The following is a 51,897-nucleotide window of genomic DNA, read 5'->3' on the forward strand; positions in this document are numbered from 1 at the left end:
AAGATAGGAGCATATCCCATACCTTGGGATACCAGTCCTGTTTGCAACCATTATTTACCATCATAAGTACGTGCAGCTTCATGGTCATGGAGCAGTGGGAGCTCTTGGGACCCCAAAGGATAGTCTACTATTATTGGCTTTGCTTTATATATACAGTATAGCTGCAAGTCACCAGTGACTGCCATTTGCTTCTGACTTTGCAGGCATTATTTTTATCGTTCGCTGTCAAGCAAGGTCAGCAAGTGACAGTTTGGCTTTGTTTTCTGTTCTGTTATTTGGGGTGAAGGAGATTCCTTGCCCTCCATCAAAGCTGACCTCGTGAAGGAGCACTTTGACAGGCTGGATACCTTCAAGTCAGCCGGCCCTGATGGGTTAAACCCAAGGGTACTCAGGGAGCTGGCGAGCATCACAGCTCAGCCCCTGGCACGGCTCTTTGAGAGATTTTGGGCTCTGGTCTAGTGCCCAAAGACTGGAAGAAGGCCAATGTGGTGCCTATCTTCAAGAAAGGGAGGAAAGTAGATCCGGCGAACTACAGGCCCATCAGCCTGACCTCTATCCTGGGGAAAGTCTTGGAAAAGATTATCAAGGAGGCCGTCATTAACAGGCTAGCTGAAGGCAATATCCTGAGGGATACCCAGCATGGGTTTGTTATGGGTAGGTCTTGCTTGACCAATCTCATTTCCTTTTATGACCAGGTGACTTATCACCTGGACAAAGGGGAAGAGATCTACGTCATATACCTTGACTTTAAAAAAGCCTTTGATCTGGTATCCCATGATCACCTCTTGGTTAAACTGGCTAACCGCAGCCTTGACGTTACCACGATCCGCTGGCTGGGGAACTGCCTCTGCGGTAGGACCCACAGGGTGGTGGTCGATGGGAACCAATCGTCTTGGTGTGCTGTGACCAGTGGGGTCCCACAAGGCTCTGTCCTAGGGCCTATACTGTTTAACATCTACATCAATGGTGTTAGAAGCAGATTGGCCAAGTTCGCCGATGACACCAAACTCTGGGGTAAAGCATCCACACCTGAGGACAGGAGGGTGATCCAGTGGATCTGGACGGACTCATGAAATGGGTGGACGAGAACCTGATGGTGTTCAACACCAAAAAATGCAAAGTTCTCCACCTTGGAAGGAAAAACCTGCACCATGCATATAGGCTCGGTAGTGCTACGCTGGTTAGCTCTACAAACGAAAGGGACTTGGGTGTCATGGTTGACTACAAGATGAACATGAGCCTTCAATGTGATGCTGCGGCTAGTAAAGTGAGCAAAACTCTGGCTTGCATCCATAGATGCTTCTCAAGAAGATCCTGGGACGTCATTCTCCCATTGTACTCGGCCTTGGTGAGGCAGCTGGAGTACTGCATCCAGTTTTGGGCTCCACAATTCAAGGATGTGGAGAAGCTTGAAAGGGTGCAGAGGAGAGCCACGCGCATGATCAGAGGTCAGGAAAGCAGACCTTATGATGAGAGGCTGAGAGCAATGGGGCTATTCAGCCTGGAAAAGTGCAGGCTCGGGGTGATCTGGTGCCACCTATAAGCTTATCAGGGTGCTCATCAGGATCTGGGGGAACCCCCCAAGGGATGACAAGATCGAATGGTCACAAACTCCACTGTGACCGGTTCAGACTGGACATAAGAAAGAACTTCTTCACTGTCCGAGCTTTCAAGGTCTGGAACAGACTGCCACCTGAGGCAGTTCAAGCACCCACTTTGAACGCCTTCAAAACACATTTGGATGTTTATCTTGCTGGGATCTTATGATCCCTGCTGACTTCCTGCCCCTGGGGCGGGGGGCTGGACTCGATGATCCTCCAGGGTCCCTTCCAGCTCAAATGTCTATGAAATCAGAGTAGGCAACCACATCCTTCCTTATGAGCATATCCCAGCTTACCAAGGAGTCACATTAGACCTTTCCCTCACCTCTAAAAACACATGTAGAAGGTCAGCAGTCACGTCTCTGCACAGATAGCTGTCTTATGACATTTAGCCAGCATGACATGGGGTGCCAACTTCAGAGTGCTCAGAACCACTGCACTTGCAGGAGTTTATGCCCCAGCAGGTTATTGTGCTCCTGGTAGGTCCAGAAGTTGTCTCACTAAAGAGCTCGACACTGTACTTAACAGTGCACAGAGACTCAGAAGAGGCTGCATAGCTTGCGTGCACACACGCACGTATTCCCTGCACCCTTGGGCATTAGATCAAATGATAAAAGAAAGACCCCACCTGCTGCCAGGTTTCTGGGCCTGTGAAGAGCCCAGCAGGCTGGGGTGGCCTTGTGTGTTGTGATAAATTTAGGTAAGGGATGGGGTGAATAGAAATGAAATGATCGTTCAGAGTAGTCTGGTCTGGAATCTATTCCTACAGTGTTTTATACCAATACCAAATGAGTCCCCCATTGGGCATGACCTTCACAGAGAAGTTTGGGTCAAGCTGAACAGATTGAGATCTGGATACAGATGCTTTAAAACAACACTGTCCATGATGAACATCTCGGGCAGCCCGCTGTGTGAATACAGTGTCCACTGTCCAGCAAACAGCACAGCACTTAACTGAAAGCTGCAATCTTTAAAAATGCTCATATGGGATAGAGGACTCTGCAAACTGAGCAATAATACCAGACAGTAGCTCATAGCTGACTCTTTCTGCAGATGTACAGGGCCTCTTTTGTTGTTTTTCCCCAGATTTAAATGGTCTCTTTCTGGTACCTAGTACCATCTATAGCCTAGGAAACTTGTTTTATTTTCCCCTGAAGTATCTCGTCTACTGAGCAAAACCCAAATGGCAATCAGAGAAATCTAGTCTCCCAAAAGGGGTGCTGAATGTGAAAAAACACGTGCTCTGTTTTTCTAAGTGCCTCTGCCAGAATCCTGCTGATGCAACAAGCACAGAAAAATATTTAGCCTCTGCCCTCTGTTTCAGAATTTCTCCTTTGGTAGGCAGTGGAAAATATTCATCTTTATGTATTTGTTTAAGACTTTGGGGTTTATAAATGAGCAAATGCATCATCTTTCCTCTTTTTGCTATGACCAGTGAGTGTACGTACTTTGTTGGTTTTTCTACTCACTCTAAAACTGCACAACAGGCATATCTAATGCCTCTTTCAGCCTCTGCCTTAGGGCAAGGAGAACTTTTCTAGGATCATATGTTCTGGGATGTTGGGATTCAGCAATTCTCTTGAGAGCTTCCTGGTCCTCTGAAGGACAACACTGAACTCTTTCTTAATCTTTTTGATCCTTCATCCATTCAGCAAGTTCACCCTCTTGAAGAGACCAAGGGCTAGACAGTTTTTAACCCAATAATTGATGTTTTGCCCTGGTATGATTACACATTGTATCTTTCCAGTTTGTTATTTACCCATACATTTTGTTTACATACCCTTTCATTGGGTATAAGCTCACCACTGTAAGACTTAAATTTTACTCATTTAAATTCTACTACTTGTGGTGGTTTTTTTTCCAGTGGTAATATCAGTTTCTGGCATGCTGTTTCTTCGTGCATCTGTGTCCAATACAAAATTAACTGTTCCATTCGTGCTGGTAGTCCACTTGTTCTGAAATGTCATTGCTCTTACAAGCAATTCATTTGAGCTAATGGTGCTGGTACCATCCTTTTTGTCCATGATGCACACCCTCTGTTGAAGCTTGCAAACTCTTGCATCTCTTTTCCCCCAAATACTGGATATTGTTTAGTTTTATGTTGTTTGCCACAATATGTACAGTTCCATGTGCTGTGTTTTTGTAGACTCCAGTCTTGAGCTGCTTATAAATGTCTGCTTTAGGTATCCTTTTTGCAGTATTTTGCATTTTCTATCATGTCCTGTGTTGGAGTACTGTCCGCTGTCCAGTCTCCACCTTCACTGAATGACTTTGCTTGATAAATTCTAATAGCTCTGTCAGAAGTCTACTCTCAAGCACACTAAAGTTTTGCAGGTGACTATAACGATACCTGGGACTGACCTCACCAGCACATTTCTGGGTTTGAAGCTTGTGAGCAGGAACAGGTGAGCAGGGTGTATTTGGGGACATCCAGGGGACACTGCCACCATACTGGATTACAGTGATGCTGAAGACATGCCTGGTCCATAATGGGTGCATCTATATGGGTCATATGACCCCAGCACCCATTCCTGCCCAGGGCAGGGGTTGAACCTGATAATCTGTTTAGGTCCCTTCTGACCCTAAGCACTATGATACTATGATATGCTGCCATACAGTGATGTTGCTACTATGCCATGCTTTAGTACTTCCTTCTGGAAGTACTAAAGTATGGCACAGTATGGGTGGTTACTGCGCTGTGCGTAAGGCACTTGGTTAGATTTTGCCGTTACATCACCATAGCAGTGGCAGTGACTGGAAAGCAATATGAGATTTCAGTAGGAGGACTTTGCAAATGCCCAACAATTGTTTCAGATGAGGATACAAAAACACTTAATTTGTTGTGGCTAAATTTATTCCATATCTTAGGAGACAGCTGTCAAAATGTATTTACTAAAACATGTTAAAATGCTGGACGATTTGCAATCACAATTTTATATGTAGAAGCAACTCACTTGAATATGAAATGACTCAGGCTAATCTACAACATATTTGAAGTGCAGACAACACAAAGTTTCACAAGAGTAAGCACAAATTTTAGTAGTACTTCTTGCATCTTCCTGATTGAAGCACCGGTAGAGCTATTAATTAGCTTCTAATATACAGTATTATAACAGAATCCTCAAGGGTGTTACGTGCTGGAAAGTAATACATTGTGGAATGATGTCATTACCGACTGCACAACTGTCCAATGGAGATTGCTTTTTTAGCCTTAGTTACTTTCAGTAGATATATTAACCCACATCATTTTAAGACATCATACTTTTTGGTTAGTCAAAAAAATTCATGTTTAATCTTAAATAAAATGTTAATGGGCCAGCTTAGTGTTCGCAGTCTATGAGTAATAAATACTGCTGATGACTTCACAAAAATAAAAAACAATACACCTATGAAAAATTAAAATAGCCTTCTTGTTTAGTCCACCAGGTGGCAGGATTTTAGAAATGCCAGTTATTTTTTGGTTCAGTACAGAATAGCTGCATCTTGATTCTGTTAAATATGTAATATGAAACTTTTTTTCCACTGGCATTACTGCAAGGCTTGTAGTAAGAGAATTTGGAATTACAGAGGCTGCACTCATATTATGGCTCAGTAAAAATCAAGAATCGTTTTTTGTGTGATTTTTAATTTTATATGTGGTATTTTATTCCCTTTCAGGGGATTTTGGATGTCAGACTTTGAATTATTCCACTACTCTGTCATTGCTATTGCTGTTGTGTACAAAAGTGTTCAAAGTGTCAGGAATATTTTTATAACATGATCCATAACTTACCCTATTCCATTTTATGGAATGATAAAGCAATGATGTAGAATGATTGTATGGAAATGAAGAACATTTGTCGTATTGTGGCTTTTATTGTTTTTAAAAAAATCTTTATGTTAGAAACTAACATTAATTATCACCATTATTGTTTATTTGTAAATTCAGTGGCAAACTGGAGGCTGCAGTCTTTGTTGTACCTGACAGTGCTAGCAAAAATTAAAGTTAGCTTTGATTAAAGACATACAATCTGAAAAATCCCTGACACAGGTGAAAACAACTTTTTCAGCTGAACTCCAGTAAGTGTTGTACTATAACAGGAATATCATGAAGACATTAATTAAAAATAAGAATATAAGAAATGTCATAGTGGGTTAGACCAATGGTTCATCTAGCCCAGTAGCCCATCTCCAACAGTAGCAGAAGTGGATGGGAGAGTATCGAACTACATATCTCTGGAATCATCTGTCCCCCTATTCAAGACCTTTCCTGACATCCACAATTAGTAGATTGGAGATGCCAGAGGAAACATCTCCAAACATTCTGTTCAATAGCTATTAATTCATCTATCATTGATCTATCCAGTCCCTTTTTGAACCTGGAGGTGCTTTCTGCCTCCACTACTTCCTGTGGCAATGAATTTCACAAGCTAAATGTAGTGCATAAAAAAGAACTTTCACTTGTTAGTTTTAAACCTCTTACCAACTAATTTCAGTGGGATCTACCTAGTTCTAGTATTTGGTGATTTGGTAAACAACAATTTCCTGTTTACTTGGTCCATACTCTTCATGACTTTATAGGTCTCTACCATAACCCCCCTCAGTCTTCTCCTTTCCAATCCAAAGGGTCCTAACCTTTTTAGTCTCTCCTGGTATGGCAACTGCTCTGGCCCCTGATCATTTTGGTTGCCCTTCTATTGACCTTTTCTAAGTCTATAAACATCCTTTTTGTGATGTGGGGACTAGAACTACATACATTATTTAAGATGTGGGCGCACCATGGATTTGTACAGTGGCATGAAAATATTCTCCATTTTGTTTGCAATTTATTTCTTAATGATGCCCAACATTGTATTGGCGTTTTGGCTGTTGTTGCATACATGGAGCTGATATCTTTAGAGAACTATTTACAATGATTCCAAGGTTTCTTTCCTGAGTCGTAACAACTAATTCAGAACTCATCATTGTGTACATAGGGAGATTGTTTCTCATACAGCATTAACAAAAATTAAGATAAATTAAGTTTATTCATTCTACATTTAAAGAACATGGAAACAAGACTGCAAAATAAGTACACATATTTAAAGAAAAATATGACATGAGAGTGTGGGTGAATCCAGGACATCAGAAAGGGGGATACAAGAGCAGCACCCCATGCTGAAGCCAGCTGTACCCCAGCTCCCAGTCTCTTCCGAAATACCAAGTACCACAAATTACTACCAAGGGCAAACTGTACTACAGAAGCAGTACTGGGGCATCTTTTTTAAGTTCCTCAAGCATGTAAAAATCTTCGTTCTCCCTTCTCTTCATCTCCCTGCCCAGCTGCACATTCACTCCTCTCCTGTTTCCCCTTCTGCCCACTGTTTCCACTGTCCCCACCTGACCTTGGGGTGAGGTGGGAGGGGCAAGAGGACCTCCAGAGCTACTTCCTGCTTGCTCCAGTTGCACATGGAGCTGGGTTTGGCTAGAGCTAGTGGCAGTAGTGGGGGCTGTTCCCTTGCCCCATGTCTACTTCCCAGCTGGCAGGAAATGCTGGGGGACCAATCAGAAAAGAGGGAACCACCTGTTGCTGCTTCTGCTGCTGCTGTCCTGGGCTGAGCCCAGATTTGTGCAGAACTCAGCTGGAGTGGGCAGAAGTGGCTCCTACCCTCACCACAGGGCAGCTGGAGATAATGGCAATGGTTGGGGAGGGGATTAGATGTGCTGCTGAGCACAGAGGGAAAGGAATTGGGGATTAGTACTTGCTTCAGGGATTTAAAAATTAAGTCCCTGGCTGCTGCTCCCATGTCAAGATTGACTGAAAGGAGGGTGTGTCCAAACCACTGCAACACCCCCCACCTATGTGAAAGGCATTAAACCTAGCAGACATTAAAGATCAACATGGTTGCGTCCACCTGAGTGTGGATGTCTGTTTCCCCAGGGACAACTAGCAGTGGGACACCTTGTGCCACTATTAGTTGTCCCAGGGAATGCCTGTGCCACATACCCTCTGGCACACGGCATGTTACCTCGAGTGGGGTAGGGGAGGCTGGGCTGGCCCCATCAGCCTTATCTGAGGTCCTGAGGGCCTTCTGGGGCTGCAGCAGTGGCGATCCTGCAGCTTGGAGCCTGGCTGGCAGCTGGAGTGTAGCTTTGGTCAGCCAGCCTCCAGTTTTGAGCAGCACATGCTGCCCCCATGTACGCTGCTCTGTGTGTGTGTGTGTGTGTGTGTGTGTGTGTGTGTGTGTGTGTGTGTGTGTGTGTGTGTGTGTGTGCGTGTTTTACCCCTGGATATCCCCTTCCCCCCGCTCCTATGCTGCTCCCTTACAGCACAGAGGACAGCTGAATGTGCAGTATGTGGCACTGCAGCCACATACTGCACGCCTCATCTAGACATGGCCCATTAAGCTATGGAATGGATGCCACACTGAAGGACAGATATGTCAACATATGTAAAAATGAATGCAGCATCTTATCTTGTTAAAAGAAAGAAAAACTCAACTTATTCGCTTAGGTTTATTTGCATTTTCCTGTAAAACAGAAGTATGCAATGGATTTTGCTTTCCATGTTTGGTTTTATAGGTATACAAATCTATGGGTTTCCTGTAAATCTTAATGGTAAGACCTAGTTATCTGAAAAGGCCACTTGGATTTAATTAATCATAATTTATTTACAGATTTAATATTACTTTATAGCCAGTTAGTTTGAGGAAAACTGAATTATTATAGTCATTTCACTATTAGAAAAAAGAATATTCATAGACTACAGAACTAAAGATTACTTCATTTTGTAATGGCTGAAAACACAATAATTATTGAACAATTAGCAAAATAGAACTGTTTTTCATAACTCTTATGTTACATGCTGGAAGTGAAAACCATGTTTTTTGTGGTTCCAGCAATATGCTATCTCTACTCTTGTTTATAGTTTGATTTTGGTTTCTCATTTAAGGTTCAAACTCACAAAATCCCAAAGTTAAAATTCACAGAAGTCACTCAATTATTAATGCTGTAATATTGAATCTTATCTGGGGAGAGGCCTGATTAGGCTGAAAGCTCTACTATTTTTGTCTGGAATACATCCCAAAGAACATAAGCCTTTAACACCCATTCCACTGCCCACTGAAGTCACTGGAAAGGCTTAACTTGAACAGTAGGTCAGGAAAACATCTAATATTGGAAAAATTCGCTAGTATAAAATGAACCAAATGTTAACCATAACACAAAAAATAGAGTACATTCTAAAATATATGAGGGGAAAAAAATAACACCACAGGCTGGAAATTCTGGACATAATTGAAAAAGAGGTAGATTTAATGATATGTTGCACTCGGGTTTAACAGAAAGTTAAAAACATGGAAAATGCTCAGTGTTTTTTCCAGTCAGTATAGTGAATCTTCTTGGTATGAACAAAATATAACATGTAGTCGCTATCTTGAAGAAGGGTTTACTGGTGGTCAGTGGACAGTTTAATTTGGTGTATTAGTTTCCCAGTTTTCCCAGGTATCAGAGAATATTTCAGTATTAATGGGTAAAGTCTGAGAAGTGAAAGTACTTGGAATGGTCTGGCACTAGGCAAGGAAGACATGACTAACTCTGTTTAATTGTTTACAACCCAGATCACAATAACATGATGAGGACAGTACAATCATAGATGTTGTGCTTGTCATGCTGGTTCATAATCTTTGACTTCAGATACCTCATATTCTCCAACTGTGGGCTCAGGAGGCCAACTCTCAAGATGCATTTAAACTGTGAAGCAGTCTACCATGGAATGAGGGTTGCTTTAAGGGCTTTCTGGATCCAGGGAAAGTGATTAGTTTTAAAAAGTGTTCCAGAAAGGAAACAAAACTAGGGAAAGCAAAGTCTGAACAGCACTAAATACATAGGTACGAAAGAAAAGTAAGAAAAATGTAAGAGATGAATTGCTCTCATTGAACATTAGCCTCCCTACAGAAATATCCTTCAGTGACATGACACAAGAGCTGAGGAGAAAAAAAGAGTGGATTATGCTAAAAAAGGATTAGTTAGGAAACCTATGGGCGTGTCTACATATTGCCATACAACAATGTGCTACAGTGCCATGCTTTAGTATTTCTTTTTGGAAGTGCTAAAGCGCAGCGAAGTACAGGTGCTTACTGCACCGTGCATGCGGCGCACGGTTAGATTTCACTGCTACATCATTGTAGCGGTGTGTGCACTATGCTGCGGGGGGGAGTATCCTGCTACAGCGATATAGTTGGTGATCACGTGTAGACCCACATGATGACTACATTGCTGTAGCACGCCGTATGGCGACATAGCGCATCGCTACGTCACTGTAGGACAGTGTGTAGACACACCCTATGAGAATAAATCCTTTAGTTTCACTCACTCTTTGTGATCTAGAGAATAATAGTCTATCATTTAAGTACAGTTTTCAAAGTTATTTCCCAATACACTCTATTAAGAAGTGTTTTAAAAGCAAAAATAAAAAAGACTCAGAAAGATGAAAGGACAAATGGCTGTTGCAGCTGCTATTCCTGTAACGTATTTAACAATATCTAATGTGAGTTCTAAAATCTGTCTTTAATAGTGGTACCTTTCAGTTCCATTCTCTGTTGATCTGTCTGTTTACAAAATGCCAAATTTTCCAGGTAAGAAGTTTATTTTTCCTTGTGAAGTTGTATTTTTTCCATCACTTGGTTTTGAAGGTGGGTCTACAGCAGTATATTTAATTTGAAAGCCACCAGCTGTCACAGAGGCATCTGACAAAAACTTCAAGGTCATGACATTTCCTAGAGGAATAGAAAGAAAAAATAAGTTGCGTCCTTTTGGACGAATGAAAATGTGCTGCTTTGGAATTCTTTTTTTCATGTCCTGCTTCCAGAAATACTTTTTTTCCCCACAAAAAAATACAAGATCTAAATCCTACAGCCCTTGATCCTCATGTTTATATAATCATATTACCATGCTCCCGAGCATAGTCTGCCTTTAACTGGGAGCTGTGTAGCCACTAACCTGCTAGCCTGTCTGTATGGATATGCTGCTTCTGAAGCTATACTGCTTCCAATTTTGGAGAAGTGATGGTTTTTTGTTGTCTTTTTTTATTAGACAAACTGTATAGTTGGGAGAGATGTAAGACAAGTTTTTGGGCACAAAGGCTCCTTCTTCAGGTCTGGGGTTGGGGGGGGAAATATGCATGGATAACTCCTCATTTGAAGCATGGTAAGTTTACTTTGTGGCTGTGGCTGATCACTTCTTGCCAGAGCTGACTGAAACTGAGCACTTCTGGTGTGAAGACAGTTCAATATTTCCAGTTTTCAAGTAATTTTGAAATTCCAAAATGCATATCTATTTTTTGGAAACTTTGACATGCAAGAGCCCAGAAGCCATTAGTGTGTGGGTATGCCTTGTAAACCAGGGACTGGATCAGTGAAGTCACTTTGTGATAATGCCTGTCTCCATACAGGCAAGGCAGCATTGTGCTGAAATACACAACTGCTATGCTGGGACACACCACAGCTGCTTTGCACACGCTGGCTCCTAAACTGGAATGACAGTAGCTGCACTAGAGCAGCACTGCATGAACACCATCTAGTTCTACTAAGAGGCAGTTTACTGGGTATGTGCAGCACAGCCCCGAGCTGGCTACACTACTTGTGGTTCTGTAGCTTAAGAGGACTAGTCTCAGCACAGTCTTCCCATGTGTTGTACAAAACATCCCCACTGGAGTTTCCTGTTGAGTAAAGGCCTGCAGACTTGTTTCCTAATTCTTTTTTTTTTTAACAAGACTTCTTCAGTATTTCTTTTCCTTTACCTTTATTTGTAAGTAATAGTATTTGTCAAGGTTGATGCTAGCAAGCTTGCATGATGGATTATGGCATACTGGCCATGAAGTAAAAATCTAATTTACAGCTATCTGGGTTCCCTGGGCTATGAGAAACTGGGAGAAAAAGAAGTTTGTATGTACATCCATACATGCATGCATGCATACATACATATTACCCTAAATAGTATGTAAAATATTACCTGTGCTGCTGATATCATCTGGTAGTTCATCCCCACAGTACCTGAAAAAGGTTATATATGGCTTGTAACTAAATGTCATCTAACAAATATGCAATAACATACATCCCTTGTTGCTACAGGGTTGAAGTCTCCTTTTGTGCTATGGCTCACTGCTAAATTGTTCACTGGAGTCTATTCAATGTACATAAAAAGCTTACATATTTTTATCCTCTTTGTCTAAAAAATTACAAAGTATGTGTGAGAAGAAGGCAGCTAAGGGAACCCAAATTTGCAATACATAATGAAAATTAATGAAACAAATGAAAAGGGAAGACCCATTCAGTTTTAGAAGGGGGTAAAACAAGGAGCAATGGCTTGAATCTTGTGAAAGAAGTTTATACATCAGGAAAAAGTATTAAATGTGACCTATGCAGTTAAAAAAAGTGGAATTACATCTTTTCTTGGTGACTAGATTATACAAAAAGAGGTCTGAAAGTGATGGACACTGTAAGGGTTTTGTATTTTTTTCTGTTTTTTTTAAATATTAGAAATCCAGGTGTTATATGTCGAAAGACATGATGGCTACTGGGAAACTAGCAAAATGATGATATCACAGCGTGAAAACCGAGCAAGGAGGGAATTTTTTTTGTTAATTTAAAGACTGTTTAAAACTCCTTGGGTTGGTTTTACTTTGTTTTACTTACATCACTTCTTTGTCAGATAATCTTGGATTAAGTATATTTTTGCAATCATTTTATCCCCACCCATCTCTACAATTGTCAAAACAAACAAAATTTCAAGCGCTCTGCTAGCAAATGTATGAAAGACCAGTAAAAAGTACCAAGCAGTTGAAAAAAACCTCTTGTGCCTTTATATCATGTAAAGAAGTAAAAATACCCAAAGCCAATTTACAAAAGAAGTATTTTACAGAGCTATCCATGCCGATATCCTAGGACAGGGGTCAACACCATTTTCTGATGGTGGGCTGGAATACCCAGCATGGCCGTGTTCAGACGATCGCGCACGTGCCTTTTGCCCTGCCTCAAACCCCTTTGAGGAGGGGTGACAGGCACATGCGGGGAAAAAAAATGTTCCCTGTGCTGCAAGATTGCAGTGCAGGGAGAACATGAGACTCCTGGATATCCAGGGGTCTAAAAAAAATCAAAGTTTAAAAAAGCGCAGCCATGCCCTGAGGTAACTGGAGGCTGGGTCCTCCACAGAGATGCTCTGGCTGCACAGAGTGTCTCTGAGTTTGGCTCTCGCCCTGGTGCTGAAACACGCAGCCGGCCAGGCCACGTGTTCAGCCCCAGGGCTCCAGTGCCGGAGAGCAAGGGGTCGGCGGGGCTGGAGGAGGGGGAGAGGACCATGGGGGGGACCCCCACCGGCCCCACCCACTCCCCCAGCCCCCCAACCCCTGCCCTTTCTGACTCCACCCCCCACCAGCTGCCCCCAAGGCCCCCAACCCGTGCCCTGCTTGGCCCCAGCCCCCCCGATCCCTGCCCCCCCACCCCATAGTTTTAAATCCCGCCCCCCAGAAAAACCCAGCACTTACCGGCAGGTCCAACTGCCACCTGGCTGACTGGGGCCCTGCCTGCACAGTGCTGGGCAGAGGGACAGCCTCAGCAGCCCCAGCCCAGGTCCTCCTGCCCCCCCACTGTCCTGTGCTGTCCAGGGGGGCTCTTCCAGGAGGCCCTGGAGCCCCCCCACCCCTGCTTCTAAGGTAAGCAGAGGCTTTTTTTTCTGTTTTTTTTTTAAAGTGACGGTGCCTGAGGTTGTCGCCATGGGAACTTGGGGGTTCAAGTTGGGGAATGGGACTGGGTGGGGCAGCCATTGGGGGGGCTGGGGGGGTGAGGCAGCCATGGGGGGGGTCTGGACAGCCATTGGAGGGCAGGGGTGGGACTGGGTGGGGCAGCCATCGGGGGGGCTGCAGCAGCTGGTGGGGGATGGGGCCAGGTGGGGCAGCAATTGGGGGGGCTGGGGGGGCATGCGGGCCTTGTGGGGGGGTGGTAGCCCCTGCAAAGGCCATTTGGCCCCTGTTGGGAGGCCGTAGCCCTTGTGTGGGGGCTGAATCTCCTGTCGGCGGGCCCAAGCCCTTGTGTGGGGGACAAATCTCCTGTTGGGGGGCTGAATCCCCTGTTGGGGAGCTGTAACCCCTGTGTGGGGTCATCGCCCCTGTGGGAGGGCAGCAAGATATATAGTCATGAATTCATGAAACATGTATTTAGAGTTCACTTTATTCTTATGATAAGAAACTTGCTTTAACCCTGTAGATATATCAATAAAACATTGTCCAACTGATTGCTGTCTCTGCCTCACTCTCTCTCTCTTTATAGTGGTCTTTTGTTTTACTTGTGGAGGAACATGGATTTGGGGGTATTTTACAGAGTGACTTTGGGATTTTTTTTATCAGAGATTTTTCAGTTTTCCAGTAGGGAATACCAGAATCCCTGCTAGGGAGGCCAGTGGCAGGACCATGCCTGCTCAGAGCTAGCACCTTGAACCCAGCTGGCTGTGGCTGACCTCCTAGCCAAATGGGGCCAGGAGGACATGTTCTGACAGTTCAAAGCAGGCCACCACACCCAGAACATCTTTCAGGCGATAGCTACCCAGATGGCCGGGCAGGGGGCACACGTGCCAGTAGTGCCGCACAGAGGCCAACCCTGCAACCACAGTCTACTGGCTGTGCAATCCCCATCCAGGTCTGGCACATGCACAGCAGGTCACAGCAAGGCAGCAGCCCCGCACTGCCAGACTGCTGCAGTGGGTAAAGGGTGCAGGGAAGTCTCAGGGCTGCTTCAGCAGCCAGGCTGGCACAAGGGGTAGTGTCCCCAGTTACCAATTGGCTGGGCCCCAGAAGCTCCTGAGAGCTAGTAGCCCGGTGCGACTTTTTATACTGCTGGAGCCAGGACAGGGCAGCTTTTTATACTGCTAGGGACAGCACAGGTGCTGGCCCTGAGCTCTAGCTCCTCCTGGCTGCAGATCCAGGAGAAGCCAGGTAGAGTTATTTTGCCCCAAGTGGCACAATTTGCTCCACACCAAAGTGCATGTCCAAGCACATGTGCTGAGGCAAAAAATTGTACTGCTTCTATTTGAGCTGCTGCAAGTGCACATGCTTGCATGTGTGGACACGCCCCAGGGGGCTAAACAAGTTGCCACTAAGACCGAGTGGCCTCTGTCGGCACGTCTCCTAGCTGCCCAACTGCAGTGTGCAAAGGGTGAAGCACCTGGATGTGCAGGCCTGGTGTAAGTTGAGCAAAGTCTCCTGCTGCTGAATGCCACCAAACCCTAACTCTGTGGGCTGGATCCAATCAATGGCTCTGAAGGTTAATCAGCTGGTAGGCCATAACTTGTCAACCCCTCTTCTAAAACACATTAGATGCGGAATTACTGAAGGGTCTATTCAGCAAATACAGTCTGAAAAAGGGCTCTTTGTCTGGCCCCATGTTGAGACTATGAAATATTATCTCAAACATTTCAAGACCAACAATATTGACTTAAATAAAATAAAGATGTGGAATTTTTTTTTACCTGCCCACAAAGCCGGTGACATCATCATAGCTGTCATATACTTCTAAGTAATCAGCCATGCAGGCAGTGTCATCTTCAACATCAAACTCCAGGAACTGCAGATGAATTTGTTGCCCATACTTCAGTCTAATGTGCCAGTAGCAGATCTGTTCATTTTCATATTCATTGGGGTAACCTGGTGACTTAAAGATGTGCTTTGAATCTGTAAAGATTCCACCACATTCTTTTCCTAAGAGAAAAATTAAAATATTAGAAAGAATCTAAATGCTTATCTCAGATTTTGAAGGGGATTTAGTCCTTCATGGCTATGCATCTGTTAGGTCTTTCCTCAGAAATGTGTAGAATCAACTCATTGACTATTCCATAGTGTCCATCTAATTCCATGCACTCACCCTTTTCAACCCACAGAAGTCATTGCACACATATGATGTGTACAGTTCACACAGAGTTCATATGTTGGAAATTAGGTGCCTAATTTAAAGCCCAATGAAGTCAGTGGCTGTGTCTACACAACATGCTGACTGCACAGTAGCCTAAGACTACTGCACAGTAGCATTGAGTGAAAACAAAAGTGATGCGACAGTACTGCACAGTAGTCGTGGGCTACTGCACAGCAGCATCACAAAAAAGCAGTACATCAGTGCTACTGTGTAGTAACTCGGGTTACTGGACAGTCATTTAGTACTTGTATAAACTTTTCTACTTGTTTAAACTTATATAAACTTGGACTTGTACTAAATGGCTGCGCAGTAACAACTGTGAAGTCAGTGTCTTGTGTAGACATGGACAGTGTAAAGTCTCTTACTGACTTCAATGGGATATGGATTAGATCCTAGGTGTTTCTATAAAGAGGTTTGCATTTTTTGGCTTAGTCTATTTTTAGGCTTCACAGGTTTTTTAAAAAAAATCATACCATCCAACCTTATGTCTCCTCTTTCAGGTACTTCCTTAAAATTAAAATCAAAGTCTATAAACTTGAGACCTCATCCCCACTTAATAGGATTTTTTTTTGCTTTTCCCAATTTTCCCTTCTTTATGCCTTATACTCCAAGATATTAAACACTTGTTCCCATTAATTACACTGGATGTTGTAAACACAAAAACACAGGTCTGTAGAATTAAGCATTTAGTTTGACATTTAGTCTTCAGATTTATAAACTCTTTGACACAAGCACTTCATGAGAAAGGCATGGTTCTCAAGCACAGTTTGTTGCACAAAGGTGCTCCCAATATCTTTAGACTCTCAGGCTAGGGACAGACATTACACATAAACTGGTTAAGTGATCAGAAACTGGTTTAAACCTATAACAGAACATATGTTCAGTGCACACAAACCAGTTTCAAAATGGCTGAAATTGGTTTAAATTAAACCTGTCTGAATGTAGTATCAGACTTAACTGATGTGGGTTAAACTTGTCTCCTTCCTGGTTTAAGTTAAATCAGAGTCCCCCAGTGTCCCATATGCTTTGCAGCCCTAGGCTGGGCTGGGTTGGCTTGGGATGTCTGCTGGAGCAGAGCAGGGTTGGCCCCACCCCTCTCCTTTCTAACCAGAGGACTATCACTGTTTCAGCTGACTGAGGGATTGCAGTGGCTGCCAGGCTTCCTCCTCCTCCCTACTGCTGCTCAAGCAGGGATCCCCCTTCCTGCTTCTCTTTCACGTCAGGGACCCCAGCTCAGAGATCCTGCATCTGGCTATGCCCTCCCGCCGCCCATGCTAGGTACTGCTGAGAGGTATCTGTGTGGGTCTCCAATTTCACTGGAACAAAGGGCAGACAGCTAGTGGCTTGCAAATGCAAATTCATGCTTCAGATAAGGGCTAGGGACAGACATGATGCATAAACTGGTTTATATGATCAGAAGCTGGTTTAAACCTGTAACACAACAGATGTTCAGTGCACATAAGCCAGTTTGAAAATGGCTGAGACTGATTTGGGATAAACTTGGTTGAATATAGTATCAGATTTAACTGATATGGGTCAAACCAGTTTATGCAATGTCTGTCCCAAACCCCTTCCTGGTTTAACTTAAACCAGAGTCCCCCAGCATCCCAGATGCTTTGCAGCCCTCGGCGGGCCTCTCCCCTCTGGTCCCTGGCTGGAACTCCGGCAGAGACTGCACCCCCGCCTCCGACTGCCTGCTCAAGAGGGTTTCCCCCCTCCTCTCTCCCATAGCATGGACCATAGCCAGCATGTGGTATGCTAGCTAATGGTGAGAGGTGTCTATGTAAGGCAGACAAGACAGTGTCCGCTTATGGCTTTTTGGAGCTAATCAACAGGTCAGCTGGTAATGTCCCTGCATTCCTTCCTTGGAAAAAGTTGTATAAGAAGAGCTTGAACTAATGAGAGAGGTTGTTTTCTCTTGATGGGGTGTTACCAGCTCCCTGCTGGGGAGTTGCTAAATGCTCTGTTATCAACTCCCTTCTGGGCTGGTAAGGAGCAGAGTGGGTGGGGAGGGGGAAAATGCCTCCTTAACCAAAGCGTCCTGCTGGGGCCTGGCCACGTCCCCCCAGTCTAGCACTGTGGAAGAGAAGGAGGGGGGGCTAAACACACCAATTTCTAGCCTGAACCACTGCTGGCATGTGCCTCCATGTTCCCAGTCCAGACGGGATGCCTGTGCGGTTACAAACTGGTTCAGCCTAGCCATTTTAACTAACCAGCAAAGATTGATTAATTCAAGTTTAGGCTTTTTGAATGTCTGTCCCTATCCAAGACGATCTTGAAACTAATGAGAGAGATGTTTTCTTTTGTAGGGCTTGATGGGCCAATAAACTTTGTTCTGACAAGCAGCCTGCTAGCTGCAATCTGTCCCTCTTCAATAGGGAACAGAGAAAGGTATCAGAAGTGACCTGGTTTGCAGACAGTATGAAGAAGCAGGGAGAGTGAGATTGAAAAGCTCAGTATCATCAGCAGGTACAAGGTCTGGCAACACTCCTGCTCCTTGAGCAGTGAGCTGGTAAAAGCCTAGGACAGTGCAGGCAGGTTTGGGGTTTACACCCCTCCCTAATCAGAGCGTCCCGCCTTGGGCCTGGACATGTCCCCCTCCCCCCCGCAGCTCAGCATTGTGGAAGGGAAGGGAGGGATGCTCTATTGCCCCCTGGCTTCTATCCTGAGCTACTGTAAGCACGTGCCTGCATTTCTGGAAGGAAAAGGGAATGTCTGTCCATCTCCAAATTGGCTCAAACTTTGCAGGTTAAACTAACTTGCAAAGATTGAATCAATTCAGGCTCAGGCTTACTGAATGTCTGTCCCTAGCCTCAGAGGGCAGTGCAGGCATTACTTAATTAAAGAAGATTGAGCATCACCTCCATAGGACCCTCCCCTGTAACCTGAAGACAGACAGCTCTATTTGAGTCTGAACAGCACTGTCCATCGATCATAAAACATTTTTCTTACAAAGGGAAGGATTCAAATTGTTTTCTGAGTGTTAACAGCTTTGGGCAGTCATACCAAGCAAAACATTTGTAAAATAATTAACATACATCTCAGAGGAGAGGGCTGACAAAGGAGAAAGAAAGGCTGACAGTAATTATCGGTGAAGTATTTCTCATCCTGTCTTTATATGTTGAACATCTGTGAGTATCCTCCCCACCCCACAGAGGTATTTGGTTGATGACTGCCCAGCTAACACAAACAAGCTAGAATCATAGCATGTGCAAACAAGCTATGCACAGCTGTATGTATGTCACTACTAACCCTAAATACTGGTTTCATAACATGGGACAGTATATTTGGACTTTATGAGAATGACGTAAAGAACATACAAAGTTAAGCGTTTGTTTTATTCATGTCCACTTTTCACTGTCTTCCTGAACTTGCCTTCTTTCTTCAGCATGCCCTGTGTAGTGGTACCAAATTATATTGGAGAGGCTGCAATTTAGTGTAAACATAGCTGAGCCAGCTGTAAACATATAAGACATATTTGAACCAGCTAGCTTAGGAACTGGCAACAGTTGGCAGCAGCAGTACAGAACCCAGCATGAGATAATTTACCTTGCCAAGACATACTCTGTATTTGGCCCAAGAATTGGTAGCCTGGCTTGGGTAGTTTCTCTGTGTGCTAAACACCCAGCTGGCACCTTACCCATTCGATCATGTATGCTTATATTTCAATTCCAGACTAAAAACTCATTTTTAAAAGTTCCATTAATGGGAATAGAGACAAGTTCTAAATATGTTTATCTGAAAAACATCTGAAGAACGTTCCTCATTTAATGGCATTTCATTTCTCATTTATTTTTCTCTGTATGTACTTGAAAGCCAGGAGAAGCTATAGGCAGATATATATTTTCTGCCTAAAATGCATGTTTTATAACAAAAGTAAAACACTGAAGAGTTAAATTCCCCAGCTTGGGCTTCAAACACAATTTTAAGAAGGATATCATACTAGATGATTAGAAAAATACCGTGTAGCTTAAAAAACCTATGGAGAATATCAAAGTAAGAATTCTTGTGGGTGATATTGATCTTTCACATATTTCCTGGACCGGCAGGGTAACAACATCACTTCAACACTACCAAACCCTGGAGGAGATCCTCATTTAATCTTTGCCCAGTGGCAATATTGTAGCCAGTGAGGTTGAACTGAGGAATGATCATTGCTAGTTGAATTAGCTCCACTGAAGCTGACCCGTACACTGGGAGAACAGGTAGTTTATTTATAGCTTATTAGAATATTGCTCAGCAACTACTGATGAGTTAAGCTTTTGAAAACATTTTGAAGTTCTAAAATGTAGATTGAAATGAACTTACTTGCTTTTGTTTTTCATTATACCTAAGACTTCTTTCCAAATGTCAAACAATTAAAAAGGACATCTATTAAAGGGATAGTCATAACTCAAAATTGGGCATAATCTAGATTTGTAAGAAAAAAAGGGTTTTATGAAGTTGAAATTGAAAAGATCAATAGAACCCATTTTCTGGATTTTTTTTCAAACCCATGAAAATGGCAGTTTTCAAATAAATTCTTGACAGCGGTGTCTGCAACAGAAACACTCAGAATGGCAAAATGAACAGAATGAAACTGACTTAATGGATTTTTCTTGCCCAGCTTCAGAAAGACATGAAAGGCAAACAGACAGGAAAATGATTGGAGCATAACTCAGAGGTGGTTAGCCATGCTGGGCAGAAGTCAGGCACGAGGGTGGGCAGGATGGCATCTTAAGAATTTAACTGGTTCAGTCCGCCCTGTCCTACCTTCTTCCTGACACAACTGAGATTTAAAACATTGTTTTAATTTTAGTATTCTAAGAACTTACTTTGTAACATAGATAAAAAATTCTGTTCCCAATATAGGATATTAAGTCTTCCCAGCAACATGGCTATAACAAATACACAGGGCAAGATATTCAGGTTTAAGTACTTGAAACCAGGCATCTAAATTAAATTATCTGTAATTACCCACAGCCTAAACAGAGATATAAGCATGTAAAACTGCACACCCAAGATGGAATTTTTTCACCCTGTCACGTTCAAATTGTTAGCCACATTATTCATTCCCTGGCCAACTGTCAATCTTTTATTAGGGTATCAATTAGTAAAAACATATATTTAGTAATAGTAATAATAAATAATCACCAGTGGATTCTTTTTAAACCCACCATTAGGGTTGTAGCAGTAGGCATCCCATCTCTCACTTCTGTTGAGCCGAAACCCATAGTCAATAATGCCAGTCTTTCCAAACCCACAGTTTGTTCCGGCTTTCACGATGGGATAGCCAACTCTGCCCTTAGCCATCCAGCCAGCAGCGCACACATGAAAACCTGTGAGAGAAAGAAAGTTCTGTGGATGCTGTGTAAATTTGCTCCAAGCAAGAAACATTGTACGGACTATTGCTTCCTTCAAACTAACATTTTACTCTTGTTGATAAAAATGAGTTAATGCATAATTAGCTTAACAGACATCTTGTTTCAAAGTGTAACATTACTTCTTGTATTCCACATTAAAATTATTGCTTTCTCATTTAAAAATCAGATGAAGATGAACTATAAAATGCATTATCTTGGAGAATCTAAATACAGTACCAGCCTTTGTATTCAAATTAGATTTTAAATTAGTCACATACTTGTATTGCATTTATTTGTTTTCCTAATGCCTCATCTTCCAAACCTTGCTCAATCATTACTTAAGTGTATAAGAATATGCAGGACTGGGCGCTTAGGGTAAATAAAATACTGTATACTGAATATAGCTATGGAAATAGCTGCTTAAAATTTTAATTTATATTTCCAATTTTAGAAGTCCTATCAATACACTGTTTATGGTTAAGAGTTTAAAAACAACAGTCAAAGACTTCAACATTATTCAGTATTGGAACAAAACCATTTTTAAATAGATGACCACATTTTCAAAATGAAAAACTAGAGCATATTTGTGGTTGGTTAGGGTTTCATAGTCACAAAAGACAAAGGTACCCTTTTTGACTGTGTGCTGGTGTCCATTGCCAGCTTCTGACTCAACAATGAAGCCTGCATATTTCTCAGAATGGAAGATACTTTCCAGTAACCTAATGTTCTGAATGAATGTATCATGAAACACTGAACAAATGCTATTAGCATGTACATTGAACAAACAATAGCTATATGAAGGTCTGCACTCATTCAGCTTTTAACACCAAACACTTGTACCCTGCCATTGGGACATTTGTTCTCATCTCAATCCATACAGAGCAAATTCTATTAATACCTTTTGAATAAACATGATAAAAATAGTTTGGTGGATAGAGTGAAAATTTGAGACCTTTCATTTCTCCTGAAGTAAGTCCCTGCAATGCTGAGCTATCATTTTAATAAGAAAATGCACTGAAAGGGAATGACCTGGTCTTATACCAACAATAACATCCCCTTCCTGTTACAGACTGATAAGGATTTGGGAGTGAGGCCACTCCTAGAAATATCTGAGAAGAAGCAGCTCTAATGCATTTCTCCCCCATACCCAGCAGCTCTCTGCCACACCCAGAGCACTAAGGGATTCCCCAGCGGTGCAGACAGCTGCTACAACTGGCTGCTGTGCAAGAAGCGCAGCAGCCTTTAGCCGTGTACAGTTCAGGCAAAATTCCAGTTGCCTCTGTTTTCACATGAGGTTGCAAGAGCTCCATTGCTCCCTGCAACGATGATACTTCTGATGAGTGTTGGCAACAGGATGAACAGGTGATGTGGAATTCAAACCATGGATGTTCATATAGGCATTTGATTTCTAACCTATTTTTCGTGCTGCCTCCAGCTGCTGGTATGTGGCTAGACGTCCTCCTTCATACTCGCACACTGCTTTTGCTTCTAGATAGGTGAGCTGATATTTTCCAGTTCGCGCCTCCCTGTGATACACTCCAGCTGCTCGCTCTGTGGGACCAAAACAATTAGCAATTCAGTATTTCTTCAAAATAACCACCCCTCCTGGATGATGTCAGATCTCACTGTTTCCATTGGTGTCTCAGGAACTGCACCTTGGACTATTGCCCAGGTGAGAATACAAACTAGATAGTCATCAAGTAATTTATGTCCCTCCCAACATATGGAGGTTAGAGTTTTGAATGAACAAATCAACCTATTGGATTGCCAGAACTTTTTGGAAAGTAGTAGTTTTAGAAATTACCAGCTGGTGTCAGAAACCCTGGGGTATCATAGTTGACGTTTGTGGTGGTGTTTCCTGCTTGTTTTGTCACCATGTATGCTTGGATCTAATTTTGAATGTTTTTTTGATAGAATGAATCAGAACTTTGTCTTGAAGTTCTAGAGAAATGAAGACAGTATTACTTGGAAAATCAGATGTGAAAATTAAGGGGAATTGCAATGTAACCCACATATAACTGACTTTGTGTCTCTCACAAGGAACAAAATTTGAGCCTTTGGTAGCTAACATTTCTACCATACAGAAAATTTCTTAAATAAGTTTTATAACACCACTGTAAAACTCCTGTTATTACTGTTGCTGCCAAGGGCCCTTTTATGCAGCTACTTTATATGCATAAATTTACATTAATTTTAAAGGGCAATTGTCAATAATATTACAATTTAAGTGATCTTTATAGCCTTCTTTCTCTATTGCAGTACATCTGGAAATCTTGAGTCTTCCAAACAGGAGAACTAGATCTGAAATATTTGCTTTTTTCCCCTTTCTCTTGTATTAGAGAATAAACTGGTTTTAGAGATGTATGAACCTACTCATCTGAACAGAAACCTGTGTACTAGATGATATCTGACAAATCCTACTGTATAGTAGTATGTAGATGAAACGAGAGGCATGTATGCACGACACTTAAAGTGGGCTAAATGCTTTTGCCCAATTTAATGGTGTTGGTGTTTGTACGCATCAATGGTGCATTGTGCATTAATTACAGCCGCTGTATGAAATTTGGCGGTCTAAGGTGCCTTAAATGACTTGGGGCGCAGCAAACTCCTCTAAAGAGTTTTAGTTTGCTGCCCCTATAGCCACAGAGTGAAGCACTGGATTCTGTGCAGCTCAGGGGCTCTGCAGGAAGCCCTACAGGCAGCCTGGCAGCAGCCCGGGAAGGCAGGCTCCACCAAAGATGTTTATTTTTTCCTTGGAGCCTGCCAGCCTGAACTGTGCGGGGGCCCAGTGCTTCCCTCTGTGGCTGCAGTGCCCCCCAGGACTGCCCCAGCCAGGTGCCTTGTAGGCAGGTGATGCTTGGGGTGGGGAAGGGAGTGGACGCTGCTGCCACAGAGGGAAGCACCAACCCCCCCTGCAGCCCAGGGACGGCTCCACCTGCTGGCAGCTCGCCCTCCTCTTGCTGCTGTTGGAGAGGCAGAGAAGTGTGTGCATGACCTGGGGGTTTAAAGGGCCCAAAATTGAAGCAGTGTTTTTAAAAACCCAACACTTCAATTTAGGGCCCACATTTCATCTACACATGCCCTAGTACTACAAAACTACTACTAGTCAACGTAATCTTAAACAGCACATTATAAAACATTTGTGTATTTATATCAACTATCGTTTGACAGAATGCTTAGAACCACTAGTTTTGATGATGTTAGAGATGTTTTTAAAAACTTTCCCACCACTGAGCAGTGGTTAGCAATGGTGAGACTCATACTGCAGCCAGCTTGATGTCTGCCAGTGTAGTTTTTGGACCTATGTTAATTGGATTTGCTCCCAGCAGGGTTAGATTACACTGTTTAAAACATTCTCTGCAGACAGTGGGCTGCTACACAAACATACTCAGAAATTTCCTTGGCCTAGGCAAGGCTAACGCATATTTTATAGAGGATCCAAGCAGTTTGGCTGCCTCCTGTGCAAAAAATAATATGATTCACCTATACTAAGCGGTGATGAAGCATGCTAACTATATTATAATAACAAAACTTCAGGGATACAGGTTCTAGCCGTGTTGTCTACAGACAAAAAATATGCAGAACTCTTGGCAGAGGTTATATTTTTTATTAGACCAACTAAATAGTTGCAAAGCAATTTATTTATTTGCAAGCTTTTGGCCTCACTCACCCTTCCTCAGGCAAAGGAAAATGCACAGATTGTAACATTTCTCCTAGGTGGAAATGAAACTTCATATTGCACAGGAGAATAAAAAGATATTATAGATTCCCCTGGTGGAAAAGTTCATTTTATGCAAATTAGGCTCAAATAAAAGTTCAAGCAGTCTGTTTACCTCCAAATTATCTAATCAAGCAACCTAAATCTTGTTTAAGGTTGTTTACCCTAAACTTGGAGGTAACCCCTCCCCCCTGCTCGTCCACTGGCTGCTGGGGGGGACCCCCCACTCACTTGTTGACCAGCCACTGGGGGACTCCCTGCCAGAGGTACACTGACCAAAAAAGGTTGAAAACCTTTGGAATCTAATGATGCAGAACTTAACATCACTGTTCTTTCATGAGACAATCAGAGAACTTAAGTAATTAATCACCAAGTCTCACAAGAAAGCAAAGTGAATCCAAAAAATCATGATTTTAAGTCACCTGATCTGTGTTCAGAAAAGGACACAATCTTGTGACATTGGGAAAAAAGTGGAGGATTTCTGAGATTGTCAGAATGAGAAAGGTGACCAGTTCTCAATACAAGTTAGAGCAGTCAGGTTTGGAAAGAATATTTCAAAGAACTTCTAAATGTATAATATAAAAATGAAAGAAGAGTTGCTGAAAATCTTATTGTTAAAATCAAAATAACAGATCCTTTGGTAGAGGAGATACAGATCTCTGTTAAAAACTCAGAAATATTAAGGCACTAGGGACAGGCAATCTTTCAGCTGGATGCTTGAAATTTAGATTCAAAATGCTAAAGCACCAACTTCACAAGATGATTAAAAATATCTGGAGAGAAGAAAGAATGCCCAAACAAAGGAAGCAGGCAATAGTATGCCCAATTTACAAGAAGGGAGATTGACGAGAGTATAATAACTGTCAAGGTATCCCCAATACCATTCACAAAGAAAAATTCTTTCATAAACTGCTGCTAAATGAATTGCTCCCATACACACAAAAAATTTAGGGACATGATTATCAGTGTGGGTTCAAGGAAGATACATCAATTTTGGATCACATTCTCAATTAGGTTATTGCTGGAAAAGAAATGGGATGTTGCAAAAGGTATACATCAAGTTTTCATAGACTTCATCAAAGCTTATGATAATATTAGAAGAGAATCACTATGAGCAACCATGGCAGGGTTTTGAATTCCTAGAAAATGGGTATGCTTTACTAGGATGTGCATTAGATCAAGGACTTGTGCAAAAATTGAAGGAATGCTATCAGATCTGATGGAAAATCAACAGCTGGTTCAAACAAAGGGACCCACCGTCACCAATGCTTTTCAGCTTGATGCTTGTAAAAGCTGTTGAAAAAGAATGAGGTATGCAGTAGAACTGACTGCATCTGGTATTTGTGTATTCAGATGATATCTGCTTAGTAGGAGAGGAAATGGAAATGGTACAAACGAATACAGATATCATAGAGTTAAGCACTAAAAGAAGTTGGGCTTACTATTAAGCAAGGCTAAATATATTAGAAATAAATTTCAAGTTCATATGAAAAGGGAAAAAATTAAATACTTAGAAACAATAATCACTGAGAACAATGAAACAACTGAAGAAATAAAGACAAGAATTTACAGTGCTATTTATATGCCTGTCGAGCCTGGATAAAATAATATCACCAAGGAAAAATCTCAAGAAACCTTAAAATTCAGCTTTATAGAACATATTCAACCTGTCCTCTTGTATGCTTGTGAATCATGGACAAAGGCAAATGGAAAAAGACTACAAGTGTGTGAAAACAAAGTGCTATGGAAAATATTTGGTGCAGTAAAGAAAATGGGATATGGAAGAGGAGATAATCAAGAGCTTGCAGACCTTTAAAAAAGACCTTTACAAAAGATGTCCTGAGCAAGATAAGAGTGCAGAGACTGAAATGGGTTTATTGTGAGGGATAATGAGAGAAGACATGGCAAGAAGCTGAGGTGGAGTGGGGTATCAGACCTCAAAGTAGTCAAAGGCACTGATTGGAAGATAATATAAAAACAGATTGGGAAGGGGCAAGTGAAGATGTTATAAGATGAAGGAGCCTGCACAAGATAGGAGGAGATGGAAGGCTTTACTTAAGGTGGTTCTAGGCCCTCAAGACCTGTGAAGCCAAAGAGCGAGCAAGTCTCAGGACTGTTCTAATTTATGGATGGCCCTAAAGTACAGTCAGTCACTGACCGTCAGGGTAGCTAACCTCCCTTTCTTTGCATGCAGCCCTTGAGAACACAACCTCAGAGAGTCCTGGTAAGGTCAGCATCTTGGATTTACTAGTCTTAGAGCCTGAAATTTCCTATGCAGTTTCCCCACTATCTGACACTAGTGCTTACAAATCTTAATCCTTAAAACTCATGTTTTGCTCTATTGCATGGCTTCTGAAGTCTCCATGTGGACAGAATACTGCTGACAGGTTTGTTTTGCAAATAGAGAAGGTTCCTACTTTGCAATTTGTGTAAAAGACTCTATACTTTGAGCTTTTTAGTCTTCATGAATTGGGGTCTATGGGTGGTCTCCCATTCCTGGGAGTAATCACCAGTTTACATCTTTACTACTCCTTTGTGAAATGATCTGCTGGTAGCCGTTTGCAGGGGAGACCACACACACATACCCCGCTGAGCTCTGAGGTTTGCTATAATTCTTTGTGTCACCATTAAAATGTGGTGCTATCTTTATTTATTAATCATATGCTTCAATCTGTTTTTAATACATTGAGAAAACAAAAGCAGCAAAAATATATCTGCAACACAGTATTGTGCAGATATGAACGTTAGCATATCATTTAGTTTATTCATCTCATACACTAGAAAATTGAACGGTGTAATATAGGCAGGAAATAGTCCAGCTGGAGCTTATTACAGCAGCTCTATAGGCTGTCTCTTCCTAAAGCATAGGGCTGGTGGAAAGAAAGATAATTCTCCCTTGATCTCTGTCTGGAAACTCCTCTCCCTTATAGTAACAAAAGATTTTTAGAAAGTCTTTGGACCATTCTGTGTTTACGCCTGTCCACAGAGAGGCCTTCAAGGCCTGTTGAGTGGATAGCAGACTTTTCTGTAAAAACTGTATCTATTTTGTGCACTGCCCTTGCTTTCCTTCCTTTTTATTTGAAATACAATAAAATTAGGCCATTTGCCACAGATTTCTCCATCATTCCTTAGGATTCTGTCACAGGGTGCAGTACAAGTGGGACTGACAGCATGTAGTCCTTTCATCACTTGATCTTCTAGCTCTCCTTGGACTTCATGGACAGTTAGATAGATAATGCATTTTCATAATAATAACACATTTTCATACTGTCAGGTGACATCGGACTGTTGAATGACTCTTCTGTTTGGGGATTAAAACTACAGCACTTGACACAAAGTGCCACTAAAATGAATGAGAGACTGGGGGAAGGTATTAGAAAAGTAAAGGGGAAGCAGAAAACAATTACTTTTGTGGTAAGTGGTCAGTTTTAAAAATTGGAGTAATTTATCTAAGCTTCACATTCATATTTCACATTATATGGCCTTAAACTAGTTGTGAGGAAGGAAAACAGAGCCAGGAATAGCTCTTACTCTTTTGTCCAGAAGTTTAAGAATCTCTACTAGAACAAGAATGCTCTCTACAGGGGTTCAGTGCTTTTTAGACGAGAAAGTATGTTAAATGACAACAACAGCAACAAAACATGATTCAGAGTTTAGGGCCTCAAAGAATAGAGGAGGCAAGAGAACTGACAGAGCTTTTTACCTACCATTTTCCCCACCCGTATGCTGTTCCTTCTATGGTGGGCATGTATTAGGTTGGGTATGTGTGTTTGGAAGGAGACACATTCCAGCAATTCTGGGTTGCAGATAGGCTCTTGAGAGCCATTACATCCAGTTTACAGCAGCTCTGAGGCTGCTCTCGTTGCTTTCTATTACGTGTTGCGATGTACAGATGATACAGTGCTCCCAGGTTATACTAGGCCCTTTGCAGAGCTACTCATTACACTATTCTCTTAAAAACCTACACCTACCAGTTCACTGTTTCACAAAGTCACCTGATACCTTAGTTTTCAGTGCGTTACTCCTTGCCTTAGGAAAGGCTTTCAATTGCACCCTTTAAATCATTTCTAAGCAACGTAAGTAAGTAATTTCTGTTTGGCTTACTGAATTACTATTATTAAAAAGTGTGTTCTCTATTTACATATTGCCTTGGAAACAACCAAAAAATTAGCTGCTACTGTGCTTTTTGGGACTAAATGTTTGTTTATTCTTTTTACTTCCTTAGAAAAAAAATGTCTATTCTATGAAGAATTTACCTTAAAATGAAAACTCATCCTTTGCAAGTTTATTTTCTACTCCCATCTTTTCAGGCTATTAAATCAAATTATTTTTCCCTGCGTGGTCAAAATTCAGCCTTGTATAACTCCACTGCCCTCAATGGGGTCACACCAGGGATACATTTGTCCCATTATGACAATCCAGGATTTTTTAACAACACAACAGAAATATTTGTGCAAAGTTGCTCTGTTGTTCTCATTAGCGTTACAATAACTTTTCCAGCATAATGTGAATATTGTGAAAGCAGACTCTAAGTCAAATAAACAAGGTGTGAGCATGAAGCTAATATATTCAGCTGAAGCATGGATCTTTGTTTAGTAAGTGAATCTAAGACAAAGAAATGCATAGAAATAAGATGAAAACATGTATGTCTCTAATTTCACCTTAAATTGAGATCTGGTGGCTTTTAGGTTATTGCTATAATGCCTTATTTTGTTGGGGAAAAAAAGAAAAAAATTCATTCTTTTGGACTTTGCTTTGTAAAGTCTAAATTAAAGCAGACTTCAGATGTGACTAGGCCATCCTTTAGGTATGCTTCTCTTTATTCTAGTATTGTTGGCTTCTTCCTTTCTTATATCTTTATGGCCTTTGAGAAATGCTCACTGTGTTATTTTATTTAATGTGGTTGTTTTTGTAGGGGAAAACAAAGACATTGTTTGCATACTACTACAGTCAGCATGAGATGAAAATAGGTTATTTTATGACTTACATCACAATCAAAACATGTTTATTTGAAGACTGTGAAGACTTGCCGTGGCCTTGTGAGATTTCACTTCATTATGAGTAACTGCACTGCCTATTCATTGATAATTTGTTCATTTCTCTTTTCTCACTAAGAGAAATCAATATTTCAATAATTCTGTTGCAATAATTAGTGTATAGGACAGTGTTTTTTGGCTTTAGTGGGGACCACCCCACTTATGTTATGAGACTTATTGCTACTTTTGATGGGGCTAGTGATCCTCCCATAAATGCTGCAACCCCACGTGTAATCACTGTTCTTAGATCGGTGTAGATAGCAGCTCTTAGGTTAGTGCACAGTTTTAGAGGAGTAAAACAAGAACAAAATGTGGTCTGAAGTATTCCTTTTTCTGTACACGTACACAAATTATTAGTCTTTACCATTATCTTTCATTTATCTTTGCAAGCATGATACATTCTTTATTATAGGGATGTCAAAGGTATGGTTCCTGGATCTGGATTATTCGGCCTACAGTGCTGTCTACTCCAATGGAGCATACATTGGAACTGGCCATACGCGCTCAATGTGGTGTGCAGAGCCTGGTGTGGGCTGCATATAATATGGGGCTAATTTGAGGCACATTTTACATGTAGTGCCTGGGCCAGCCCAGCCCTGCACATTGGATTTGGGGCTGTTCAGATTGGGTTGGCAGACAGGCTGCCCATGCTGGCCCATGCTGGATCCAGCTTAAAGGGCTGGTCTGGTATGGATGCTATGTACAGCATGGACCCCAGATTGGTCCCATGCATCTCAGGCTATGCCAGGCTGGAGCTGGCATGCTCTGCATATAGCATGCAGGGCTGGTCCAGGGTACATGCAGCATGTGGTACCCAGGCCAGTCAAGCCCTGCACAATAGATCCAGGTCAGTCTGGATCAAGTCTGCAGACCATCCCTGCACACTGGATCCAGGTTGGTCTGGCTCAGGTCCATAAACCAGCCCTGCACACTGGATCTAGCACACAAGACTGGTCCAGCCTTTTTTTTTATGGAAAATTTGTCATGTTCCAAGTCAAATCAGCTAAATCAATTCAAAATCCGTGAGTCATTCAAGAACCATATGCAGCCCTACTACCGGCAAACATCTTCCTCCTGCACTTGGGGCTTCAGATGCTTCCAAATCATTTGGTGGGCATCCTACTTGTAGGCCCAAGCCCAGAGGTTTGGGGTTTGGATTCTCCCGAGTTTTGCTTGCCCTCAGCTTGGCCGCAGGAGCAAGCTAGGGAGGAGTCTCCCACTTCCATAAAGTGGGTGTAAAGCCAAGACCTTCCCATGGGAAATAAATGTGGGAGGTTAACTATACATTATCTCTGGCCCATGTCAGAAAAGCAGTTATCCCTAGCAACTAGGAAAACTGCCTTAGTGGACATGGTAATTCCCCTGCCAGGTGCCATATGCTGTATGTACCCCAAACTAGCATTTTGCACTGCATGTAGCACAGGGCCCAAACCAGGCCCACATGCTGCATGTCTCAGGGGAGCCAAGTGAGTTTGACACCACTGCTTTACTGCAAGTGCTTCCTCTTTGGTATTCATAAGAATGGTAACAGCAGGGAACATTATCCGTATTCAGTCCAATATAACTCCATGTTTCTTCCTTTTAAAGGGGTGGGTGATGACACAAACCTAGGATATTTTCTACAGTGGAATAAAACCCGATACTGAAACTCAGTCTGTATAAAATGAAGCTGTTTAGATTTTACCATTATTATTTAACATTTATATTCTGAAAGCACCTAAAGATTATAACCAGCTGGGACCCATTATACCTCTGTACAAGTATGCAATAAGTGACAGTCTCTGGGTCAAAGAGTCTCTTGACCATATGGCTTTCCCCATCACATACCACATCATCTAGGTCTGCTAACTCCTATGTCTGAGCACACCACCTCCCGATACCTGCTTCAGCCAGGAATACTAGCTTTAACTACTTATCTCACAAATCTCTCTTAATTTGCTATTCTTGCTCATCCTCCCTGAGATGATTTGCAACAGGGCTATCTCCTTTACCTTATCATCTTCCTTCTACTCTGACACCACAAATATCAAAAACCACGGCCATGCTCATGCCTTATTGTGGAGGGGAGGCAATTAAAGTGTACTTAAATAGAAAAGTGGAGTGCGTGCATACATTTCTCTCACTCATACGTCTTTTAATCTGTAACCTCTTCAGGGCAAGGACTGGATAACCTAGTGTGGCAGGCTGGCCAGCTTGTTGGCTTGAGCCCAGATGGCTCAGGTCAATTGGTGGGGGCATTTCCCTTCCCCGCCAATCAAGACAAGGCAGGAGACAGGCTTGCCCCACCCTGACACAAGGGCAAGATGAAGAAGAGGCCCTGAGGGAGAACTAATCCCTCGGGCTTTCCCATTGGTCAATTTTCAGTCTCGGGGCAGAGCCTCCAGAAGGGATAAAAGCACATGGGCGGCTTCAACAAGGGACGAAGAAGAAGGACTGCAGAAGGGCTGGTGGAGCTGACCAGCGGAGCATCCCCAGAAATGCCCTGAAGAAGCCTTCGCGAGTGGGAAGCAGTGAGTGGCTGCGTGCCAGCCCCTGCCACTGAGGCAGCTGCGGTGTTGGTGCGCGGAGCAGTGCACAGGGCTTGGAGGGAGCCGAAGGGCCCCCGTGGCTGCATGAGGCAGCACAGGTCTCCATCCCTGCAAGAGGCAGAAGCCCCTACGGTGAACAGAGTGGTGCACAGGTCCTGAACAGAGCTGAAGGGACCCTGTGGCTGCGCAAGGCAACGTGGGTCCCCATCTCTGCCAGAGGCAGAAGCCCCCTCATGGTGTGCAGAGTGGTGCATGGGGCCTGAGAGAGCTCACAGACCTGTGTAGCTGTATGAGGTAGCTCGGGCCTTTCTGCAGCAAGTGGCAGTAGGACAGGGTGGCCATCCCAGTGAGGTGAAGAAGCCCCTGCAGTCAACCCCACAGAGAGAGAGAGAGAGAGAGAGAGATGAGCTAAGCCCTCCAGAGCTGTTGGGGAGTTGTGAGTTACCTGGGGAGTGGATTGTAGTCTTAGGGAGGGGAAGAGATGTGGGTTTCCACAGCAGAGGAGGACTCCCCTGGCTTCGTGGTTACTGAGCCATTCTAGTCATGTGGACTAGTTGTGGGTGATGGTGTTTCTTTATGGTAACCTGTTTTGTTTCCTTCTATTAGCCCTTCCCTTGGCACAATTGCTGTACCATTGTCTGTTTCATTAAGTAACTGTTTAAGTTTGCCCTCATTCCTTACACTGTGGAGCGGCCTGTAAATTGTGTCCTTTACCATAAACTTGTGTACTTTAATGGTGTGTTATGAAACACTCATGAGCTGCCTTGTTTTGCCTGCTAGTGGTTTAGTTGCTCGAGGGTCTACTAGAGTACCCCTTGTTCAGTATTTTACTTCCATGTGTTTGTTATCTTTGTGTGTTGAATTTTACTGATGTAGTCTTGTTTATGTATACTCAGACTATTGTTTTATCCCTGCCTGGTTTCGTCTGCTGACATATTGTTTAACCTGTGTTTGCTGTCACCTGTTCCCTTGCCTCCTGCCTGGAGGGCCTGCTGAGGGTAGGGGCTGTATGCTAAACAGAAGACCGCTGAGGGTCAAAGCCTATGTTGATAAAGATTCTGCATCTGCCATATCCAGTTATTATTTATTGCCTGTGTATATATTTTAATAAGATTCACTGTCTCTGTAAATTTAAATCTGTAAATAGTTCCTGTTCAATGTACCTGTTCAATAAGCTGTATTGACACTGCGCTGTAAATTAAATCTGTAAATAGTTAAACCTTACTGGGTGCCCATGGTCTCTGCTCTGCTCGGTAGGGGGGGGAGGTGAGCTGGCCTAAGCTAGGCAGTCACATTCCCACAGCACACTCACACCCGCTAACATCCCTTCAATTGGAGAGGGGGTACCAGCCACGTACCACCCAGGATACTCTAGAAAGCTGTTTAAGAGTTAAAAGAATGCAGCTCAGATGCTGCATGAAATCTGGAAATTAAAATGGTTAGAAATGCTTTAGTAAATAATATTTTGTAAAAGGTAAAACACTGTATACATATTTGTATATAAGTCAGCACACACATTACACATGCTTGCTCTGATGTTGTAGAAAATTTGGGGAAATAACCTATAAACCTAACCCATTACTGAAATAAGACACTGTCAGCACAGTGTTTTAGTATGGCTCATTCTTTCATAATTATCCCTCAGCTATTTAATGATGCAAGCAAAACATAGCAAAAGCATAATTTTCCTGTGTTTTTATAGAAAATCTAGGAAATACTAGAACTATGAAGAGAGCTACTATTCCTAATCCTCTAGTTTTGGGTTTGGGACACAATACCTATGCCACGTTCATGCAAAAGAGTGTGTTCCTTTTGCAGTTGCTTCTTTTTATACGTTCATATTTTTCTTTTATACTCTCATTTAACAGTAATTATGTTCACTTCAGCTCATGGTTTCAGAGAATATACTCAACTTAGATATTTCCTGGTGTTTCTTTTCTTGTGTAATAAGCTTTGGTTAGGTAGTTAACAGTAAAAACATTAAAAACTTCAAAACAATCATTATTCAGATAAGAATCCTAGCAACTTCAGTGCAGGATTTTGCCTGTGTTTAATGCATGGCTGATTTTTACATGGTTTGAAAGAAAGGTAGTTATTTCTGCAGCAAAGCATTCATGAATGAAATTCTTTCTTACCTAGCCAAATGGAGTTATGCAGGACTCCATCCTTGAATCCCCAACTTTGCACTTTGTTCCACACCAAGGCAAACGAGAGAATTAACACAATCATCTCTTGTGTTTGAGCACTTAGACTGCAAATGCTCCCTGTTACAGCTCCTCTGTTAGCAGCTGCCTACACTCTATTGAAACATCTGGAAACCAGATCTTGAATAGTGCTTTCATCTGTGAGGTCAGTGTGGCTGCTCCAATTATACTAGCTGTAGTATTGTTACGCAACTAAATACGATGCCTGGAGTTTTTTTGTCTGACTCACTTTTTGTCTTCCCCATACACATCAGTTCCTCCCTGTGACCAAGCAGTTGCTGTAACCTGAACTACTAAAGCACACACAAAAAACTTTTACATGCCAAAACATACTCAGCTTTTTATCACTCACCATCTTCAAATATGCTCCAGCACTCAAACTAAGAAGCAAATCAAACAATGCGTGCTGAGTCTGTTCACACTGTTTACAGGATTAAGGTGTTAGCTGCAATTTTAACCATTGTCATTTGTTGTACACGTCATACACAAGCTGGATTTCAAAAGGACCTGGTTGGTAAAACAAAGCAGTGAAAATTTGCCTTAGATATTTGGATTAAGTAACCCCACAAATCTTGCATAATTCAGGATCAACCTGCATTCAGCATAAAACTAAATGTGTCAGAAAGTGATGCCACTAGTTCTGTAAGTGGGAAGCTGTGTCTTCTGCTCATTATCACTTCATCATCTGATTCATGGCATGACAACTGTCTGCTTATCTTCCCTTCCGACATTGGGGAAAGCAGCTGTTCCTTGTGGTAGTTAGGATGATGTGGGGTGGTAAAGGGAAAGCATGACAGCATGGAAATGTTGACCCTTGCAGAGCCCCAGGAAGAGTCCAGGCTCCATTTGAAGTACAAGAGCCTTGCACATCTCATTTTGATAACATCCTCATCCTGCAGTCAAAACTCATGGAGAAAGATGTGCTCATTATTCAATAATGAAGAGAGAAAAACTGAACCCTTTCTTCAGACTTCAGCTGGTATTTGACATAAACATCTGCTGCACCAAAGGAGAATATGATTCTAAAATATTGTTATAAATGCATCAGTTTACATAATGGAATTGATGTGTGACCATATGACAAATACACAGACATGAGTATGAAATTTTGTTTCACTTCACCTCCTCCAGACAACTGTATCAAGCAAAAGGGAACAGAAAGAGGAGTAGAAAACTTGTATTCTTTCCCCCACTGTCAATCCTTGATTTACATCTCTGAGTACTTGTTAGGGGTGGGTATTATAAGGCTGGGGTCTCCACCTGCCGTTGGGGAAACCTTATGACAGGGGTCGGCAACCCCCGGCATGCATGCTGAGCATGGCATGCGAGGCCATTTTGCTTGGCACACCATGGCCAGCCCCAGCTCTAGGTAGCTGCTGGGGCCCGGGCTGCTCCCAGCAGTGCTTGCAGCATCTCAGCTGCCTGCTGGGAGCAGCCTGGGCTCTGTGGCTCACAGCAGCTACCCAGAGCTGGGGCTGGCTGCAGCCAGAAGGCAACAAATAGCTGTGCTGGGCTCCGGAGCCCCTGCATCAGCCCCTGCATTGCCTGTGTGTGCACCTGGGGGAGGGCTGCACTGACCTGCTGTCTGCCCCAAAGTACACACACAGTTGCCACCAGCGTGGAGCTGATGCCGGAGCTGTGGAGCCCAGCGTGGCTGTTTGCAGCCTGCCCGCTGCTTCCTGCAGCTGCCCAGAGCCAGGGCTGGCTACAAACAGTTGAGCTGGGCTCCAGAGCCCTGCCATCACCTCTGTGCCAGGAGCGCAGGAGAGACCAGTGTTGTGCTGCCTCAGGCCTCTCCGCCACCACCACTCAGACACATGGGTTCACACGCTGGTACGGAGCATGCACCGGTACGGAGCCTGGTGCAGCTCTTTGCAGCCTCCTGGCTGCAGCTGGCCCTAGCTCTGGGTAGCTGCTACCAGGTACAGAGCCCAGGCTGGGGGGCACAGGGCAGCAGGCTAGGGGGCAAGGCTTGGTGGCAGGGGCAGTAGGGCTGGGAGGCAGGAATGGGGGGAAGGAGCAGTAGGGCTGGGGGGTAGGGGCTTTGGGTGGGGGTAAGGGGTAGAAGGGTTGGGGGACAGTGGCAGCAGGGCTGGGGGGCACAAGGCAGCAGGGCTGGGGGGTAGGGGCTTTGGGTGGCAGGCAAGGGGCAGCAGGGCTGGGGGAAGGGGCTTTGGGTGGGGGGCACAGGGCAGCAGGGCTGGGGTGTGGGGGCAGTAGGGCTGGGGGAGCAGGAGCTTTGGGTGAGGGACAAGGGGTAGCAGGGTTGGGGGCAGGGGCTTTGGCTGGGGGCACAGGGCAGCAGGGCTGGGGGCAGGGGCCTTGGGTGGGGGGCAAGGGGCAGCAGGGCTGGGGGGCAGGGGCTTTGGCTGGGGGCACGGGGCAGCAGGGCTGGGGGGCAGGGGCAGTAGGGCTGGGGGCAGGGGATTTGGGTGGGGGGCAAGGGGTAGCAGGGCTGGAGGACAGTGGCAGCAGGGCTGGGGGGCAGAGGGCAGCAGGGCTAGAAAGCAGGGGCAGTAGAGCTGGGGGAGCAAGGGCTTTGGGTAGGGGGCAAGGGGCAGCAGGGCTGGGGGGCAGAGGAAGCAGAGCTGGGGGGCAAGGGGCACATGCAGGGCATTCTGCCATGTACCCCCTGCCCTCATTTTGTTTTTCTGGCAGGCTGGCACTCCGACACCTTCCAAGGTAGGCATTGTGGGCGGTTTTGGCACTCCAACCAAGAAATGTTGCCTACCCCTGCCTAATGATATCGTCACTGCGTACTTCAGATGTTCATTTCTCACCTGCCACATCTTGATGTATATTTTTAACTATTGGGAATTGGATGTAGGGTGGGTGATGATTCTGTTGGGTGTCCCAGGAGGGGTTTCTTCATGAGGCTTGTCTTCTCCTTACACCCCACCCTTACCACATCCAAGATGACACATCTGGGCCTGGATCTTGTGTCAACTGACTATGCTGCTGGCCATTACTTGCTAACTTATCGAATTAATGTTTATTCCCTTGTGCTTCCTCCACCAATTTGAAGGGAGTACACACTGTGGAAACATGGCAGCATGCTCCCTGCTCCAGCTAGGCTTCTCTCTGCACCTGCAGTAAGTGCTTCTTGCTCAAGTGTTTCAGGGCTTTTCTTCTGCCCTGCTCTCTTCCTGTCACAATGCTTGGTTACCAGCAGCCATACAATCTGCATGGCTCCTGCCTCTCCTTATGACAGGCACCTTGTAGGGGTGCCTCCCATACATCCATTTCTATTGGGTATTTCTTGGCTCAAGATGGAGTTTGTTATCTGCTGCTCAGACCATGATGAACCCACTACCTCTGTGGAACAGCTAGTAATTGCTGGAGTGTAATTTGATTTTTTTAAAATAGTAATTAATTAGCTTAATAGTGTTTCCTTTGTTGCCTGTTGACAGCTTTTATTTTCAAAATAAGAAGTTTTATGGTTAGGAAAGTAGAAGCAGGTAGGATTTTCCTTTCTCTGGTATGGCCTCTTTGAGATCACCTGGTTTTAAGGCCCATCTCCCTCCTTCCCCTCTTCTGTGCCCTGCACAGGGGTCATTCTTGACAACAGTAGATACTCCCAGTGCCTTTTGTGCATGGAAACTACTCTGAGTCACAACACTGGTGCATCTCCTTCTACTACAGGAGCCAGCACTGTTGCTACTTCCACTGATATCCTGTTGATGGTACTGGGCCCCTCAGCACCAGAATTTCGGGTATTCCCCATCAGGATTGTAGACAATATACTTGTTTTCCCTGGTCAATTCTGAGGGTGATAAAATGCAGAGTGATGACATATGTTTCTAGGGTGATCCATAGGGTGGCCATCACAGAGGACAGTTCAGTTGTCCTCTGCCCTCTGTTGATACAAAACCGGACTTCTTTATGTCATAAAGGTGTTGGGTTTCATATCAATAGAGGACAGAGTAGCAGAAAACTGGAATGTCCTCTATGATGGCCACCCTAGTGATCCATACTTGCTCACATGAGGGCCACCCTCATGGGTTGCGAGACGTTCTTCCAAGAGGCTATGATTTCTGAGCCTGGGTCCCAACATCCCTGACCTGCTGTATTGATGTGGCTGTATTGATGATGGGCCCTACATAGTGGGGGCCTAAACAAGGATGAATCATACATGCATAGGACCCATTCATCAACCTTTGTCTTGCAGCTTATCCATAGGGATGTAGTGGTGCAGTTGCAACCCCCTTTGGTCCACCCAAAGTTTAAAACTAACCGCCTGGCAGTAGCATCAGCATTTCTATTCAGGTAGCAGTGAGGGAATCAATTGACTTCATGGATCAGTATAATCTACTCCCTAAACTCTTGATTCCACAGGTGCTAATGACCCTCTTTCCTTTTTAACCATGTTTAATAGTTCCATTAATCAAGCATACTCCTTTCTTCTGAAGTTCTGCTGTCTGTTAGCTGTTCCTGGTAATGTAACTCTTATTTCATAGTCCCACAAACTGTTTTAACTCCAGCTAGATACATTTCCACGCCAGAGTTAATGTTAACTCAGGTGAACAGTGGCTCAGGTGTGGAAATATTTTTCAGTGAAGCACTGGATGAACTGTCAAGATGCTCACAAAGGCCAGATTTTGTTTTATAGTTCTGAAAAAAGAAACATACATTTAATTCTAATAACTACTCATGAAGCAACATCTTGGCTGCTTACAGACATTAAAGGCCCCGCAAAAACCACGCTTTACCGGAAGAGGCAGTGTGTTAATTCAACCTGGCTCCGCAACTTCTGTATAGATCGGGTGCTTCAGCAGGGCTTTTGGCCATTCTTACATAAAGCTGATTCAATCAACTATTAGATAAAAATGCATAAAAACCCGACTAAAGCACCTGACCTACAAGTGTTGGGTGAGCCAGGTCCAATTGAAATGATGACACTTCTGGGCATGTGATGGGCAAGTTGTGGGAGCACACCGAGTTTAAAGTAAAGCACCATTTTTTAAATGCCTGTAATCAGCCCTTTTGATTTTTGTTGACTAGTTTTTTTTTTTATACATAATATAAGATATAGCAAATTAATGTACATTCCAAAAAAGGGGGAGGGGGGCTTGCTTTGATGTTAAACTGAATAATGTAGCCCTGGGCCCCTGGTTTATTGGTAAGGCTTTTCTCTTTTAGTACTGGAGAAAAATATGTGTTGTGTTACATGTGATGATGCACCGCACTTTCTGCACCTGCCTTTTCAAAATCCTAGCTTCTCCCAAGGCCACAGGCCCTCTATGGCTCCTTTGTCACCAGAATGAGATAAAAGAGACTGTGATGCTGTTAACAGAATTTGATGGTCCTTTCTCAATTTCTTCCTCCTCCTTAGAGGAAGCTGTTGTAACTCACAAAAGTTAAACAATTATAGGGGAATTCAGGATCGGATGAGCAGGGTTATCTTTCTACTTGCTACAGCTTTGGAGGGGCTGGAAGAACTTCACATCTATCTAACTATCTTTCTTGGTAACTGGGGCAGCAATTGAAAAGGCTAGACAATTTAAGAACATGCCAGATGACACATGGCTATATTTACTTTGCCTTCAGTTTATGGTGGCAAACTAGTAGGTCGCACTGTACAATGTGACTTCTGACAACATGAGACTCATCTCCAGAGAAGACTTCATCACACTGATTTCAGACCACCAAATGATAGAAAAAAATACCCTGAAGTTAACTCTGGATATGGTCAGATCCTACTACTTCTTGGCAACCATGGTGGTGCTCCAGAGATCATGTGTGAAAACAGACAACCTTCATATGTCTCTCAGAATTCAACTGCCCAGTTCTCGTCTTTCTCCAATAGACCGTTGAACTATCTCCAAAGACCTGAGAATATATTACTCCAGCCTTCAGGAACTCCCTGTCTGGCTTCAGGCGCACATGCATCACTATTACTATGGAACAGTGGATCTCGTGCACCATTTCCATTAGCTTTGCTATTCAATTCAGCTTCCAATCCAATTTCCCTGTCTCCTTACAACCTGTTACTGTAACAGGAGATGTCCTTTCTCTTACTGGAGGCTGGTAGCTGGTGCGTGGAGAGGTTGGCTACTAATGAGAGTCATGAAACAGGTCTACAACCTGACCATTTATTGCTTGAATCTCAAAACAGAAATAGACCCTTATCCCAAAGTTCCTCTGGCTACCCACATGGTGCAACATGAATTTTTACCTATACCAGTTGAGGAGACACAGGTGGAGGAGGGCGGTATACGGACTGGCAGCAGGTCTTAAAATTAATGAATTCTTCAAATTTCCCACCAGTTTTTACCCTTTGTTTATAGATGGCTTGCTTTAATATTTTACATAAAAATCCTGGTTCATTTTTTATTCAAATTCCTTTGTTTGACTGAAGCTTTTAGAACTGAACTGGACCATTTCTTGCACAGATTAGGAGGGTGTCAGTTAGTTCTGATTTATAGCCGTGTGAAAATTACAATTCTGGAAGACAGCATTTCTTATCTGCTCCCTTCACCATCAGGCAATGATGCTTGCCACCATCCTAATCTTTGCCACCATCCTAATCCACCATCCTGTTTTCTTTTTACCTTAGTTTATGGTCTATACCAGGGATGCTTAACCCCTGGCTCATGGGCCATTTACAGCCTGCAGTGTTGTGTCATCCAGCTCATAGGGCTCCTATGGATCTGGAAGTTTGGTGGCAGGAGAGCAGTGCCACTGTTCTGGTGCCAGATTTCCAGACCCAGGGGGTGCGATGAGAGACAAGGCTGTGGAAAACCAGAGCGCCTGCGGGATGCAGTGAGAGACAAGGCCTGCTGAGAGTCCAAGCGCCAGAGGGTGCAGAGAGAGACAAGGGCTGCAACTAAGACCGAACAATATCTGGTACATCTGCAAGGCTTGGGGTGTGGTACAGGGGTGGTTGGAGCCACGCATAGCCCATAAGGTTGGGGTGCCCAGGAACACCCATTAGCGGAGCTGGGCTAATGTAGCAGGAGGTAAACAGTGTCTAGGGAGACAAAGAGGCAGCCTCCTTAAAATATATATATATATAAGAGCAAAGACATGGTGGGTGAGAATGAAGAGTGCTTTGTAGACAACCTGGACGTGGTAAGGGGCACTAGGGGAGAGCACGGCAACCCTTAGGGCGCCCCGCCTGCTACAGCTTCCTTTACTTTGCTGACTGAACTAATCATCATGTTTATAAACGTTCACTCCGCGGTCACTCAGAAACAAACTTAGGAGCCTTCTGCTTTAGCCACACCTTTGCAGCTTGATCTTGGCCCCTTGAAAATGGCCACAGCTGGCAAGAGGACCATATTGGAAGTTCCCCATTATAATAAACTATTAGTGTGTACCTCTTGCTTCACTTTGCTTAGATACGTGCATAAACTCAGTTAACGAACAGCATGCTCAGTTAAAGAAGGAGGCACATTACACTACAACTTTCAGGCTCAAAGCTGAAGTAGTTTGTTCTATTCTTATTTGGGGGCATTTATTTTTATTTACTTAATCTTAAAACTTGATTTGAAAAAAATAAAATATGGAATAGTAATGCCTTTTCAGACAAAAGTGCTGAAATGACTTGGGAGTACACGTGTCAATGGAAAAAAATCAGTGGGCACTTTTATATGTGCTCTGGTAGAGAGGAAGGGGCAGAAGTTTAATTAGAGAAGCTCCAAGAGCCGCTCTAATTAAAGCACCACTGTGTCTTGTGTATCAGCATCTCAATGCTTAAACATAGCAGTGGGGATGCTTAAACATCCAACGAGCTTTAGTTCAAGCACACCCCCCGCACCCATTTTAAGCACAGTGATGCTGATACAAGAGACATAGGAGGCTGCTGGCACATGGTAATTGTTGCTCCAATGTGCTGGCAGTACAGCATGTTGGAGCAGCCTCCGTGCGTCTGTGTAGGTGCCCAATGACATCTTTTGTCTTAAATCACTTAGGTACTTCTGAAAATCCGAGGCCCAAAAGATACTACAGATCTAAGAGAAATGAAGGAAGTTCTAAACTGGGCTGAGATCACTACCCAACACCTCTTTGTGATGAGTAATGAGTTTTAAGAGTAAATGTCAATCCTTTTCCTGCAGTTCTCTATATTTTACCATTACACTATTGTTTTACCAGACATACTGTTTACCCTCTGAAAATACTTTGGGTCAAACATATCCATTTTACACTACATTTGTTTACACATGAGAATCCTGTTTTTTCAATGAGATGCCTCACAACATTATTTTAACATTAAGGCTCGCTTTTCAAGTAGCATGAATATTATAAAGGTGATAGTTTAAGCTTCATATGGTAGTGGGAAAATGCAAAAAAAAAAATGGCCCAAAGTATATTATTTACAGAACCTACTTCCTATTAGTTGAAGGCGACTGCAAGTCTTATTGCTTGTCTTAGGCTGTTGTATCTGTCTTATGTGGTGGGGATTTAGAAACAATACCAAGAAAAGGAAAATCGTACCAAAAAATTCACTACCTAAGAGCCTGAATTTGTTTTTCAGGAGCACAGCTGCCAAAATGTAACAATTCAAATTGGTGAAATGTCTTTAAATAAAAAATTTAAAGGTCTAATTAAAGCACCTGAGAAAATCCTTCTTTGCAAGGACATACTTTAACTACAGCCCAAGGAGGAATTAATAATAGAGGGAACTCCTTAAACAAATGAGACTTGGCATGAAACTAACTAATGCATCTGAAAATCATTTTCCAGGGCTGGGATTCTCTTGAGCCCTGTCAACTGGAAGGTGACAGATTGTATGGAAATTCTGTGCTGTACATAAAATCTACCAGAATCTTCTTTATTCATAACTGTATTTGGTTTGGATGCATCCTACCTTAAAAGATGAATATACTTTACCAAGTTTTTCTAATTTCTCACTTCTTATAGCACTTACAGGGAAGGTTGCATTAAATTCCTAATTGTTTTCTTTCCCCTAAATATTTCTGATAATACAGTTTCACATGAATAAGGATTAAAGGTAGATTTTGTTTTTCAGTGGGCGGATCTACACAAGACGCTACTGTGCAGTTGTTACTCCGCATTTATTTAGTAGTTGTATGAACTTGTATGAACAAGTACTAAATAAATGCACAATAATTGGAGATACTGTGCAGTAGTGCCAGTGAGCGTTCTTTAGGTGATGTTACTGTGCAGTAGCCTAATTATACTGAGCGGTAGCATACGAGCACTGTCTGGGCTGTGACATGCTACTGCAGTATTTTTCAGCTACTTGTGTAGCAGCTTTTACAGAGTACTTTCCATATCTTTTAAGTTATTATGAAGTTATTTTCCTTTAGCTTTACTGATCTGAAACCAATACCAGTTTTATTAGAATTTCAATGAGAATTAAACGGGCCGTTTTATGAATAATAGTACTTTAGTTAAAAAAGCAAACTTATGGAAATCCAATGAAAGCATTAAGGATTATTAAGACCAGATGCTGGGGGAATACAATGGATTTACTTACTAAAACCCTAAATGTTTGCCAAGTTATTTGTTAATAAACAATATTAAAATATTATAATTTTGAATAAATGGATCTAGTCCAACTATATCTTTGTTAAAGCAGGCATAAAATTCAGTGTCTCATGGACACTTTTTTCTTGTTTACATTGTCTGCAATGATTTATGTACAGTTTCTCATTTCCAAAATATGACATACTTCTTACACTATTATGTAGAAGAATGAGTAATATGATTTGGGTGGTCCAAAGCAAACAGACCCCTAAGGCTTTGAGCCAAATCATCAAAGAGAAAAACCCTTACAGCATCAGCCAGCAAAGCAAACTGTAAATAACATCAATATGCAAATATGTGTATCAAATTGCAAAGTTAACCTGTAAAATAGCGGCTGGAAAGACAAGGGGAACATAGGTGTCAACATGCCACTTTTATTGGCATTTCCTGTCCCTGCTGGAAAGAAATCTTTTTAGCTGTGATCTTTCTGCCAGTCCTTTCATAGTATCTGGCAAAATTGTTTGTCGACTATAAAAAGGTTTAATTCCTCTTTGAACCAGTTAGTTTCGAAGGTGCCACTCTGCTCTGCCTTCTGCTTGACTTCAGACTAATACAGCTAACCACCTCTCTGAATCATAAATAAAACATTTTTCTCAAGCACACTGTCCCTTATCCTTTTGTTATGGGTCACCCTGGGTCTCTTGCATGTATGCAGTTCAAATCATATGTAGAGTCACCCAAGTCATAAGTAGAGTCACTTAGAAAAGTGGAACAGCTTTAGCAGGTTGGGTTGAGGGAGCCCCACTCCAGAATATCCTATAAAGTGATTGGTACTGGGACTGTGTGAAGAGGCTAGTATTCACTTTGGATTCGGATTCAGTTGATTCAAGGGACAGTGATCTGATTTGGTGATTTGAATGGATTCAGTGGAATCTGATTCAGAGATCCGGCTGCCACCAAATCAGCCGAATCTCTGAATTGAACAGGCCCCATACCCTGCCTGCTCTCCTAGCCCCATCAATGGCTGCCCCGCCTGGCCCCAACAGGCAGGGCAGCCGTGGGGGACGGGGGGAGGGAGCTGGGAGAGCAGGCAAGGGTCAGGGGACACTAAGGGGGCAGGGGGAGCAGGCAGGAGATGGGCCTGGCAGGGGTCCCTCCATGGTCCCCTCTGCCCTTCTCCAGCCCCTCAACCTGGCCCATACTTACTGGCACAGAGTCCAGGTCCAGCTCCTTGCGGCGGTGCATGGGGACTTCCCAAAGCTGCAAAGTTCTCTGAATCTTTTCTGAATCGATTCAGGGAGCTTTGAATCGATTTGGACTTTTTTATTGGTCTCCAGATTTGATTTGGATTTGGAGAGTCTGCTGCCAAACTGGGCCAAATCTCCTCTGAATCTAATTAGCACCCAAAGCTTCACACAGCCCTAGTTGGTACACTCATTTGGGAGGCTAAACTCTCAAATGGAGTATAAAATTGAAGCAGGGTCTCCCAAATCCTAGATGAATGCTCCAACCTCTGAGGTTCCAGCTGTCCTTTGGAAACAATGATACCAGCCTTCCTGGTCCTCCCCTTCTTCCCCAGTCTTGGAAAGAAATGGCTTAAGTACTTAACTCTGTGATAAGATTCAGGTTGGAGATAGGCACCTCCCTGTGGCTCAGAGTTTGGTGTCTAAGGCCCTGTCTGTATAATAAGCTGTAGCAGTGCAGCTGTATCTGCATGGCACTGTGGGCTGGTTCATTAGCATGAAGGCTGCCTAACTGGACTTGTCACTCAGCAGTCATAAGTAGCTCTCCAAAAAGTGCTTCAAGAAACTTGGTTTAAGAGGAAGCATGTCTGGAGCCTGACAGTGTGCTTGAGGAGGCTGTTGCAAACCGTATTCATGGCCTAAGTCCCTGAGGGGAGCGAGATGTGAGCCACTGAGGGCTGCAGAACAGAAACGACCAAAGGTGCCTGACTTGGGGCTGCATGTGGGTGCCTAACCTCCAGGGAGGGGTGTGGTTTAGGACATGTTCCTTTCCTTGGCTTTTTCTGTTGGCTAACTCTATGTGGCTTCCTGATCAGCATATATGTTTTTTCAGGTCACCTTTACAAAGGGTCCTACTCTTCTCATGCACTATCCAGGGAGCCTAGGTGTCTCTCTAAGGGTTTACAGGCCAGGTGCTTACAAGTCAGATGCTGCAGTGTGTCACTCACACATGGTAAGATCCTTTATTGGATATTAACCTCTTGACTTCACTTCTACCTCCTATAACTTTAAACCAGTCTATTGAGTTCAGACGCAGTTTCCTAGGCTTTTTTCCTTCTCAGTATTTCTTTCCATTTCCTATTATTACTTGGTTAACTTCATTTTCTATTGTAGGTAGGACTGAGGACCTTACTACTAGGCCCTTATTTAAGTTCATAGTTAAAGTCTGGGAAGGATTCCTGTAGAAGCTGATGGTTGCTTTCCCTACGTTGACACTTGTGCAGCACAGTTATAATTTGGATTTATTCTCTTCAAGCACCTTATTAGTTCAAGAATAGTACCTCCCATCACATTATATACATTCATCTGCTTTGCAACATTATGTTAAATCCAGAGAGCAACATGGTGGCAACAGACAGGGTCAACGTTTTCCCCTTGGCTAAGTACAGACAGTAGAAAAACCATGCATTTGCATTTTTACAGACCTGCATTTTGAATATTGGCTTGTATTCTACCCAGGATAGCACATGAAACACCAACAAACTCTCCCTTTGAATGAAGAAGGGTGTTAGTGCCCAAAAACTTGCAAAGAACAATTTTTCCAACTGTTTAATTGGTCTGATAAAATATATCACAACTACCCAAAGAACCAAAGCTGCTTCTCTCACACTGCCTCTGTGGGTGGACACAAGGCACTGGAATCTGACTGCCTGATTCCAGTTCAAGTGAGAGTGGAGATGGAGAGCTGAGACAGAACAGGAAAGAGGAAACCTGTTGCAAAAGAGGTGACTGAGGTCAGAGAAAAGAATAAGTAATATTGGAGAAGAGAATAGTTTTGAGGAGGAGAATATTTGAAAGGAACTTTTGGCTGGATGGAACAAAAGATAAAGTGAACTATTCTCTCTGAATGTGAGTAATGAATCTAATTTGCTCCTGTAGAAATGGGGGCCCTACACTGAAGCAGTGGGGTTTTAAAAACTCTGCTTCAATTTAGGGCCCTTTAAACCCCTGTTTCGTGCACACACTGACTTACTTGCCTCTCCAGCAGCAGAGAGTGGAGGGCGAGCTGCCAGTGGGAGGGGTGGTCCCTGGGCTGCCCGGGGGTGGGGAGGTGCTAGTGCTTCCCTCCATGGCAGCAGCAGCCCCTGCCCCAGGCGGCACCTGCCCACAGGCAGTTGACTCAGGTGGTCCTGAGGGGTACTGCAGCTGCGGGGGGAAGCACTGGGCTCCTGTGCAGCTCAGACAGGCAGTCAGGAAAGCTCAAGGGGGAAAAAAGAAAAGATCAGGCTCTGCTTTTCTTGGGCGAAGCCTGCCTGCCTGGGCTGCTGCCAGGCTGCTTGCAGGGCTTTCTGCAAAGCCCCTGAGCTGCACAGAGCCCAGTGCTTCACTCTGCAGCTGTAGGGGCAGCAAACTCCTCAGAGGAGTTTTAGTTTGCTATGCCTCAATTCATTTAAGGAGCATTACCCCACCGAATTTCCTACAGTGGGTTGGAATTAATGTGCAATACGCCAAGGCATGCAAACACTGACACCATTAAAGCGGTGCAGAAGTATTTAGTCCACTTTAAAGTGTTGTGCACACATGCCTGTCATTTTGTCTATACACGGCCATAGCTAGCAGGAGAGTTCAGAGTTTGCTGCTTGAGTGGAGAGCTGGGTTTCCCACCCCAAACCCTTTGTCAGCCAACCCTCCCTGCTTTGGCTGGGAGCAAAGGAACGGGGCCAACCCTACTCTCTGGAGCAGATAGCACAGTCCAGCCAAGGGCTGCAAAGCATCCTGGGATGCTGGGGGACTGTGATTTAACTTGAACCAGGGAGTGGTCTGGGATAGAAGTTTCATAAACTGGTTTGACCCAAATCAGTTAAGTCTGATACTACATTCAACCAGGTTTATCTTAAACCAGTTTCAGCCATTTGGAAACTGGTTTATGTGCACTGAACTTCTGTTCTGTTACAGGTTTAAACCAGTTTCTGATCACTTAAACCAGTTTATGTGTATCTTCTATCTCTAACCCTTATGTCTATAACATGTTTCCTTCCCCATGACACGTTAATTTCCCCCTCCACCCTCTGGCCGTTTAACTTTTACAATCATAGAATTTCTCAGACATTTACTAATTCCACAATGACTCAGTCTTTTTATCAGCTTTTACTATTTGGTTCTATTTAATTTAGTGTCAGACTGATGTGGTTAGTCTGTAACTGTTTCAGACTAGGTTCTGGACATTCCTGTATTACAAAGTGTCCACTCATTCTGGCTCACATTCATCAAGTCTTCAAGCAAACTGGCTTTTCACCATCCACATTGCACTGCCTTAACACATACTCCCCTGGGTTACCAATACAAAATGTACATCCTAATTTCTTGCCTCCATCATTAGGATTGAGACAATGCCTCGATTCCCTAGAACCATACAAAGGAGTCCTTCGCATTCTGGGACAAAACTGTTTTTCCTTAACATCCCTGAAGAACCTAAATTATTTTAATCTGCTATCACATGTGGATTTTCTAGGCCTGTACCCTCTTCAGTTCACATTTCTATACTGTTGGGCAGAACAAACCCTCTATTTCCCGCTCTGCACCAATGTTCATGTACATAAGCTCCTGAGGCTGAGTGGGAATGGTTAGCCCTTTTGATTACAAAGGGCTTACAAAGATAACCATGAGTAGAGTCTTCTTTTTATTTTTCAAAGGACTGAATTTCTAGGTGATGAGGCCAGCTTGCAACTTTTATCATTTACTAATCGGCAGGCTTGGCTCTTTGGAGGTTATAGGTACAAATCTAGGAAGTCAGTAATTAAGCACATCAATTTTTTATTCATCAATTAAGATAGATATTAACTTTTCTATCCATAGCATGATGTTAATGAAACCAGAGCCTCAGTTACCAGATTCAGTTCCCTAATGTTTCTCAAACTGACCAATGCATTGAGGCCAGCAAGGGGATCAGACAAAAAATTTCCATTACACCGTATGAGATTTTTAAGAGCTCAGTTACAGCACTACATACCAGTGAATGGAGGGGTCTAGTTAGTTAGGAAATAGACAAAATACAGTGTGGGAGCTTAGCTCCAAGTGTCCCAAAGAACATGGGATGGGGAAATCCAGGGGAACCATCCCAGGGCACCAGGGAAGAACCAGATGTCCTGGTAAGGACTGATCGATAGTGTTCCTTACCTCCCAGTAGGAGCACAGGTGGTGGTGAAAGAATAGCAAAAGAAGCAGACATGGCAGCAGCCGTGCTTTAGAAGTGTGTGTTCACTGTACATAGGAGAGCATGCTGCAAGCCTAGCGCCAGCCAGGGAGAAGAGCCAGTATACCAGGGAGAAAGCCGACAGTAGGCACGGGGCTGCAAGGGAGAATGTGAGCACAGTATCCTGTGAGCATCTCCTATACCAGAGGGGAAGAACAGTGGAAGCCCAAACACTTGCAGGAGTGCCCAGCAGTGGATGCCCAGGAGTTTGAGCAGCTGATGGGGATGTAATGTGACCAGGAGCCAGGAATGGCAGAGAGGAAGACAAATCTGAAGGTGTGGGAAGATCCTGCGGTATCTGAGTGGACTTTTCATGTGAGTTAAGGAATTTGAGGATTCCAAGTGTTTAATGTACTTTGTTGCTGTTTCTTTATCAATTTTGCTGGATTACTGAATTACTTGGAAAGCCCTATTTGGACAAGACTGAAATATTATTTCAACATTACCTAAAGGGATAACAGGTGCCTTGGCACCATCTGGGACTTATTAGAAAAACATGTATGAGCCAGTAACAAGGCTTGAGCAGGGACGGCGGGGAGCGAAACCCTGAGGATCCAAGCCCCCACTAAAGACATTCCAGTGGGCCTGACTAATCGTCAGGTGTAAAGGAATTTGCCTTTTTCTTTTTGTTTCCATCTTGTTTACTTATTGGAATACCTGGTTGGCAAATGGACGGGATAAGGGGAAGGCAGAAGCCCCATCAGTGCGACCCATGGTCCCACATGTAGACCCAGAAACATCAGGGGAATCTCCAGATCAGTGCCAGCATGGCTATAGGCTAAGCAATTAGGGCTGTGCGAAACAATACTGTTTCGTTTTGACTTCTTTTTCAACAGGTCAGAGTTCTATTTTGAGTCTTACTTCATTTCAAAAGCATTGTTCCATTTCATTTAGTCAAAACTGTTTCGCTGTTTTGATGCTGTTTTGACGTTTTGCCCATAGACAATAATGGAGAAGCATGAAACTCCCTATAACTTTGTCATTTCTTACCTGATTTGGATGAAACTTGCAGGGTTGATAGCGCCTTCTAACAGCATGAAGCCTGCCAAGTTTCAAGTAGATGGGCATAGGGGTTTCTGGGAAACTGCACCTCAAAGTCTTGAAAGCAAAACCCATGTCACGTGTATGTGTTAAGGGACAGCGGGGTGAAAATTGCAGGCATGCTAGCCCCTGCTGAGGCCACAAAGTCTGCCAAGTCTCAAGGAGATAGGTGCAGGGTACTCTGGGAAACTGCACCTCAACCTGCTGACAAGCAAAACTTGTGACGTGCTCTGTGTGTGTGTTAAAGCACAGCTGTTTTTCCGTCTCTCCCCCAGAGCACTGGGATTGGCAGGGTCCTTAGGGAAGGACCACAGTCACTGGTCAGCTACACAGTCAATATGAGAGCACTCCTTCCCCCCTCTTTTCCCTTCCTCTCCTTAGTTTGTTTCCCTGCAAGCAAACCCAGCTTCAAAACTCGAAATGTTTCGAGTGCCGTTGTTTCGTTTTGAGGCTGTTTTGAAGCCTTTCGTTTCGATTTCACTGTTTCGAGCTCAAAATGAGTCAAAACAGCATTGAAATGAAATACCCAGCAGAATTTCATACAGCCCTACCAAGCATAGCCAGCCACAGTGTATCAGTTGGGAGTGAAATAACCAAGAGGGATGAGCCCCTCCCTTTTTGTCTTCATGTTTTGCAGGATGGGAAACACCACTGAAGCATCACAAAGTTTTCTTGGAACAGAGAGGAATCAAGTTTGACTGTGTTATGAGTAATAATTGTGTTTTGCTGTTTTTGTTAAAGGCTATCGCTATGAGTGATTGGGATATTAGCTGCTAGACTATAAAATGTAAAGCAAAACTTCTTGATAGGCTATGAAATAGCTGCAGAGTGGCTACAAGAAATGGTGCATCGTGTGGAGCATCACCTCCAGGGCTTCAGAGTTCAGCCACACCAAAGATCAAGGATGCTGGACTGATTGTTTGTTTTACTGTCACCCTCTTGGATTTTTTTCTTTTTTATTTCTTGCTTTGTTTGTATTAGATATGTATTTTAACTTTATATAGTAATGCAATGTCTTTTATTCATTCCCAGAATTTGTGCAGAAATTGGGAACACGGAGTAAAATGATGGGATCCCAATGAAAATGAGGTCCTTTCTGTACAGACAGCATGCCTAGTTTCCATGGCCTGGGGAAAGGCCTGACCCCTGGCATTTTTCCAGCCTTTTACAGAATGGAGAGGCACTGGTAGTGCTACAATGGCACCAAGCATCCAGTTGGAAAAACAAAAAAGCATTGCCCACTACACAGGAGGGGTAAAATTGCCAAGAACATGTCTGGTCCCCAGAGATGACCGTAAGATGTTTCTTTTATCTGACTAGCTATCTTGACAATCTGTTCTCACCTGCCACATCTTTGGTAGGTGAGAACAGAAGGGCTGCACACAGGTATGGATCCACGGTGAGGCCAAGCTGTTGTTACATAAGGCCAAGTGTGTAGAGAGCTCTTGGCTTGTGCCTGGAGTTATCGGACATATTTAAAGCATTGGATACATACAGTTAAAAAGTGGAATAACTTATGGCAAGTATGTCCTGTAATAAGTGTTTATGTGTCTGCTTTTACTCTCTATCTAAACTGGTTACACCCCTATGAACCATTGAAAAGTTATCGTGGTTTAATTTTCACATGCTGTTGGGTAAATGCA

General features: G+C 43.3%; 1 protein-coding gene and 1 pseudogene across 1 annotated transcript; one reads left to right on the forward strand and one right to left on the reverse strand.

Moving 5' to 3' along the window:
• Window positions 1-4,443: 4,443 nt before the first annotated feature.
• Window positions 4,444-34,459, reverse strand: TNFAIP6 (TNF alpha induced protein 6). The gene is made up of 6 exons (XM_090045761.1): window positions 34,277-34,459; window positions 22,273-22,410; window positions 20,674-20,835; window positions 15,078-15,306; window positions 11,571-11,611; window positions 4,444-10,336 (listed from the first exon to the last, which is right to left on the reverse strand). Exons 1-6 carry the CDS (start codon window positions 34,368-34,370, stop codon window positions 10,173-10,175), a joined length of 828 nt encoding a protein of 275 aa, XP_089901887.1. The 5' UTR covers window positions 34,371-34,459; the 3' UTR covers window positions 4,444-10,172.
• On the forward strand, window positions 19,618-19,750 carry LOC149867592 (U4 spliceosomal RNA; annotated as a pseudogene).
• Window positions 34,460-51,897: the final 17,438 nt, after the last annotated feature.

The sequence above is a fragment of the Crocodylus siamensis genome, chromosome 4, assembly GCF_052110815.1.
Source record: "Crocodylus siamensis isolate JL-2025a chromosome 4, ASM5211081v1, whole genome shotgun sequence".
NCBI lineage: Eukaryota > Metazoa > Chordata > Crocodylia > Crocodylidae > Crocodylus > Crocodylus siamensis.

Bases quoted from the DNA above. Each gene is read 5' to 3' on its own strand.
- TNFAIP6 (XM_090045761.1), bottom strand. From the start codon at position 34,370: ATGATTGTGTTAATTCTCTCGTTTGCCTTGGTGTGGAACAAAGTGCAA. The intron at 20,836-22,272 runs GTTAGAAATCAA...TTTCTCTCACAG, and splicing joins GGAGGCAGCACGAAAAATAG to GTTTTCATGTGTGCGCTGCT. The intron at 11,612-15,077 runs GTAAAAAAAAAT...AACCTTTTTCAG, and splicing joins GTCACCGGCTTTGTGGGCAG to GTACTGTGGGGATGAACTAC.